The sequence below is a fragment of the Heptranchias perlo genome, unplaced genomic scaffold (genome assembly GCF_035084215.1).
Source record: "Heptranchias perlo isolate sHepPer1 unplaced genomic scaffold, sHepPer1.hap1 HAP1_SCAFFOLD_50, whole genome shotgun sequence".
NCBI classification, from domain to species: Eukaryota; Metazoa; Chordata; class Chondrichthyes; order Hexanchiformes; family Hexanchidae; genus Heptranchias; species Heptranchias perlo.
This window is the reverse complement of record NW_027139516.1, coordinates 4,814,286-4,886,374: the sequence shown is the minus strand read 5'-3', so window position 1 is coordinate 4,886,374 and position 72,089 is coordinate 4,814,286. Positions and strand designations below refer to the sequence as shown.

The window sequence follows — 72,089 nt, the reverse complement described above, 5'->3', positions numbered from 1 at the left end:
CTGTGCCTCAGCGCCAACATGTTAAGCCGTCGGCTGCCTGTAAAGTAAAGAGAACGGCCTTGAGTTAATTGCTGCTTACTCCAAAAGCACGTTCGCTACATCAAACCAGCAACCTAAGGATGACTTTGATCTGTTAATTTTACAACAGTTCTCCGCTCCACCAGCTGAGCGATCGAAGGGAAGCAGCAAAGGTTCCATTCTTTGGTGTCAAAAGGCGCACAGTGAACAATCACCAAAGAGAGCAATCTTTGCTGCTTCCCATCGATCGCTCAATTGGTAATGCAGAGGACTGCAGTCGAAAACAAAGCAAAGTCATCCTAATGTTGCTGGTTTAATTCTGGCTCCAAGAGACGAGTGTGCTTTTTGTGTAAGCAGCAATTAGCTGAGGCACAGGGGATCATGAGGAAAATGAGTTTCCTTTCTCAGACCTGAAAGCTTTCTGTGTTTGCCCTCGCACGGCTGTTGTTTTGAGCATTTGCCTCTGCTCACCAGCAGGGAGTGCCTTTGAGCAACAACACGTCAAACCGCACTCACGTTCAGGCAAAAATGCCTTCCATCAGTCAGACAGGGTTCCCGCTGCTCCCTCCATCTCGAAACCACTGTTCCTTTCCTGTAACCTCGTCTGCCTTCCGCAGGCTCGGGCTCTTCTCAGCATCATTCACGATTACTGTGCCTTCCCGTTCTGCTGTTGCTCACTTGCTGATGCTCGATACCGCCGATTGGAGAACATATTGAATATATTCAAGGAGGTGTCCAATCCAATGCAAGATTTCTCTGCAATTGGAGGCAAGTGTGAAGCGGCTACTATGAAGGGGATTGGCTAAAAGTAATTGGGGGATTAACTCAAATGGTCGAGCGCTCGCTTCGTATTTAAAAAAAAGTAGGATCGATATCTGCATTGTCCACTTTTTTTTTACCTGAGGGCAATTGTCCAGGAACAAAAATGATGTCAGTTCTCAGTGAGCCCATAACCCACGTAAATCGTGAACTTCAATACAGAGGTCAAGAGGCAGCAAATCTTTTGGTGTGCTACAATGAGCAAAAGTTCTTGATTTTGGTGTTCAGCAAAGATGGAAAATGATCCACAAATGCTGATGATTTTCTGTGAAGAATGATTTCAGGACCATTCAGGTGAATGAAACCGATGCACTACCTGCTGTATTAAGAATACGCTCACGATGGAAGCCGCCAGTCGGCACGACCAAGTAAGACAGTTTGCAAGCTCTTGAAAGTTAAAAAGTAATGGGCAGTTTGCAAAAGCCATCCAGGCAGAAAGGAGTCGATCTTACAATCGTCTGGACACATTTTCCATTGCTCCAGTGTCCGCAGAGTAAGTAGAACCTCACACTCCTACAGTGCTGTGATATGAGCCGGTACCGAGTCAGTTTCGGTCATGCACACGCGACTCCACGAGTCCGGGAGTGTAAGAAGGCGCACAGTGAACAATCACCAAAGAGAGGGACCTTTGCTCCATCCCTTCGATAGCTCAGCTGGTAGTGCAGAAAATTTGGAGAGATTAAAACTTGAAAGTTAAATCGAGTGTCAAAAGGTGCACGGTGAAAAATCACCAAAGAGATGGATTTTTCGCTGCTTCCCTTCCTTTGCTCAGCTGGTAGAGTATAATTAATTAACATCAAAGCAAAATCATTCTTAGATCACTGTTTCAATTCCAGTTTGAGGGAGCCAGTGCACTTTTGGATTAAGCAGCAATTAGCTCAAGGCCGCTCTTTTAAATTTCCAGGCAGCCGACAGCTCAACATGTTGACACCTCATTTCCTTTCTCAAACCTTAAACCTTTCTGTGCCTGACCCAACACAGCTGTTTCGCTCGAGCATTTGTCTCTGCTCACCAGCAGGGAGCGCCTTTGAGCAGCAACCTTTTTAAAATTTCAAAATATACATTATTTCATAAAATTTAAGGATACACACAGTTCAGCGTAAAAGTCGCAATTACAGTTGAAAACAATACAAAATAGTTCGCACACACTATGATCCCATTAATTCAATGCAAAACACAGTACATATCTTATATTACATTCAGCACAATACAAGATGGGGTGGACATAGTACAAATCTTAATATATATTCTGTACAATAGAAAGGTGGGATGGACATCGTACCTATCTTAATATGCATTCTGTACAATACAAGGTGGGGTGGACTCAGTACATATCTTATATTATATTCTGTACAATACAAGGTGGGGTGGACTCAGTACATATCTTATATTACATTCTGTACAATACAAGGTGGGGTGGGCTCAGTACATATCTTATATTACATTCTGTACAATACAAGGTGGGGTGGACTCAGTACATATCTTATATATATTCTGTACAATACAAGGTGGGGTGGATTCAGTACATATCTTATATTATATTCTGTACAATACAAGGTGGAGTGGACTCAGTACATATCTTATATATATTCTGTACAATACACAGTGGGTTGGACTCAGTACATATCTTTTATTACATTCTGTACAATACAAGGTGGGGAGGACTCAGTACATTCCTTATATTACATTCTGTACAATACAAGGTGGGGTGGACTCAGTACATATCTTATATTACATTCTGTACAGTACAAGGTGGGTTGGCCTTGAAGTTCAGCAAGTCCGGCATAAATGGATTTGCTGATGCTCAGTATTTTGGTCTGTGAAGACGTCACCGAGCCCTCTTCCTCCTTCAGGCTGCTGATCACCAGAGGTCTCTCTGTGTAGCTTCTGGAAGAAGAAGCGCGAGCAATTCTCGTCCTGCTCCACGGAGCGAACTCTGGACCGAAAGATGACGCTTGAGGCTTCTTTAACTGGACGGGTCACATCACCCACCTCCCGCCCCCCGCCGTGAGATCACAGGGTGAGGCCCCTTTTACTGGATAGGTCACACCGTGAGATCACAGTTCATAGAGTGTATTAGGGACTGTTTCTTAGATCAATACGTCGGGAACCAACAAGGGAACAGGCCATTTTGGATCTGGTAATGGGTAACGAAACAGGTTTAATTAATGATCTCAAAGTAAAGGATCCCTTGGGAAGCAGTGATCATAACATGATAGAATTTCACATGCGTTTGAGAGAGGGGATTTTGGGTCTGAAACTATCATATTGAAGTTAAATATGGGCAATTATAAAGGAATGAGGGCGGAATTGATTAAAGTGGACTGGGTAAACAGATTAGATGGTATGATGGTGGATAGGCAGTGGCAAACATTTAAAAAGATATTTTATGACTCGCAACAAAAATATATCCCTGTGAAGAGGAAAAATACCACAAAAAGGATGAACCAACCATGGCGAACCAAGGAAGTCAAGGATGGTACCAGGTTAAAAGTAAAAGCATACAACATGGCAAAGATTACTGGTAAGACCGAAGATTGTGAAAACTTTAAAAACCAGCAAAGGATGAAGAAAAGAATAATAAAGAGGGAGAAAATAAATCATGTGAGTAAACTAGCAAGAAATATAAAAACTGACAGTAAAAGCTTCGAAAAGAATATAAAAAGGAAAAGGGCAGCTGAAGTAAACATTGGTCCCTTAGAGGATGAGACTGGGGAAATAATAATCGAAACAAGGAAATGGCAGAGGAATTGAACATATATTTTGTATCTCTCTTCACAGTAGAAGACACTAATAATGTACCAATAATAGTAGAAAATCAAGGGGCAAAGGGGAGGGAGGAACTAAAAACAATCACCATCACGAGAGAAAAAGTACAACGTAAACTAATGGGTCTAAAGGCTGACAAGTCCCCTGGACCTGATGGCTTGCATCCGAGGGTCTTAAAGGAAGTGGCTACAGAGATAATAGATGCTTTGGTTGTAATCTTCCAGAATTCACTAGATTCTGGAAAGGTCCCAGCGGATTGGAAAACCCCAAACCTAACACCCCTATTCAAGAAGGGAGTGAGACAGAGATCAGGTAACTATAGACCAGTTAGCCTAACATCTGTCATTGCGAAAATGCTAGAATCCATTATTAAGGAAGTAGCAGCAGGACATTTGGAGATTCATAATACAATCAAGGAGAGTCAACATGGTTTTATGAAGGGGAAATCGTGTCTGACAAATTTATTAGAGTTACTTTGAGGAAGTAACGGGCAGGATGGATAAAGGGCAACCAATGGATGCAGTATATTCGGATTTCCAAAAGGCATTCGATAAGGTGCCACATAAAAGATCACTGCGCAAGCTAAGATCTCACGATATTGGGGGTAATATACTGGCATGGATAGAGGATTGGATAACTAACAGAAAACAGAGAGTCGGGATAAAAGAGTCATTTTCAAAATGGCAATCTGTAATGAGTGTGGTGGCGCAGGGCTCAGTGCTGGAGCCTCACCTATTTACAATATATATCAATGACTTGCATGAAGGAACAGAGTGTCCTGTGGGCAAATTTGCTGATAATACAAAGATAGGTGGAAAAGCAAGTTGCGATGAGGGCACAAAGTGTCTGTAAATGGATATTGACAGGTTAAGCGAAAGTGCAAAATTTTGGCAGATGGAATATAATATGGGAAAATGTGAAGTCATCCGCTTTGGGAGGAAAAATAAAAAAGCAAAATATTATTTGAATGGAGAAATACTACAAAATGCTGCGGTACAGAGGGATCTGGGTGTCCTCGTACATGAAACACAAAAAGCCAACATACAGCTGCAGCAGGTAATCCGGAATGCAAACGGAATATTGGCCTTTAATTCTAGGTGGATGGAGTATAAAAACAGGGAAGTCATGCCACAACTGTACAGGGTGCTGGTATGACCACACCTGGAGTAATGCGTACAGTTCTGGTGCCCTTATTTAAGGAAGGACATACTTGCATTGGAGGCAGTTCAGAGAAGGTTCACTAGGTTGATTCCAGGGATGGAAGGGTTCTCTTATGAGGAAAGATTGAACAGGTTGGGTCTATACTCATTGGAGTTTAGAAAAATGAGAGGAGATCTTATTGAAACATACAAGATTCTGACGGGACTCGAAAGGGTAGATGCTGAGAGGATGTTGCCCCTCATGGGGGAATCTAAAACGAGGGGGCATAGTCTCAGAATAAGAGGTCGCCCGTTTAAGAAGGAAATGAGGAGGAATTTCTTCTCCCAGAGGGTCGTGAATCTTTGGAATTCGTTACCCCAAAAACCGTTGGAGGCTGAGCCATTGAATACATTCAAGGCTGAATGAGACAAATTTTTGTTCTGTCAGGGAGTCAAAGGATATGGGGAAAAGGAGGGAAGTGGAGTTGAGGTAAAAATCAGATCAGCCATGATCTCATTCAATGGCGGAGCAGGCTCGAGGGCCAGAATGGCCTGCTCCTGCTCCTATCTCTTATGGTCTTAAGGTCTTATGATGAGGTCAAGCAGATTTTTCCCTCGTGTTGTTTCACTCACCACCTGTCGCAGGTCCAGTCTGTCAGCTATGCCCTTCAGGACTCGGCCAGCTCGGTCAGTATTGGTGCTACTGAGCCACTCTTGGCGATAAGAACATAAGAAATAGGAGCAGGAGTAGGCCAATCGGCCTCTCGAGTCTGCTCCGCCATTCAATAAGATCATGGCTGATCTGATCCAAACCTCAAATATAAATTCATGTCCAATTTCCTGCCCGCTCCCCGTAACCCCTAATTCCCTTTACTTCTACGAAACTGTCTATATCTGCTCTAAATGTATTTAATGATGTAGCTTCCACAGCTTCCTGGGGCAGCAAATTCCACAGACCTACTACCATCTGAGTGAAGAAGTTTCTCCTCATCTCTGTTTTGAAAGAGCAGCCACTTATTCTAAGATTATGTTCCCCTAGTTCTAGTTTCACCCATCCTTGGGAACATCCTTACCGCATCCACCCGATCAAGACCCATCACAATTTTATATGTTTCAATAAGATCGCCTCTCATTCTTCTGAACTCCAATGAGTAGAGTCCCAATCTACTCAACCTCTCCTCATATGTCCACCCCTTCATCCCCAACGTGATGGACGTTGAAGTCCCCCACCTAGAGTGCATTCTGTGCCCTTGCTACTCTCAGTCTTTCCTCCAATTGGTGATCAACATGGAGGAGGACTGATTCATCAGCTGATGGAGGACGGTAGGTGGTATTCACAGGAGATTGCCTTGCCCATGTTCTGACCTGATAACAAGAGCCTTCTTGTGGTCCCAAGTCAATGTTAATTATTTCCAGGGCCATTCTCCCCTGACTCTATACAGCTGTACTGACAGCCCTAGTGAGTCTGACCTGCCGGTGGGACAGGACATAACTGTGAATCAATGATCACAGTTTCAGTGTCAAGCACTCAATGTTTGAATCAGTGATCACAGTGCTGGGTCACCCACCCACTGTGTGAATCAATGATCGCAGTGCTTGGTCACCCACCCACTGTGTGAATCAATGATCACAGTGCTGGGTCACCCACCCACTGTGTGAATCAATGATAACAGTGCTCTGTCACCCACCCACTGTGTGAATCAATGATCACAGTGCTGGATCACCCACCCACTGTGTGAATCAATGATCACAGTGCTGTGTCACCCACACTCAGTGTGAATCAATGATCACAGTGCTGGATCACCCAACCACTGTGTGAATCAATGATCACAGTGCTGTGTCACCCACACTCAGTGTGAATCAATGATCACAGTGCTGGGTCACCCACCCATTGTGTGAATCAATGATAAAAGTGCTGTGTCACCCACACTCTGTGTGAATCAATGATCACCGTGCTGGGTCACCCACCCACTGTGTGAATCAATGATCACAGTGCTGGGTCACACACTCACTGTGTGAATCAATGATCACAGTGCCGGGTCACCCACCCACTGTGTGAATCAATGATCACAGTGATGGGTCACCCACTCACTGTGTGAATCAATGATCACAGTGCTGGGTCACCCACTCACTGTGTGAATCAATGATCACAGTGTTGTGTCACCCACTCACAGTGTGAATCAATGATCACAGTGCTGGTTCATCCACCCACTGTGTGAATCAATGATCACAGTGCTGGGTCATTCACTGACTGTGTGAATCAATGATCACAGTGCTGGGTCACCCACCCACTGTGTGAATCAATGATCACAGTGCTGGGTCATTCACTGACTGTGTGAATCAATGATCACAGTGCTGGGTCACCCACCCACTGTGTGAATCAGTGATCACAGTGCTGGGTCACCCACTCACTGTGTGAATCAATGATCACAGTGCTGCGTCACCCATCCACTGTGTGAATCAATGATCACAGTGCTGGGTCACCCACCCACTGTGTGAATCAGTGATCACAGTGCTGGGTCACCCACTCACTGTGTGAAGCAATGATCTCAGTGTTGGGTCACCCACCCACCGTGTTAATCAATGATAACTGTGCTGGTTCACACACCCACTGTGTGAATCAATGATCTCACTGCTGTGTCACCCTCCCACTGTGTGAATCTATGATGACAGTGCTGGGACACCCACTCACTGTGTGAATCAATGATCTCAGTGCTGGTTCACTCACTCACTGTGTGAATCAATGATCACAGTGCTGGGTCACCCACTCACTGTGTGTATCAATGATCACAGTGCTGGGACACTCACTCACTGTGTGAATCAATGATCACAGTGCTGGGTCACCCACTCACTGTGTGAATCAATGATCACAGTGCTTGGTCAGCCACTCACTGTGTGAATCAGTGATCACAGTGCTGGGACACTCACTCACTGTGTGAATCAATGATCACAGTGCTGGGTCACCCACCCACTGTGTGAATCAATGATCACAGTGCTGGGTCACCCACCCACTGTGTGAATCAGTGATCTCAGTGCTGGGTCACCCACCCACTGTGTGAATCAATGATCACAGTGCTGGGTCACCTACCCACTGTGTGAATCAATGATCACAGTGCTGGGTCACCCACCCACTGTGTGAATCTATGATCACAGTGCTGAGTCACCCACTCACTGTGTGAACCAATGATCACAGTGCTGGGTCACCCACCCACTGTGTGAATCAATGATCACAGTGCTGTGTCACCAACCCACTGTGTGCATCAATGATCACAGCGCTGGGTCACTCACCCACTGTGTGAATCAATGATCACAGTGCTGGGTCATTCACTGACTGTGTGAATCAATGATCACAGTGCTGGATCGCCCACCCACTGTGTGAATCAATGATCACAGTGCTGGATCACCTACCCACTGTGTGAATCAATGATAACAGTACTGGGTCACCCACTCACTGTGTGAATCAATGATCACAGTGCTGGGTCACCCACCCAGTATGTGAATCAATGATCACAGTGCTGGATCACCCTCCCAATGTGTGAATCAATGAACACAGTGCTGGATCACCTACCCACTGTGTGAATCAATGATAACAGTGCTGGGTCACCCACCCACTGTGTGAATCAATGATCACAGTGCTGTGTCACCCACCCACTGTGTGAATCAATGATCACAGTGCTGGGTCACCCACACTCTTTGTGAATCAATGATCACCGTGCTGGGTCACCCACCCACTGTGTGAATCAATGATCACAGTGCTGGGTCACCCACCCACTGTGTGAATCAATGATCACAGTGCTGGGTCACCCACTCATTGTGTGAATCTATGATCACAGTGCTGTGTCACCCACCCACTGTGTGAGTCAATGATCACAGTGCTGGGTCACCCTCCCACTGTGTGAATCAATGATCGCAGTGCTGGGTCACCAACACACTGTGTGAATCAATGATCGCAGTGCTGGGTCACCCACCCACTGTGTGAATCAGTGATCACAGTGCTGGGTCACCCACCCACTGTGTGAATCAATGATCTCAGTGCTGGGTCACCCACCCACTGTGTGAATCAATGATCACAGTGCTGGGTCACCCACCCACTGTGTGCATCATCGGCTCTTGACAGGGTCAATGCTGAGAGGTTGTTTCCCTGGCTGGACAGTTTAGATAGGGGGCATCGTTTCAGGATAAAGTGTCGGCCATTTAAGACTGAGATGAGGAAGAATTTCTTCACTCAGAGGGTGGTGAATCTTTGGAATTCTCTACCCCAGAGGGCTGTGGATGCTCAGTCGGTGTGTATGTTCAAGGCTAAGGTGGATAGACATTTGGATTTTTTTTATTCGTTCATGGGATGTGGGCGTCGCTGGCGATGTCAGCATTTATTGCCCATCCCTAATTGCCCTTGAGAAGGTGGTGGTGAGCCGGCTCCTTGAACCGCTGCAGTCCGTGTGGTGAAGGTTCTCCCACAGTGCTGTTAGGAAGGGAGTTCCAGGATTTTGACCCAGCGACAATGAAGGAACGGCCGATATATTTCCAAGTCGGGATGGTGTGTGACTTGGAGGGGAACTTGCAGGTGGTGTTGTTCCCATGTACCTGCTGCTCTTGTCCTTCTGGATGGAATCAAGGGATCTGGGGATCGAGCAGGAAAGTGGAGTTGAGGTTGAAGATCAGCCATGATCTGATTGAAGGGCGGAGCCGTCTCAAGGGGCTGTATGGCCGACTCCTGCTCCTATTTCTTACATTCTTATGTTCTTATGATCAGGACAGTTGCTGGAGGCTGGTATCTACATTATGCAAATTAGTGCCTACTGAGTCATGGCTGCACGACAGAAACGCTATTTCTTTTTCACAGAATTATAAGTTTACAAAAGGTGAAGCGAAGATTAATTGCGTTTTTATTCGATTCCCTACCGGGTGCAATGAATGGTGGAAGAATTGGTCCGCGCTCAGCATGTGTTAAAGGGGGCTCGCTGAGGGTGGAGAGCGGTGTTGCGGCAACCTTTCAGTAATACTATACTTTTAGGGATCATTTCTATAGTTTTTGAACTTGAGAAATGTGTTCTGAAGTGTTTGGTCTCACTAACCACGAGGAGGAGATGGAGCTTTTCCTTCTGAGCGTGAAGCGGGTTGCAAGTGTTGTTTTATACCAGCGCTTGTGGCCATTGATGACCGTTCACTTCTCTCAGTGTGCGAGAAGTGGAAGAAGGAAATGCATTCTGAGTGGTTAGTGTTTCTACAGCTCAAAAGTAGCAATGTTTATCCGGTAATTATTTTATATTTAAAGGTGCTTCTCTCCAGCGAGAGTGTAAGTCTTTGTTACCTCAGCCGAGCTCGTACTGCTATCTGTTGCTCTCCCCTCCTTTTTCGGTTTTGAACTCATCAGTCAGAGTTTGCACTGAACTGATTCGGCACAGTCGCTGAAATAACGTAGTTAATGGGGCACAAAATCTAGGCTTGCAGTACTGAGGGACTTGCATTACTGATTAAAACGTTGCTCCGCCTGCCGTCTCAGGTGGATGTAAAAGATCGCATGACGCTATTTCGAAGAACTTGAGGGGAGTTCTCCGAGGTGTCCTGGTCAATATTTACCCCTTAACCAACATCACTAATACAGATTATCTGCCCAATACACCATTACGGTTTGTGGGACCTTGCTGTGAGCAAATTGGCTGCGGCGGTTCCTACATTACAACAGTGGCTACAGTTCAAAAATGCTTTGGGCCATCCTGCGGTAATGCAAGGCGCTATATAAATGCGAGTTCTTTCTTTAGTAGCAGGAGGATTGGTGAATGGGACATCGTGTGAGTTAGGATACGGGCAGCAGAGTTTTGATATGCTGAAGATTATGGAGGGTGCATGATGGGAGGGCGGCCAGGAGAGCCTTGGAATTGTCAAGTTTGGCGGTAACAAAAGCATGGATGAGGGTTTCAGTCGCAGATGGGCTGAGGCAGATACGGGCGATATTATGGAGGTAGAAGTAGGCAGTCTTGGTGATGGAGAGAATCTGGAGTCGGAAGCTTAGTTCAGGGTCAAAAAGGACATCGATGCTGCGAACAGTCTGGTTTAGTCTGAGACATTGGTCAGGGAGGGGGAGGGAGTTTATAGCAGGGACCGAAAATAATGGCTTTGGTCTTCCCAATATTGGAGGAAATTTCTGCTCATCCACTGATAGATATCAGAGAAGCAGTGTGACGAATCAGAGGCAATGGAGGGGTGGAGAGAGGTGGTGGTGAGGTTGAGCTGAGTGTCGGCAGTGTACATGTGGAATCCGACGAGTTTTTGGATGATGTAGCCAAGGGGCAGCATGTAGATGAGAAATGGGAGGGGGGCAAATATAGATCCTTGGGGGAGTGGGAAGAGAAGCCATTGCACGTGATTCTCTGGCTACGACTGGATAGACACGAAATAAACCAGGTGAGGGCAGTCCCATCCAGCTGGACAATGGAGGAGAGGAGAGGTGACTGCACTTCAAAAATGACTTATTTGGCTGTAAAGAGCTTTGGGACGCCCTGAGGTAGTGAAAGGTGCGATATCAACTGCTTACCTGACAGGGGAGATTACATTATGAGGAAGGCGCCAGATCAAGTAGAGTCAGCTAGTACCAGTTTAAGCTTTGCTGATGTAGAGGTGGATCCTCATGCTGGCCTGAGACTGGTAGAAAACCTTTCTCCAGTAAAGTGAAAACTAATTTGCAGCGGACGTGGTGACAAGGGCTCCCCGAGCACCTGCGCCCAGGGTGCGAAATACCGTCAGGCTGACTGCTTGGGCGGGTGGAGGAACCTCGCCATGGCAACGAAATATTTTCCTGAAGAAGGTTCTCCTCGAAACCTGCAGTTTCAAGGCCGCAGACCTCTTCTGCCTGCATGATGGGAGGGCGGCCAGGCGAGCATTGGAATTGTCGAGTCTGGAGGTAACAAAATCATGGATGAGTGTTTCCCGAGGAGCAGATACGTGGAAGTGACCTTTAGAGATGTCACAGAATGGCAAAAGATGCCCCAGGCCTTCAAGGAGAAGCGGAAGGGAGGGCCGCTTACATTTCTCACTGAGGAGCCGCTCTTCACACTCCCACTGGAGAAGGAACAGACGCTGACCCTCCATCAACGGAGGAGAGGCCTCCTTCCTCATCCTAAGGACCGTCGAGAAGCTCCAGCACACGACAGCAATGCAGAATCTGGACCGAGGATTGGAAATGGACGGTAACGTAGAAGCTGGACTGAGGAATTGGAAGACGTTAATGGTTGTCCTTTGTATTTTTAAAACGGCTTTCAAAATTGATTGCATAAACGTGCGTAGTGTTAAAGCGACTACGCGATGTGCTATGACCCTGAACTACCTGTCCACGGTCAAGAGGGACCTGCTGTTCCTGCAGGAGTGCGGGAACCTGCACTTCAGCAACTACCGGCAGTGGGCACGCATGTGGACCCAGTAGCAATCGAACTGGTCGGGAATCAACGATAGTCAATCCTCGGGCCTGGGGATTCTGTTGGGAGGAGACCAATTCACTATCCCCGAGGTTAAAGAGGTGGTGGGTGGCCGCCTGCTCGTAGTCGACGTTCTATACAATAACGCCCCGCTCCGACTGCGGCCAACATAAAAGGGAATCCAAACGTCTTCTACAAGCATGTAAAAAGTAAACGGATCTTAAGAGGAGGAGTGGGCCGATTAGGGACCATAAAAGAGATCCACTAATGGAGGCAGAGGGGATGGCCGAGGTAATAAATGATTGCTTTACATCTGACTTTACGAAGGAAGAAGATGCTGCTAGAGTCTCCGTAAAGGAAGATATAGTTGAGATACTGGATGGGCTAAACATTGATAAAGAAGAGATACTAGAAAGGCTTGCTGTACTTAAAGTGGATAAGTCACTCAGTCCGGATGTGATGCATCCTAAGTTGCTGAGGGAAGTAAGGGTGGAAATTGTGGAGGTACTGGCCATAATCTTCCAAACATCCGTCGATACGGGGCCAGAGGACTGGAGAATTGGAAATATTACACCCTTGTTCAAAAAAGGGGGTAAGGATAAACCCAGCAACTATAGTCCAGTCAGTTTAACGTTGGTGATGAAGAAACATTTAGAAATGATAATCCGAGACAGAATTAGCAGTCACTTGAAAGAGTGGATTGATTAGGGAAAGCCAGCACGGATTTGTTAAAGGCAAATCGTGTTTAACTGATCTGACAGAGTTTTTGATGAGGGCAATGCATTTGAGGTGGTGTATATGGACTTTCAAATGGCGTTTGATAAAGTATCGCATGGTAGGCTTGTCATCAACATTGCGGCCCATGGAATAAAAGGGGCAGCAGCAACATGAATACAGAATTGTCTAAGTGACAGGAAACAGAGAGTAGTGGTGAACGGTTGTTTTTCGAACTGGAGGGTGGTGTACAGTGGTGTTCTCCAGGGGTCGCTGCTGGGACTACTGCTTTTCTTGATATATAATAATGACTTGGACTTGGGTGTACAGGGTACAATTTCAAAATTTGCAGATGAAACGAAACTTGGAAGTGTAGCGAACAGTGAGGTGGATCGTGATGGATTTCAAGAGCATATAGGCAGGCTGGTGAAATGCCAATCACCTTAAATCTATGCAGATGAAATTGAACGCCGAAAAATGCGAAGTTATACATTTCGGTAGGAAGAACGAGGCGAGGCAATTTAAATTAGAGGGCACAATTCGAAAAGGGTACAGGAGCAGAGAGATCTCAGGGTATATGTGCGCAAATCATTGAAGGTGACAGGGCAAGTTGTGAAAGCGGTTAAAAAAAGCATACGGGATCCTGGGCTTTATAAATTGAGGCATAGAGTACAAAAGCAAGGAAGTCATGATGAAAGTTTATAAAACACTGGTTAGGGCACAACTGGAGTATTGAGTTCAGTTCTGGGCACCGCACTTTAGGAAAGATGTGAAGGCCTTAGAGTGGATGTAGAAGAGTTTTATTAGAATGATTCCATGGATGAGGGACTTTAGTTACGTGGATAGAGTGGAGAAGCTGGGGTTGTTCTCCTTGGAACAGAGAAGGTCGAAAGGAGATTTGATAGAGGTATTCAAAATCATGAAGGGTCTGGACAGAGAAGATAGAGAGAAACTGTTCCCATTGGCGGAAGAGTCAAGAAACAGAAGGCATAGATTTAAGGTGACTGGCAAAAGAACGAAAGGTGTCATGAGAAAAAAAAACTACACCGCGAGTGGTTAGGATCTGAAATGCTCTGCCCGAAGGGGTGGTGGAGGCAGATTCAATCATGGCCTTCAAAAGGGAACTGGATAAGTACTTGAAAGGAAAAATGTGCAGGGCTACGTGTATAGGGCGGGGGATGGGATTCGCTGGATTGCTCTTACATAGAGTGCACGTGGACTCGATGGGCCAAATTGACTCCTTCCATGCTGTAACCTTTCTCTGATTCTAATGTGTACGCCCCGAAGCTCAGGAGCTAACGGCTGGCGGTCTTCCAGCATCTCCCGATGCCGCTGGCGTTCTACTGGTCGGTCTTTCTCGCAGGAGACTTCAACTGCATCCTCGATGACGCTGGACGATCCAGCAGGGGCGGGGGAATACTGGACACCACGTCCAAACTCCTGATGGAAGCGGTGAAAGATGCAAAACTCTGCGACGTCTTCCGCAAACCTGACACCTGGTCCAGGCCGGGCGGGACCATCCGTTCCAGGATAGACTTCCTGTTTGTGTTCCCAATGATCAAGGTCTGATCCACCGACGTCCAACCGGTGTTCCTCTCTGACCACTGCCTCCTACTGGCCGACTGCTAATCGCAGGAGGACGAGAGGGTGGGCAGGGGGAGATGGAAGCTGAAAGTGACACTGTTGACCCTGGAGAATATCGAGGATCTAAAGAGGGATTATACAGGGTGGAGGACCGTGAAACCCCTCTTCGACTCCACGGTGCACTAGTGGGAAGCGATCAGGGCCAATATCAACAGGTTCTTCATCCTCAAAGGTGTTCAGAAAGCAATAGAGAGACAGAGGGAAGCGTCACAACTCCAGAAAAGCAGGCAGGATCTGCTCTAGTTGCAGTTAATGGGGGTCGATGTCGGGGAGGATCTCAGAGAGGTGAAGGGCCAGAAAGCCTCGCTCTTCACCTCCGAGGCTTCAAAGATCATCTTCCGACCCAGAGTCCGCTCCATGGAGCAGGGTCAGAAATGCTCGCACTTCTTCTTCCAGAATCCTCACAGAGAGACCTCCGTGATCAGCAGCTTGAAGGAAGAAGAAGGCTCAGTGATGACTTCACGGGCCGACACACTGAGGGTCAGCAAGTCCTTTTATGCCGGGCTGTACGACTCAAAGCCCAAAGACACCACGGCCTCTCAATCTTTCCTGTCCTCTATCAGGGAGGATTTAGAGGACAGCGAGCAGCAGGGCATGGATCCGCCACTGACCATGGACGAGCTGACAAAGGGCGTCTGGTCCTTCGAGAAGAGTAGAACTACCGGGAGCGATGGCTTACTGGTTGAGTTGCACACGGCTCTGAAGGACTGGATAGGCCCAGACCTGCTGGAAGTGTACAGGGGGTATGCTTCTAGCAGGCAGTATGTCAGAGTCCATGAGGAAAGGCATCATCACCCTTATCTACAAGGAGAAAGGGGAGAGGGAAGAAATCAGAAATTGGCCACCCATTTCCTTGCTAAATGTCGATTAGAAGATTCTGTCTCAGGTCAACGCCAATAAGCTCAAGTCTGCTCTGGAGCTGGTGATCCACCCGGATCAGACCTGTACTGTACCCGGCAGGACGATCTCCAATAGCCTTGCGCCATTCAGGGATACGATCGCCCATGTACAGGTCAGCGGGGTGAACAACTGCCTCATCAGCCTGGACTAGGAGGAGGCCTTTGACAGAATATCCCACATGTACATGATGGACGTGCTCTCCAAAATGTGTTTTGGGGAGGGAATCCGCGATTGGATCTTACTGCTCTACACAGACATCTGTAGCACAGTCCTAATCAACGGGCAGGAGTCGGAGAGCCCTCCATTCAGATCTGGAGTCAGGCAGGTCTGTCCTCTCTCCGCGGCCTTGATCATATGTTGCATCAAGCAGATTGTTGCGTTCATCAGGTAGGATGCAGATATCAGGGGGGTGACTATCCTAGGCAGCGGATGCCTCAGGTTAAGTCCTCCCAACACATGGATGACGTCACCGACGTTTGCTCCGATCAGCAGTCGGTTCACTGTCCTCAGAACTACCGTGAGCTTCCCTCGAGGCTGCGGTGGGGAGGAGACCGTCGACCATCTCCTGGTGGGCTGCTCTTTGGTGCAGAAGGTCTGGAGACAGATGCGTTTTTATCTGTCCCGGTTCATCCCCAACACCTCAGTAATACAAGATGCTGTGCTCTACGGGCAGTTCCCCGGGACGCACACCAAGACAGATATCAACTGCTGCTGGAAGTCCATCAACTCGGTGAAGGAGGCCCCTTGGTCCGCCTGAAACCTGCTGGTCTTCCAGCTGATGGAGCTGTCCATGACCGAATGTTGCCAACTGACATACTCCAAGGACCAGGAGTACGTGCTGCGGGATACAATGAAGCGAGGTGCAGCCGATGCAAAAGGTTTATGGGGAAATGCCACCGTGTAAGGCCATTTCACCATGTATTGTAAAGAAAGTACTGGAAGAATAAAATTTTGGGGCACAGATACACAAATCACGAAAAGTAGCAACACAAGTTAAAAAAGGCAAATCAAGCATTGGGGTTCAAATCTAGAGGCGTAGAATTGATACGCAAAGCAGTTATGTTAACCTTGTGTGGAGCCTAGGTTAGGCCACACTTGTAGAATTGCGCACAGTTCTGGTCTCCATATTAGAGAAAGATATAAAAGTATTGGAGAGAGGGCAAAAAAGATTCACAAGGATGATACCAGAAGTGAGAAGATATACTTATCAATAAAGGCTGAAGAGGCTGGATCTCTTCTCTGCAGAAAGGAGAAAGCTGAGGGGTGACCTGATAGAGGTCTTTAAGATAATGATGTGGTTTGGTAGGGTAGACGTAGAGAAAATGTTTCCACTTGCAGGAGTCCAAAATTAGAGGTCATAAATATAAGATAGTCACTAATCAATCCAATAAGGAATTCAGGAGAAACTTCTTTACCAAAGAGTGGTAAGAATGTGGAATGTGCTACCACATTGAGTAATTGCGGCAAATAACACAGATGCATTTAAGGGGAAGCTCGATAAGCACAAGATGGAGAAAGGAAAACGATACCTTGATAGGGTTAGATGAAGTGGGGAGGGAGGGGGCTCGTGTGCAGCAAAAAAGCTGGCATAAACCAGTTGGGCCGAATGGCCTGTTTCTGTGCTGGAGTTTCGATGTAACTCAATGTACTATTTTGAGGGTGATGGAAGAGCAGACGGACCGGGGGGCGTATATTCACAAATCTTTGAACGTAGCAGGGCAAGTTGATAAGGCGTTTAAGCAAGTGTATGGGATACATGGGTCTGTAAATAGGGGCATCGAATACACAAATAGGGAAGTGATGTTAAACCTTTACAAAAGACTGGCTAGGCCTCAGCTGGACTATTGTGTACAACACTGGGCATCACACTTTCAGAAGGATGTCAAGGCCTTGGAGAGGGTACAGAGGAGATTTACCAGAGTGATGCCAGGGATGAAGGACTTCATTTTTGTGGAGGGATTGGAGAAGCTGGGCTTGTTCTCCTGAGATCAGAGAAGGATAAGGGGAGACCTAATCGAGGTGTTCAAAATAATGAGGATTTGTACAGAGCAAATGTGGGAAACTGTTTACTCTGGCAACTGGATTGGTAACCAGAGGACATAGGTTTAAAATAATTAACAAAACAACTAGAGGGGAAATGAGGAGAATATTCTTTCACACAGAGGGTTGTTAAGCATTGCCTGAAAGGATGGTGTCCCTTATAGAGGTTGTCGTCGTGTCAGAGACTCAACATTCATATTCTAACTGGGGAACTGCAGGAACAGAGTGAAACGGGTCTGCTTGTGTCCCTGGATTCAATGTACAATGTAGAGAATATCTGTAAAATTTATAAATGAATCTCCAGGAGTGAACATGGTCAATACAATTACATGAAAACTGTAAATGAAGCCGCTCATTGTTGGACCAGTCCTTTCTGAACAAAGCTTTTCACTTTATTCCTGAGAGAGGTCTCATTAAGACAAGGTTCTGAACTTTGAGATGTTTGTGATATATCCACGTCATCATTTACATCGGAGTCAAAGCTGCTGATGTAATGTGTTTGTTCAGATGACTGTAACTAATAGCAATGATCAGGGGTATAACCGTGTCAGTGGAGATTTACCCGCTGTATAAATCAGGGATCGCTGTAATGAATCCACACAGACTGCGTGCCGGAGCAACGCTTTCCAGGCCAACAGAAGTCATTGCTTCTCACAGAAATGGGATATTCACTAATGTATCAGATAGAATGTATTTATTATCCTGTTCTTGCAGCCGTTGGGGTTCCAGGTAAGCCATTATCTCAGCTGTTCATGGTGTAAATCGATATTAACTCTGCTGCTGTATTTGACACGATTTTTCTCCCATCGTGTATTACACAGTGGACTGTTCTGTTCTATCAGTTGATTGACTGTCCTAAGTCTCTTTTCTTTTTGTCTTGCAGCAGCTGCATTTTATGCGTTATGATCTTGTATATCTAACCTTGTCATTGTTACTGAAATATTCTCTGTACTGAATGTTTTGGGATCAGGTGTCTGGGCTAATAGCTGGTATCAGACCACCAGGAGCTGTTAACAGTTTCATGTTTTGGAACTAACCTGTCCTGGAATATTTTTTTCATAAATGTGTTTTCAGTGATTGGTCATGAGACAGCTCAGGGTCTCAATGTTACAAGGAGGCAGTGCAATGTCCTCTCTCCAAGATAACATGGTTCAGTTTAACAGGGATTTCAATGTATTTTTTGGTTGTCACTGTTATGAAAGATTATTTCGTTGTATGTGTATCTGACGCCGCTTCAGATGTCTGGTTACTGAACTGAGTTTGATGCTGATTCTATCACATCTCATTCTCTGATTAACTGTGGATGAATTCACTGTAAAATGCAATATTTTTGAGGTTATGTTGTATCAGTTTGCACTTTATCTGTTGGAAACATGAGCTCTTCTATTTATCTGTAGATTACAAGTAGCAGCGGTGATGTTGGTGTTTTGTTAATTGAACAATGCCGCCATCTAACGGTGTACTTTATAATTAGAGGAGAGGGAATTTCAATTATTGTGAGGTGTGTCTGGAAGAGGGGTACAATTCTGTTTATTCCATGCGTTATAGATGAAGTGAACAGTGTAGGTGAACAGGTGGAGACTTGGATGATCTGTAGAAACGTTAAACTATTCACAGTGGCTTCACAATTTAATAAACTGACATTAAGAATAGGATCGTTGGAACACGGGGCTGGTGAAGAGAAAGCAGGCGCAGAATGTTAGGATTTACTCGGATGTGAAAATGCGCTTTGAGAAAGAGAGTAGAGAGAGTGCGGGGAGATAGAGAGGAGAGATAGAGAATGAAATCGAGATGGAGGGGGAGTAGGAACGAGAGAGAGACAGAGAGAGACAGAGAGAGCGGCAGCGTTGTGAACAATTCTTCGGAATTAACTGCTGAAACTTCCAATTCAATTATGAAGAGCAAATGTGACTTGAAGGTGTTATTAGGATGTTGTCAGATTGTGAGAGTTTGATTGTTCTCTCGCCGGGTGTGTTTATCACGATCAGGTCCTCAGTCTGTTTATGTGAATATTCCTATTACTGGTTTACTGACTGAATAAATAAACATAACTGAAATGTAATTAAAGATTAAAATCAGTGATTCTTGACCGCATTGAATTATTAGGATATTGTATCCTAAAAGTTATGTGACGGCTTCATTCAATAAAGAACATGGCCAATTTACTTAGTGTTTTTAAATTTAATTTCAATTCAATATGCAAAGTAAATTTATTGACCACGTTATGTAAAAAAGGAGACGTTCCCTGACACCAATCACCACAGATATTAAAGGTTGAATTTATTGATTGGATTGTGTTAGTGGGACCTATAGATTAGATTTCCTCTAACACTCTGCTCCAGTCTCTCCCTGTGAATCCCAGCCTCTCCTCCCACTGCATTGAATCCTCTGTCTACTCATCCGTTGCTTCATTTCATTCGTTTTCCCAAACCATCTGCTCCTTACTCCTCTCCAGCTCCTACATATCATTTTTCACTGGCTCCCTCACAAACTGACTCACCGACTCCGCCTGCAGCTGCCTCTTCCATGCCGATTCGAAGCCTCAAACTCACCGCCGCTGATCGCGGTCTTTCCGGTTTTGAGCCAGCCCCTGTCAGCTGTCTCAACCCAGAGCAACAAACCAGCAGCACCTCCCACTGTTCCCCCACCCCCGCCACCGAACCGGCCCTCGCTCACTTTCCGTTCCACCTGGAGCCCAAATCTGGAATTAACCCATTGGATTCCCGCTCGGTAAAACCCCTTCTCCCTTCCCCACGTGCACTGCGCCCTCACTCGGCTCTTCCAGTGGATCCCGTGATCACTTCATTTACTTTATGCATCAATTTCCCAATTCATTATTGATCATTGTGTTTTAAACCATTTCTCTGCCCGAAAGTGCTGCCCAGCTCAGTGAATCAGTTTCCACCGCTTGATGCAGAAACAAAGCTGAAAATTTCACCGCAAATCCTGTCAAACTGCTGCTTTGACAACAGGTCTGATCAGTAATTTCTCTGCTTCCGTTTCTCTCTCTTACAGTTAACTTGGTGGCGATTGTGATCCTGTCCCGAGGAAAGTGCGGTCTCTCCAAATGTGTCACTCGCTACCTGGTGGGAATGGCGGCGGCCGATCTTCTGGTCGTTATTACCGATGTTATATTGACGCGTATTATTGAGATTTATTTCCCAGTTTCATTCTTGACCATTACCCCCGTGTGCCGTCTCATTCTCACCCTGAGTTTTGCAGCCATAGCGGCCTCTGTCTGGTTCACGGCAGTTTTCACCTTTGATCGATTTGTGGCCATTTGTTGTCAGAAACTGAAAACAAAATATTGCACCGAGAAAACTGCGGCTGCTGTTATCGGGGTGGTGAGTGCGCTGAGCTGTTTACTAAACATTCCCTGGTACTTTGCCTTTCACCCGGAATATATAATGGACAATGTACCCCGGGGTTGTGTCTGGAAACCGACATTTTTCACTTCACCGGCATGGGCAGCGTTTGACTTGTTTAGTCTTGTGTTAATGCCTTGTCTCCCATTCATTCTGATTTTACTGTTCAATGTTCTCACCGCCAGGCACATTTTAGCGGCCAGTAGAGTCCGCCGGGGACTCCGGGGCCGCAGCAATGGAGAGAATCACAAGGATCCAGAGATGGAGAACCGAAGGAAATCCATCATTTTACTCTTCAGTATATCAGGCAGTTTTTTATTGTTATGGAGTACATTCGTTTTTAATTTTATTTCTCTGCGTGTAACAAACGCCCAATATTATACGGCCAGTGACATTGAGTCAGCCGCCTTCATGCTTCAACTTCTCAGTTCCTGCACCAACACGTGTATTTATGCTGTGACCCAGACTAAATTCAGAGAGGAGCTGAAGAACTGGGTGAAATACCCACTGAATCTAATTGTTACATTCGTTAAATCATAGAAATGTCTGAACACTTTCCTCCGATATTAAATAAAAAGTCAATTCGAGTAGATTTTCACATTTCGCGTTCGCATAAGACGGGTGGTAGTGGTTCGGGAGCCCGTTATTCACCGTGCCTAATTTTAGGATTCATTCACAACGAAAAGTTTAATAAAGTAACTGATATCAATCCAATGCTTTAAATAGATTTGAAAATACCAGACAGGGATTATATTTTACCCGACAATTACGGTATTGTGAAATGATACAAGATGTGATTCTAACATGAAATTGTTTTTAGTCTGGAAATAATGTAATTTTAATATTAAATATTTCAATATGAAATGTTTAATCCTGAAATGAATAAAATCAAATCCTCCTTTTCCGTTGATGATTATTTCCCATCACACTCACTGCCCGGTGGGATGGACTGAGGGTGAGTTGTCAGGGTCAGACAGCGTCCTGTTCATTGGGACATTTGTTTTGACCGGAACAGAATAATAATGGACCAACACCCGGACCGTTACTAACTGGTAAAATATTAATGTAATTTCAAACTCCAGTGGGGAGTTATGGAGATTGTTTCCTCTCTGAGCTGTTGTACAGCAATATTTAATAACTGAAGCGAGATTAATGGGACATGAGGCTGGACCTGGTTACACAGGTCTATAAGGAAACCTCCTGATACATTTCTGATATGATCAGGAGCCGGGAGATTTCGCACGGCCGCAGCAGGCCAAGGGAAAGCTCTCCCGCTTCTCCTTGCTCAACAAATTATAAGTTAAAAAGAAACTTCTCAGTGTTCTGGACCATTCAATGCCCATCGAAAGGGCGGCTCCTCCACCCATTTGTGCCCAACATTAAATGGTGCCCCACGTACGTCATAATACTCTGATTTACATATGACACGTGGCCTGACCAGAATATTTCCCTCCACATGTTTTGAACCGATGCAGTTTGAATCAATGGACCAGCTTGTGGGCTTCGAAGATTGATACTAGGGCGCAGGTCCGGCCGCTCCTCTCAGGACCCTACCCACGATGGCGGAGGCAGGAACGTCACCAATAAAGGGACTGTTAGTGAACTGACACCATTTACTAGCCTCTACCACCCCAGTTCCGCCAGGCGGGGATACTTAAAATCGGCCACACCTTTCCTGACCTATGCTCTAGTATCAATCTTCGAAGCCCACAAGCTGGTCCATTGTCTCAAACGCCACCGGTTCACAACACGTGGACGGAAATTTTCACCATTGCTTGGGGCTGATCTGGGAGAGCGGATCACCCGCCTCTCATAGAAACGGCCCGATTTTAATTTCTGCTCCGTCCAAGCAGTGAACGTGAAATTACCCCCACGTCTCTGACCCCAAGGTTCGACAGGTGTGTGAAAGCCATTCAGACAGTGTTTGCCAAACACTGACATGAATGTGGGAGATTGGATCCTTGTATTCATGTAAAAGGTGATAATCCCACTCCACGGAGACTCATCCCCTATACCGTAGAGTCGAAGAGGAGTTCATCCCCAACAGCTCGGTAATACAGGACGCTGTGCTGTATGGGCAGTTGTCCAAGATGCACACCGAGACAGATATTAACTGCTGCTGGAAGACCATCAACTCGGTCAAGGAGGCCCTTTGTTCCCCCAAAACCTGCTGGTCTTCCAGCCGAGGGAACGGTCCGTGGCTAAGTGTTGGCCACTGGCACATTCCAAGATCCAGTATTACATGCTGAGGTGCACACTGAAGCGAGGTGCGGCCTACACAAAGGCTTTATGGGGAAAGGCAACCGTTTAAGGCTATCCCACCTTGTATTATACAGCATGTATTACAAGATATGTACTGTGTTTTGAATTGTAATAATGGAAACGTATGATGTGTAATGTATTTGTTTTGAATCGTAATGTTTACATTGAACTGTGTGTATCCATGAATCTTACGAAATAAAGTATATTTTGAAATATTTTAAGAAAGTTCCAGTCTCACTATGTCTGTTCTTATTGGACACCAAAGAGTGGAAACAGAGCCGGATCGTAAAGATGTGGGATGTTATACAAATAGCATCTATTGCAGGCATCAGTTGAGAAATATGGAGTATTTTCTAAATGGTGAGAAACTAGGGACTGGAGAGGAGCAAAGGGGTTTGGATGTCCAGGTACAGCAATCAATAAAAATAAGTGCACAAGGATAAAAAATGAATGAAAGATCCCAATTTCGAGGCTGTCATATCCCAAGATATCGCTATCAGGTACTCAGCCAACTCTCTAGAATTTGCTGATAAAATCAGGCCCCACTGCCTCCCTCGCTGGTCCATTCCATACAGCCAGCAGCACCCTCTGCATTAAGAAAGTTGCATTCAAGCATTCTGCTCATCCTATGCCCCAGGTAGAGAAGACTAATAGTGGCGGGAGGACCCAGACCATCAGCCTCATGTGAGTTTGGACATTTCTGTTTTTAATTCAGATTATTGCATTTGCAATTTTTTCATTTTTTTGTACATTTCTATTTTTATATTTTGAACAAATTCTCCAAACCCTGTGCGCAGTGAGTGCTGACTCCGGGCCCTTTGATTGACAGCTCTCACCTCCGCCCACCTTCGTCCTGGGCTGACTCCTCCCATCACGTGACACGCGGCACCATCTCTCACATTTGCGCGCTGACATCGCGACGCGGACGTGCATCTCCGGCCCGAGGGACGCCGCGCATGCGCCTCGTGGTCCCTGTGCCACATTCCCTCAGCAACAGGCGGGCGTCGGGAGGATGATGATGGCGGGCTCGGGTTGGCAGGTGGGCGGCCGCTGCTGTGGGCGGGGGCGAGGCCGACACAGGGAAGGTCCGCACCCTGGAGTGGACTTGACCCCGAGCCTGGGAACGGCGCAGTGAGGGCGGCCCGAGCTACAGCTCCTCTGACTCCAGGCTGAGCGGCGTTAATGGGGCTGCGACCCCCAGGACGGAGGGACTGAGTCGCCGGGACGGTGGGACTTGTACTCCCGGATGGAGGGACTGAGAACCCCGGGACTGAGGTACTGAGACCCCCGGACAGTGGGACCACGACCCCGGAATGGAGGGACCGTGACCCCCGGGATGGAGGGACTGAGACCCCGGGACGGAGGGACTGAGACCCCCGGGACGGAGGGACCGAGACCCCCGGGTCGGAGGGACCGAGACCCCCGGGACGGAGGGACCGAGACCCCCGGGACGGAGGGACCGAGACCCCCGGGACGGAGGGACCGAGACCCCCGGGACGGAGGGACCGAGACCCCCGGGACGGAGGGACCGAGGCCCCCGGGACGGAGGGACCGAGACCCCCGGGACGGAGGGACCGAGACCCCCGGGACGGAGGGACCGAGACCCCCGGGACGGAGGGACTGAGACCCCGGGACGGAGGGACCGTGACTGCCGGTACAGAGGGACTGACACCCCGGGATGGTGGGGCCTTGACCCCCGGATGGAGGGACAGTGACCCCCCGGGATAGAGGGACCGTGACCCCCGAGACAGAAGGGCCGTGGCTCCTGGGACGGAGGGACTGAGACCCCGCGATTGTGGGACCGTGACCCCCGGGATGGAGGGACCGCGACCCCGGGATGGAGGGACCGCGACCCCGGGATGGAGGGACCGTGACCCCCAGGATGAAGGGACCGTGACCCCGGGATTGAGGGATGGAGACCCCGGGATGGAGGGACCGAGACCTCCAGGACAGAGGGACCGAGACCCCGGGATGGAAGGACCGAGACCCCAGAATGGAGGTACCGTGACCCCCAGGACGGAGGGCCCGAGACCCCGGGATGGAGGGACGGAGACCCCGGGATGGAGGGACCGTGACCCCCAGGACGGCGGGAGAGCGACCCCAGGAGCGAGGGGCCTCCACCCCGGGCCGGTCGCACCGCGACTCCCGGGACAGTGGGACCGAGACCCCGCGATGGAGGTTCCGCAACCCCGAGAGGGAGGAGCCGCGACCCCGGGACGGTGGACCGCAACCCTCGGAGGGAGGTGGTCTTTGAGACCGTCCACGCTCTGTTGTGAGATCTCTGTGTGTGTCTTGTTCTGTTCGTGTGTTACTACATTGGCTCCCTGTACGGCAATGCCTCGATTTTAAAATTCTCATCTTCGTGTTCTAAAGCCTCCAAGGCCCTCAACCCCTGCCTCTCTACCCTCCTCCAACCGATTTAATCTCAACCGACAACCCCATGTCACTCCACCCAATCATGGATTCGACCGCACCCATATATTTCCTCCCGCAGCCAATGTACACTCGACGCTCAGTGCTCGGACACTCAGTCCTGTAAAACACGCAGTCAGTGCTGGGACACTCAGTCCTGTAAAACACACAGTCAGTGCTGGGACAATCAGTCCTGTAAAACACACAGTCAGTGCTGGGACACACAGTCCTGTAAAACACACAGTCAGTGCTGGGACACTCAGTCCTGTAAAACACACAGTCAGTGCTGGGACACACAGTCCTGTAAAACACACAGTCAGTGCTGGGACACTCAGTCCTGTAAAACACACAGTCAGTGCTGGGACACTCAGTCCTGTAAAACACACAGTCAGTGCTGGGACACTCAGTCCTGTAAAACACACAGTCAGTGCTGGGACACTCAGTCCTGTAAAACACACAGTCAGTGCTGGGACACTCAGTCCTGTTATACACACAGTCAGTGCTGGGACACTCAGTCCGGTTATACACACAGTCAGTGCTGGGACAATCAGTCCTGTTACATACAGAGTCAGTGCTGGGACATTCAGTCCCGTTACATACACAGTCAGTGCTGGGATACTCAGTCCTGTTATACACACAGTCAATGCTGGGACATTCAGTCCCGTTACATACACAGTCAGTGCTGGGACACTCAGTCCTGTTATACACACAGTCAGTGCTGGGACATTCAGTCCCGTTAAGCACACAGTCAATGCTGGGACACTCAGTCCTGTTATACACACAGTCAGTGCTGGGACACTCAGTCCTGTTATACACACAGTCAGTGCTGGGACATTCAGTCCCGTTATGCACACAGTCAATGCTGGGACACTCAGTCCTGTTATACACACAGTCAGTGCTGGGACATTCAGTCCCGTTATGCACACAGTCAATGCTGGGACACTCAGTCCTGTTATACACACAGTCAGTGCTGGGACATTCAGTCCCGTTATGCACACAGTCAATGCTGGGACACTCAGTCCTGTTATACACACAGTCAGTGCTGGGACACTCAGTCCTGTTATATGCGCAGTCAATGCTGGGACACTCAGTCCTATTTTACACACAGTCAATGCTGGGACACTCAGTCCTGTTATACACACAGTCAATGCTGGGACACTCAGTCCTGTTATACACACTGTCAGTGCTGGGATACTCAGTCCTGTTATACACACAGTCAGTGCTGGGACACTCAGTCCTGTTATACACAGTCAGATAAATAAATAACTGCAAACAAAGAATGAAATCTCCATGACCTGATCGTTTCCACCCAGAGTATTTAAGGAAACAGCTCGGGAAATTGCAGATGCATTAGTCATAATTTCCCAAAGCTCTCTAGACTCAGGAATTGTGCCTTTGGATATGAATGTTGAAAATGTCACTCCGTTATTTCAGATAGGAGGGAGGGAGAAACCAGAAAATTACAGACCTGTCATTTTAACGTCGATTGTGGGGAACTTACTGAAATCTATCATGAGAGAAAAAATGAGTTGGTCAAAGAGAGTCAACTTGGATTTGTGAAGGGCAGGTCATGTCTGACCAATCTATTTAAATTTTATGAGGTCACTAACAAGGTGGACAGGGGAGTGTCTATGGATGTTGTCCATATGGACTTACAGAAGGCATTTGATAAGTTTCAGCACAAGAGATTAATAGAATAAATAAAAAGAAAGGGACCTTGTGATTCGGGTTAGAAATGGTTGCGAGGCCGGAGAAAATAGTAGGGATAAAGGGAATGTTCTTTGATTGGGGGGATATGACAAGTGGTGTCCCCAGGGATCAGTACTGGGGCCTCAGCTTTTCACCATGTTTATCAATAACTTGGATGAAGGAATAGAGAGTTATAGGTCCAAGTTTCCAGATGACACTAAGTTATGAGGCACAGTCGGTGGTGTAGATTGGAGCAGGAAGTTCCAAAGTGACAGTTTAAGTGAATGGACAAACTGTGGCAGGTGGAGTTCAGTGTGGCGAAGTGTGAGATAATTCAATTCGGATATAAAAAGGAAGCATTGGAGTATTTTCTTAAAGTGAGAGACTGGGAATGGTGGAGGAGCAAAGGGGTTTGGGTGTCCATGTAAAAAAAACACTAAAGGCTAGTGCACAGATACAAAAAGCAATCACAGACTAATGACCTTTATCTCCAGGGCTGGAATACAAAGGGAAGGAAGTGATGCTTCAGTTCTACAGAGCCTTGGTTAGAGCCCATCTGGAGTACTGATCCTCACCAAGGATATATTGGCCTTGGAGGGGGGACAGTGCAGATTCACCAGAATGATACTGGGGCTTGAAGGGTTCATTCATGAGGACAGGTTGTATAAATTTGGTTTGCATTCCCTTGAGGTCAGAAGGTTGAGGGATGATCTGATCCAGATATTTAAAATGATAAAGGGATTCGATATGGTAGAAATAGAAACCATTTTCTCTGGTGGGGGAATCCAGAACAAGAGGACATAACCTTAAATTTACAGCTAGGGTGTCTAGGATTGAAATCAGGAAGCTCCTTTTCACACAAGGGTAGTGGAAATCTGCTCAGGCTGATTAAAGTGGGCCCTGTGATATAATAGATTTTTCTGTCCTGTCAGACTTGGTAATCTTGTAGATCCATCTTTTAAAAAGGTGGAGGAACTCAGTTCTAAGATGGATTCCACTCACTTCATCATAAGTCCTCAAACTGTTTCTCTTATCATCGAGATATCAAGGACTAGAAACACTGTGTTTAAAAGAAAGCTAATTTATTTGACACTTCTACAGAATACGAAACTCCAGCCCAGTTGAAGGGGGTCATTAACATCAGAAACAAACCCCCAACTGTCAGAATGAACATGGTTCAGTCCTGGATGCAGCAATAACAGCAGTAATAAGAGCAGAATCCAACACCTGCAGTCACATGCGAACTCGCTGGTGACTCAGCAGGTGGGATGATCGGGTGAATCCAATCCCACACATGGAGCAGGTGAATGGCCTCTCCCCAGTGTGAGTATGTTCATGTCTCAGCAGGTCCCATGTTCTTTAACAGCTCTTCTCAGAGTTAGAACATTTCAGGGGTCTCTTATCAATGTGAACAAGTTGATGTTCAATGAGGTGAGATGACTGAGTGAACCCGCTCCCACACACAGAGCAGGTGAACGGCCCGTCCCCAGTGTGAATTCGCTGGTGTGTCAGCAGGTTGGATGACCGAGTGAATCCCGTCCCACACACGGAACAGTTGAACGGCCTCTCCCCAGTGTGAGTACGTTGGTGTGTCAGCAGGTCACTTTTTCTTTTAAAGCTCTTCTCACAGACAGAACATTAAAAAAGTTTCTTATCAATGTGAACAAGTTGATTTTCAATGAGGTGAGATGACTGAGTGAATCCCTTCCCACACACGGAGCAGGTGAACGGCCTCTCCCCAGTGTGAATTCGCTGGTGTGTCAGCAGGTTGGATGACTGAATGAATCCCTTCCCACACACGGAGCAGGTGAACGGCCTCACCCCGGTCTGAATACGTTGGTGTGACAGCAGGTGGCATGACTGAGTGAATCCCTTCCCACACTCAATGCAGGTGAACTCTCCAGTGTGAACTCGCTGGTGTCTCAGCAGGTGGGATGACTGAGTGAATCCCGTCCCACACACGGAGCAGGTGAACGGCGTCTCCCCAGTGTGAACTCGCTGGTGTCTCAGCAGTTGGGATGACTGAGTGAATCCCTTCCCACACACGGAGCAGGTGAACGGCCTCTCCCCAGTGTGACTGCGTCGAGTTTCCAGCTGGGATGGGTAACTGAATCCCTTCCCACAGTCCCTACATTTCCACGGTTTCTCCATGGTGCGGGTGTCCTTGTGTCTCTCCAGGTTGGACGATCAGTTGAAGCCTCGTCCACACAGAGAACACGTGTCTGGTTTCTCCCCGCTGTGAATGTTGTGATGTGTTTTCATACTGTGTAACTGGTTAAAGCTCTTTCCACAGTCAGCGCACTGGAACACTCTCACTCGGGTTTGTGTCTCGGTGCTTTTCCAGTTACACTGATGTTTGAAATCTTTTCCCACGGACAGAACCGATGAACATTTCTCCTTCTATGTTCAAAGGCCGATGATCTTCAGGTGCTGGTGAATTGAGTGACTGTCAGATCTTGATGTCATGTTTGGTTTGAGTTTCCTGTCTGCAAATCCTCCCCTTGTAATACCCTGTAAAAGTAGACAACAAAAGTCCTCATTGTGGATACAGGATAGAAATTCAGAACAGGCAAATCTAATTTCTATGGAACATTCTTCCTGCTGATTCCCCCAGACTGTAAATCCCCGTCCCACACACTCACCCTTCTCCCTCTTCTGAAATCCAAACCCATCACACCATCTCCAACATTTGGGTTGGTTTGGAGGCCTTGAACCTGAGTTGGGAAATACAATTGGAGAAACATGATACAATTTAGAAACAAAAGTAATTAAAATCAAATAATCAGAAATGGTTCTGTGGGCGACGCGCGCAACACAACACTGACCCTCAACCTACGACTAATGGCAGCCGGAGGGCCCACAATCCCCCGCGCCCCAGAAACCCCTCTATCTCTCCGAGGCGCTGATTTCTCCGGCCAGCGGCTTCTGTTTTGCGCCAAGTGGGAAACAGATTTTGTTTGGGCTGTGGGTGAGTGTTTGCGCCCGGTTACACAGCGTGTCCCTCTCTCTCACCGCTTCAAATGCACTTCTTTCGGCTCACAGTCTCTTTTACACATCTAACTGACTGGAACCATTTAAAACTCCTCTCGACCCATCTTTTGTTTCTTTACTTGACCCATTACCACCCTCCTTCCACTGCACCATCATCCCTATTGTCGCTTTATCACTCCTGCCCTCCACTCTATCACAGACCTTCCCTTTTGTTCTTTCCCTCCCCCTACCTTTCCCTGGCTCTCCACTTGCTGAAAAACTGTTAAAACTTTAACTTCCAGTTCTGACGAAATCTTAACTCTAACCTGAAGCGTTAACTCTGTTTCTTTCTCCACAGACGCTGCCTCACTTGCTTTGCAGCATTTTCTCTTTATATTTCACATTTCCAGCATCCGCATTATTTTGCTTTTGATTGGATAAACCTCGCCCTTCTAAACCCCATCAGAGAATTATCAGCAAGAGGGGATTACAATGGCGGATGAGATTACCCCGAATGCCGCGCGGGGTAGAATACGGTCTATCTCCATTCGAAGGGGCGCAATGCGCAGGCGCGGCAAGGGCCGCTGGCCGGATAAAATCAGCGCCTCGGAGAGATAGAGGGGTTTCTGGGTCGCGGGGGATTGTGGGCCATCCGGCTGCCATTAGTCGTAGGTTGTGGGTCAGTGTTCTGTTGCGCGCGTCGCCCACAGAACCGTTTCTGGAAATACAGACTGAGGAATTCAGAGCGGGTTTGCTGAACATACACTGACCGGACAATGTAGAACAGAGTTTATCAAACTATTTTTCTCGTGACCCAGTGGAAGAAAAACACTTCCCCCAGGGACCCCAAACAATAATAACTTCAGACTGGAGTTTTCATCAAATCCCAATAAAGGTCAGTCCATGCTCGCTCTTCACTTCACTTCAAGTCATAACTAAAATTAGACATCGACGTTGCTTGAAAAACATTTTCAATACAGTATAAATACAGTAAAAGAAGATCAGGTTGAGTTTCATTTCTTAATGTGAGGGGTGGGTCTGTCAGTTGGTCATGATCTCGGTCCAATCTGGATCACAGGATGAAAGTGCTTCACGCATCTCAGGTGCGCTGTTGAGTTTCTTTCTCTTGTTTTTAACCTTATCAACGTCGAAAATCCCAGTTCGCACAGGTAGGTTGTTGTGAACGGCAGCAACAACAGAACAGTAATCATAACAGAGGATATTCTTTGAAAGCACTGATCCAAAAAGATGACAATCTGAATGACTTGTGGCGTGTTTTCAGTGTGCCATCACTGGTGAGTTGCACCGGCTCGTGTTCTTGCTCAAGCATTAAGTTTAGCTTCAATATTGATTCAGGATTTTCGAAAACAAAATGATCTTCCAACCAAAACTTTTCCTTCAAATTTTCAAATCCCTCTGCAGGGAAGTAGCGACTAAAATGGTCAGACAGAGCAGCGAGATGTAACTGTGTGACACATTTCATTTCATTCCCTTTTTCTTCATTGATGCTGTTCTCCTCAATGTGTTGTAACAGTGTGAAACAGTAAATGAGCTCCGCTCCCATTTCTGAGCGTAACTCTTCAAAAACCCTGCAGTTCAGTGAGCTTCCTTTAAGGAAAAACCCATTCTCATTCCAAGCCATTCTAGAGAGTGCAGTGCCCAGAACTGAGCACTGAACTCTAAATGATGCCTAACCAGAGCTCTGTATAACGGTGACATAACTTCCACAGCTTTTTATTCGAATTCCCATGAGATAAAGATCAAAGTTTAATCTCCATTTTAATTTTTTTTTTGTGATTTAATAATCACTTGTAGTGATTTCTGTACTTGGATCCCGAAATTTCTCTCCTCCCCCACAGTTCCTAGCTTCTTGCCATTTAGAAAATACACTGATCTATCGTTTTATGGTCCAAAGGGATGACCTCATACTTCCCCACGTTGAACTCCATCTGCCACAGTTTCACCCATTCACTTAACCTATCAATATCCCTTTGCAAATTTCTGCTCCCATTTACAATGTTTACTGTGCTACCTAAATTATTGCCGTCAGCACATTTGGAAATAAAGCTCTTTACATAAGAACATAAGAAATAGCAGCAGAATAGGCCATATGGCCCATCGAGCCTGCTCGGCCATTCAATAAGTTCATGGCTGATCTTCGATCTCAACTCCACATTCCCGCCCGATCCCCATATCCCTTGATCCCCCTGCAGTCCAAAAATCTATCGATCTCAGCTTTGAATATAACTCAACGACTGAGCATCCACAGCCCTCTGGGTTGTAGAGAATTCCAAAGATTCACAATCCTTTGAGTGAAGAAATGTTTCCTCATGTCGGTCCTAAATGGCCGACCCCTTATCTTGAGACTATGAGCTCCAGTTCTTGACTCTCCAGCCAGGGGAATCAAACTCTCAGCATCTACCCTGTCAAGCCGTCCAAGAATCTTATACATTTCAATGCGATCACCTCTCATTCTTCTAAACTCCACCGAATATTGGCCAATTTTACACAATATTTCCTCATACTACAATTGCCGCAAAACCTCCTTACTCTTATATTCCAACACCCTTACAATAAAGGCGAACATATCATGTCCCTTCCTCACTCTCATTCGACCCTTGGTAACTCAGTATTTCCAGCATGTTTTTCCTCTTTTCCTTCTATATGGAAAAGAAATGAAGGTTGAAAACATTTTACGATAATTACACCCGATTATGTTTTGGAAACAATATCCAACTGAACTGCATCAAATTCGATTGTAAACTTAAGAGTTTCTGATGGAAATAAACTAATAACAACACTTGGTTGCGATGGCCGGGAATCGAACCCGGGTCAATTGCTTGGAAGGCAGCTATGCTCACCACTATACCACCATCGCTGAAAATAATCAACAATAAAAAAGTTCCCAAACATCAGATCCTGACCAGACACTGCAGGCTGTTGGATTTTGTTCTTCATTTGAACTGGTTTCTGACGGATCCTTTCTCGCTCTGTTGCAGTTCCTGTTTCCGCCCAGTAGATTTCACCAACCCCCAATCAATGGAAATTCCACACCAGCCAGTAATTCTTCACCTGATATCGGACTGAAGAGATAGTCAATACCTGCAATACTTGACCAGCTGGAAATACATTTTACCGCAGCTCACATCAGCCATTGAGTAAAGTTAAATAATTCCATTAAATCATTACAGAGACCTGACTACCAACTGGGCAGGAATGGCAGCTTAATATTCAAGTCTATAAGATCTTTAGAAAGGACAGGGAAATAGGGAAAGGATGAGGAGCAGCAATATTACTAAAGGTCAATATTACAGCAGTTCAAAGATAGAATATCAGTGAGGGCGAGCGGGCAGTGCAAACACTCTGAGAGAGACCCATCACAAGTGCCCCCACTGTACTCCTCCAGAAGGTAGAAGAAGGGCGAGTGCGGGAGGATTTCTTCATTCTTTGTGAAAGTGTTTGTGAGATTGTGGAAATGTCTGGAAGAGGACAAACCGGCGGTAAAGCTCGGTCCAAGGCCAAGTCTCGCTTATCTCGGGGCGGACTGCAGTTCCCTGTTAGCCGTGTTCACAGGCTCCTGCGAAAGGGGAACTATGCTGAACGTGTGGGTGCCGGAGCCCCGGTCTATCTGGCTGCTGTGCATCGAGTATCTGACGGCTGAAATCCTCGAGCTGGCCGGCCACGCGGCCCGGGACAAACAAGAAGACCCGCATCATCCCCAGACACCTGCAGCTGGCCATCCGCAACGACGAGGAGCTCAACAAGCTGCTGGGACGGGTGACCATCGCTCAGGGTGTTGTCTGATATCCAGGCCTTGCTGCTGCCAAAGAAAACCAGCATTGTGAGCTCCAAGAGCAAGCAAACCGGCCAAGGCTTAATCTGATAACCCAAAGGACAGGACCAACCTTATTGAAATCTTTGAAGAAGGAACAGAAAGTGTAGACAAGTTTAATGCAGTAGAGGTGATATATTTGGATTTTCCGAATGCCTTCTATAATGTACCACACTGTAGACTCATGGCTAAGTTCAGAGCACGTGGAGTCAGGTCAGCTGGCAGAATGGATAGTAAGTTGGCTACAAAACTGAAAGTCGAGAATAGAGGTTAAGGGTCGCTACTCAGAATGGCCAAAGTTGGGAAGTGGAGTTCCAGTTGCTGGGACCACTGTTCTTCACAATTTCCATTAACGATTTGGATTCGGGAATCGGAAGTACAATTCCAAAATTTGTGGACGACAACAAATTGGGGGATTTAGTTAATACAAAGGAAAAATGCATCAAAATGCAAGAGGGCATTAATAAACTTGCAGAATGAAGAATCAGGAGGTCACACGCTGCTTGGATAATAAGAGTCTAAACAGGATAGAGGAACAAAGGGATCTAGTGGTACAGATACACAAATTACTAAAAGTTGCGACCCAGGTTAATCAGGTCATAAAAAGACAAATCAAACACTACGATTCATTTCTGGAAGGATAAAGTTGAAAAGCAAAGAAGTTATGTTAAACGTGTATAGAACCTTGTTTCGACCAGACTTGGAATACTGCGAAAAGGTCTCGTCTCCATATTATAGACATAGGGGCATTGGAGAAGGTGCAAACAAGATTCACAAGGATGATACCAGAAATGAGAGGATATTCTTATCAGGAAAGACTGAACAGACTGGGTCTCGTTTCAGAAGAAAAGAGAAGGCTGAGGGTTGATCTGATCGAGATTTTTAAGATAATGATAGGGTTTGTTAGGATAGATGCAGAGAATATGTTTACACTTGTGGGGAGTCCAAAACTTCAGGTAATGAATATGAAATAGTCGCCAATGAATCAAATAGGGAATTCAGGAGAAATTGCTTTACCCAGAGAGTGGTTAGAATGTGGAACTTGCAACTACAAGGAGTAGCTGAGGCAAGTAACATAGGGGCATTTAAGGGGAAGATAGATCAGTACATGAGGGAGAAAGGAATAGAAGGATATGCCGATAGGGTCAGATGAAGTAAGGAAGGAGGAGGCTCATGAGCAGCATAAACGCCGGCATAGACTAGTTGCGCCGAATGGCCTGTTTCTGTGCTGTAGTTTCAATGTAACTCGATGTAAAGGCTCTTTTCAGAGCCACCCTCTGTATCTGTGAAAGGACTGGTTACTGTCTGAAGGGAGACCCTGATATTATGCTACCAGTGTGGCTCTGAGCTGCTTTTGTCTCGTTGTGGACGAGATGAGGTATTATTGGGACTGGAGTCGGGGCAGTGACCACAGTCCGGTACTTTAAACGGTTACTTATAGACCCCAGCCCACACATCACCAGATTTCTTGTATTTATTTCAAATACTTGCCATGCTGGGCTCATAAAGAATCACCGGAACTGCTCGAATAACCTTTCTACATCTGTGGAATTCAGCATTTCGCTCCGTTTCTGTTCTATTTTGTTGGATTATTGACATAACGCATCAAACCACTGGGGAATCACTGAAATGTAACTCTGTACAGAAACAAATAACAGTGAATTGCCTGGTGCCCAGGAGATCAGGAACATTACTCTACTTTCGTCCTGTTAACGAGTAAACCGTGTTTAGAGTCCACCGACCCGCTTTGGTTCCAAATGGGGGATTAAACAGAGAAATCGGGAGGGGAGGAGACAGTCAGAGTGACAGAGCGGAGAGCGGCCTCTGATCTTCCAGCTCCACCTCCAGTTCTCTCCATCCGACAGTTTCAAACCGTTTATCGATAATAAAACCGAACCTCAGCACTCCGCACAAACCCTGACAGACCCGGGCTTCATATTCAAGGATTCCCAAAACCCGAAGCTTTCAAATAAGCCCCGTTACAATGAAAAATCGTTAATATTCCTGCCTAAATACAGTCCATTCGATAACAAGTCAACTCGGCTCCTCCATTTCCGTCTGTTTCCCTGTTCTATCTCCCCACACATCCCCTCCCAGCGTTTTACAAACACCTTATTCCAGCTTATTTGGAGAATCTCATGTGTTGGGGTTTGAGTTATGACGCGGAGTTTCTCCGCCAGTGTTAGCGTCTCACAGAGACTCTCGCCCTGAATCTGTGTAAATATTATGACCATGAACTGGGACTGGAGCCGAACACATCCCCAGTTACAGTGAGGCCCGGCCCGGATATCTCATTTTCTCTATTTTATATCAGACAGTATCCCACTTTCATGTCCAGCAACAGAGAGAGAGAGAGACAGTATCAGTCTTACACTTCCTATCTGTGTCCAAATCACGCTCAATAGCAGTATCCACCTTCATATACAGCACCAGAGAGAGAGAGGGAGGCAGACACGGTGAGAGAGACAGAGAGAGCGGTGAGACACAGTGACAGACAGACGTTAACAGTATTAGTTCCAGACTGACCGGGAAAGTGCCGTTTTATCTAGAAAGATCACATTGGAGAGACAGAAGATGCAATCTCATCTCTCACTGATATTGTACAAGGGTCAGAAACACTATTAATCCCACACTCAGGGACAGTACAGAGAGGGACAGAAACAATGGGTCACATTTAACCCTCTGATGCCTGTTGTACTATCTGCAGTTTTACAGCTCAGGGCTGTTCGATATTACTCTCAGTGACCTACAGTTTCACTCCGGTTAAATTAATCTGCGACTGTTGCTGCCTGATATTAACCCTGCACGGTCCCAGCAAATACACCGACTCCCACTTTCCTCCCATGTTTCTCCAGGATTGGTTTGAGAAATCCTCTCTCAGTCACACATTATCGGGGCCATTAATGAAAAGAATCCATTGGCTGATTTCACAGCCGCTCACTTTATCTCTGAAAGGCTCTTTGCCATCAAAAGACCCCGAGAGAAACAGCAGGGATGGAAACATCTAGTTTAATAGTTGGAGATTGTAAAGTCAGTCTGGATTCCAGCGTTAGGCACTGGTGGAATCCCATCTGTTTCCCATTCTGGTGCCTGTTCCTGAACTGCCTGTGGACCCCATTCCCTCTGACCTTCCCCCCAGACCCACTTCCTTTGCTCAGACTCGGAAAAATTCCAATTGGGGAAAGTTGCCATCGATTTTTGGATTGGGAATTGTGGGCGCCATTCCCTCAGTGAGTGGAAGAAGATGGTTTAAAACAGCCGGGAATGGAGAGATCACGGCCCCCGGGGGAAGGGAGCAAAGAGCAACCTCGTTACAGCAGATCATCGCTTCGGGACCGTGTCCGCAGATGGGCTCAGAGATCGGCATTGAGTCCGGGGGAAGTTCAGGGGGAGTCCGGGGGCTGTTTGTAAGAGGCGGAGTGGATCAGGAACTGGTCCCAGAACATGGAGTGAGAGGGGGGAAGGGAGAGGTCATTCTCGGGCTGTGTGTGTACAGCGTGTGTCCAGGGGAAGGGAGAGAGAATGGGAAGAACCTGCTATTAAAACCATTGCTGCTTTCTCTCCCCAAACCAGTCGTGAATGGTTCTGGTTTAGTTCCAGTCTCACCCTGTTTATTGTTATTGGACAGAGAAGAGTGGAAACAGATCCGGACAGTAAGGATGTGGGGAGTTATACAAAGATCATCTATTGCAGGCATCAGGTGAGAAGTGTGAAGGACACATTTTAAACAGCGGCTGTTTGGATTCGGTTGAACGGTTAGTCCCATGGGAGAGGGGATTAGAAACCTGACCTGTACAAAGGTCCCTGCCCCATCGGGTGGTCCCATTCATGGATCAGTGCAGGGGTTGGGCCGTGTCTGGATGTCATTAAAGTGTTGTAAAACAGCCCAAAACACCTGGTATGCAGAAGCTGAGTGCTGCAGTACTGCAGTGGAGTCAGACACTGACACTGTTTGTATCACTGGATTCATTGGCGGATATTCAAAATGATCATTAACAGAGATATTAAACTGATCACTTCTGTATTTTCTACCTCACCTGTTCCTGAGTAACAAGAGATAATTTTCTTTCTCCAGGCAAACCCTTGAACGATCCAGAATAAATGTGATGCTTCCTCCACCCGAGGCAGAAGGAACAATGCAGCCAGCTCCTTCTCACACACAGTAAGTATATTATCACTCACAGAGCACAGAGAGACAGACAGGTCATCAGTTCCACAGTCTCAGACAGCAGAAGTAGTCAGTCCCACACTGATCACAATTTCCAGAGACACATTTTCAATCCAACAGTCAAGCAGAGTAGGTGAGGCTGACACTGACCCATTTCCCCCTAACTCAGTCCCGCTGACAGGTAGATACAAAAATCCCAGTCCAAAATCACACTCTCAGAGTGAAAGGCACTGTGTCAATCTCACAATAGAGCAATATTAGCTCCGAATTAAATACCAGATAGAAATCACACATGGTACCCGATTCAAAGGTACAGAATGAATCCCAATAATGTACCCCGAGATTCAAATTGAATACTAGCCCAGAACTCTCACACACATGACTTTAATACATGCAATATCCATTCGAAAAGTGTATCATATGATACAAATTGCATACAAGTCCAAAACTCAGGTAGAGTATCAGAGTGAGAAATATTGAAAGATAGTAAACCTGAGAAACAAATTGGATACCTGTTCAGAATGCACTCGTAGAATGAGATTTAAAGATAGAGTATCAATTCTATTAGTGCAGACAGAGATACACATTACATACCAGTCCAAAAATCTCATACAATATTCGACTGAAAGATACGGTATCAATTCCATTTCTACAGACTGATCTGCACATTACATACCAATTCTAAAATGTCACCTTATTAGTTTGAAAGATATATTATCATCCACAACAGTACTCACAGAGATACAGATTTAATAGTACTCCAAAAAAGCACACAAATAATCTGATTAAAACCTCCAGCATCAAATCCGAAAGTACGTCCATATTTACCAATTAAACAAGGAGTAAAACTATTTAAACATTGAGATATTAAAGCTATAATATTGAACGCTATAATATAATCTGAGAGAATAATTACGTAAAGATACAGAATGAATCGCACATTCAGAGACAGTAGCAGAGACACACAGACACAGAATGAATCCAACTCTCACAGATGCAGAAGGAATCCCAAACTCATACACAGAGTAAATCCCACACTCTTATCAAGTACCAGAGACTGACAGGTACAGTATGAATCCCACACTAACATGCAGTATGAGTAACTGCAAATAGGATGAATTCAACTCCCACATACAGTACTGGAGACTATATACAGAATGAGTCCCACACTCTCATGGAGTACCAGAGACTGACAGATACCGAAAGAATCCCACACTCACACACAGCACCAGAGACTGACAGATACAGAATGAATCCCACACTCACACACAGTACCAGAGACTGACAGATACAGAATGAATCCTACACTCACACACAGCTCCAGAGACTGACAGATACAGAATGAATCCCACACTCACACACAGCACCAGACACTGACAGATACACAATGAATCCCACACTCACACACAGTACCAGAGACTGTCGCAGCATGAAATGGTCCTTATCAAAGTCACAATTGATACCAAATGTGACTACCACCATGAAAAACTATCCCTCCTTATCCTTCCCAAATACAATATCTCAACGTGCTGTTATGCTGTTAGTCTAGTTTCCTCTCTCTGCTCTTATTTGGAATGTGTTGCTATTCCATCTGACAACACTTGGTATCATCGTATTATGTTCGTCCACAAGAGGAGATCATTCGGCCCATCGTGCCTTTGCCGGGTCAAACACACGTATTCGTTCAAAATTCGTTCAGAGAAAGATTGAGTGCTTTGTTATCAGAAAATTGCCTGAACCCCCACAGTCAACAGCTTTCCACCTCGCTATCAACCACACGGCCTATTTTTGTGTCACCTGCAAATGTCTTTATCATGCCTCCGACGTTTAAGTCCAAATTGTTAATGTATACCACAAAAATCAAAGGACCAAGTACCGAGCCCTGCGGCACCTCACTGGAAACAGCCTTCCAGCCGCAATAACACCCGTCGACCATTAACTTCCTGCCACTGAGCCAATTTTGGATCCAACAAGCCGCATTCCCTTGTATCCCATGGGCCTTTACTTTTTTGACCAATCTGCCATGTGGGAACTTTTCAAAAGGCTTGCTAAAGTCCACGTAGACTACATCAATTGCGCTACCCTCATCGATCCTCCTTGTCAACTCCTCGAAAAATTCAATCAGGTTCGTCAGACACGACCTCCCCTTGACAAATCCATGCTGACTGTCCTTGATTCGTCCGTGCCTTTCGAAGTGACAGTTTATCCTGTCCCTCAAAATTGATTGCAATAATTCGAAATGGAGTCTTTCTCCTGCTTGCTGCAATAACAGATAAGGCGGTGAACAATGCTCAGGCCCGGCAAGCTCAGTCGGATGGAGCACGAGGTTCTTTAATCGTGGGTTCGAGCCCCACGTTGGGTGAGTCACATTTTAATCTTTTATGATGCTTTCACTGGCCAACAGTGCAGAAATGATGCAGAATGAAACATGAAATGGTTAGTCAGGATGGCCGAGCGGTTTAAGGCGCTGCGTTCAGGTTACAGTCTCTTCTGGAGGCGTTGGTTCGAATCCCACTTCTGACATTTGTTATCTTGACTATTACGTGGAAATATTTTATTTGTGGATTGGGCTGCAGCTGATTTTACTGCCAAGTCGATTTGCTCCTCCCACAAAAGCAACTGGCTTTGTCATGCAAATGTGACTTGAGAAGTTTCCAACGGTGAAATGTTTGACATATTAACGACCTGGACAAAGAAATAGAACAGCAGTGGGAAACATTTAAAACGGTGATCAATAGAGTCCAGAAGAAATATCTCCCACTAAAAAGCAAGAACAAACGAGCCAGAAATGACACACCAGGGATGAATAAATAAATAAGGGTAAAATTGAAACGAAAGAAAAAGGCCCACACTGGACAATAAAGGAGAGAGGGGAATGTGAAAAGAATGGGAAAGAAGTCTAAATAACTATTAGAAAGGCAAAAAGGAATATCAAAAAAAGCAAAGTATTCTAGACACATCAACAGCCAAAGAAAGTTTCGGATAGGAATAGGGCCACTAAGGGATACACACGACCAACTCACAGGCAATGACAGCGAAATGGCAGAAATATTAAATAATCACTTTGCTTCAGTATTTACCAGGGAGACTAATATTGTGGGCATGACAGTAGAAGAAGAGATCAAAAAATATGTAAAGACATTTAAGATCGAAAGGGGGGAGATAATTGATAAACTAATCAAACTTAGAGAGGAAATTTCCTGTTAGGAGCCGAACCAGAGTTTCAAACAGCTCAGCCACGCTAATTTCCGTATTACTGTTCAGGAGCTCATTTCACAGGGACACGATTACTGCGCTCCATTTAGGGAGGCTCAGTGAAAGGCGGAAATTGATCTATTAATCGAATCATAGAATAAGACAGCGCCATACGGATGCCATTCGGCCCATCGTGCCTGTGCCAGCTCTCTGAAAGAGCTGTCCAGTTAGTCCCACTCGCCTGCTGTTTCCCCATAGCCCTGAAAATGTTTCCATCCAAGCGTTTATCCAATTCCCTTTTGAATACTGTGAGTTAAGAAAAACAATATTGAAAGGGGTGCTGGGGCTTCTGCAGCGTCGATGTAGAGTGTGTGATGATTGAAGTTATCAAGATGGTTGCTTTTCACATGGTATGTTGTGCAATCATCCTGAAATATCTTCAATATCCAATACAAATTGAATTGCAAACCTGAAGGACAAACACTGGAAAACAAGTCACGAGTGAACGCAAATCATCTGGGACCCGTTTTCAGCCTCACGGCATTTTAAATAAAGTGAAATAACTTTGCATTGAAAATATTTTGAACTTGCATCTGTGCCTTCACCTGTTCCATTTGTAAAAGTTGCTGGTGTCTGATGATGTACACGCCTCTGCTCCCTCTATTGAACAAGAAAGGAGGTCTTTGACGTTGACGGGACCTGTTGGTTATGAGCTCATCCTTTACATTGAGTGGGTTCGCGTTTTTTAAACAGTATCAGCTTTAGCCCAGCGGTGAACTTCACAACAAACAAGTTCGACACCGTCTCACCGCGGGCGCTGACTGATATGTTTATTGTTATTTCATTCAGACCAAAATGAATAGTGACCGTGATTTTAAATTTGCACTAAGTGATTTTTAGATAGTCGCCTTTAAATGTTTCAAAGGGGACTCCTAATTTCTGATAGTCCGGCCATTTCACCAGCCGTGTTGAAAACAAAACATGTCTCTGCTTTTCGCGTCTTTTTTCGAAAGGCAAAAAATATATTTCCCCTGGCCTCTGAAGGATGGACAAGTACATTACAGAAAGCTGAAGCAAGTTCACCGAGCTGAAATCGTCTGACCACGTTAAAGGCAATGGAAACAGATATAGATGCAAGTAGTTGCTGTCTGTTTCTGTGGTTCTCCTTCTTCTGTGCGTCCATCTGCAGGGCGATTTTGAATCAACACCACTATTCGTGTCAGTTTGTTGCATGAAATAAATGAGGGTATCAGGCTCTCCCCTCCCTGCCACTGGGTCGGTACTGAGTCAGGTTTTAGGCCAAACACCTGTTTCTTTTCTGTGAAAAAGCAATATTCGGGTATTATCCAGTCTCATGTGAGCGGTGAAAGAAACAGTGACCCCGATGTGATGTGAACACGCAGACTTTTGATCTGGAGTCAGACCTTTGCGCCACGCACTCTGAAAACTGGATCCTGGATGTTATTATACATATGAATGTTTTTCAAACACCATTTCATTTCTCCCACCTTGGTTGAATAGATAGGACTCATCAAATTTCCGCCAGGTCCCACCGGGTGTGGAACACTGTTGGAAGCAGCTTTCACCCCCAATATCACGGGTCTTTCATCGCCTGCTCTCAGCGGGCTGCAAGTTATGGACTTTGTTCACATTTAATCAGCAGTGTGAATCGTGAAATATTTACTCATTTTTAATGGGAACAAGGTTTCTGCCCGGTTTCGAACTGGGGACCTTTCGCGTGTGAGGCGAACGTGATAACCACGACACGACGGAAAACTGAAGCTTGCAGTCCCGTGTTCGGGACAGAACGCCTCAGCCAAGCTGATTTCACAGGGATACATTTCCTGCGCTGTATTTCGGAAGGCTGCAGAGAAGGATCGGTGGCGATGGTCAGGCGGGGAATCCCAGAGCATCGCGCCCACACAAACATTTCACTGTTTTTCATGTGCCTGATATCCGACCGCAGTTTGAACTATAGCGAATCAGGCATGCTCAGATGACATTGTTCACAGAGTGTTTTCTTGCAGCCAAATCACACATTCGAAAACTTGAAATGAGATTACGAGATTCGAGCCATTTAAAGTGCTCCCAGTTACTGCAGATCAGGAATTAAAACCTGGCACCGGCTTCAGGGCGATCAGAATGAGGCAATGAATCCGAAAGTGGGAAGAGAAAGATGCAATTTTCGTTCCTGGGTGGGCTCAAACCACCAAAGTTTTTGGTTAACAACCGAACGCGCTAACCGATTGCGCCACAGAGACCACCCAATGCCTCTGTTTGCAAGATACACTAAAGCAGCGTGTCACCTAGCCAAAGTTACATGTTGCAGCCACAGAAATGCAATTGACCACTATCAGTGTTACTTTTCCAGAAATAAAGGATGGGACATTGTTTGTGGAAACATGGAAACGGTCTGGTCTCGCTCACAGCATCGATATCACCGCCAACCAGCTCTCCTGCAACCGGCGCGCCCACCGGTGCTTTGTCTGTCACTCAGTTGCACTGTGGGAGAACCTTCGCCACACGGACTGCAGCGAAGGTTCAAGAAGCCGGCTCACCACCACCTTCTCAAGGGCAATTCGGGATGGGCAATAAATGCTGGCCTCGCCAGCGACGACCACATCCCATGAACAAATAAAGAAAAAGTATTCTAAGCGTCCTGACGCTGATGTCAGGTTTTGATCCCTGATCTGCAGTAACTGGGAGCGCTTTAAATGGCTCTGACCTCTTAATTTCACCCACAACATCAGAGTAACTGTTCCAGGGGGACATGCCGACTCAACTGCGTCTTGGCCGCCTGTCTGGTCAGTCTTTTATTCGCCTCCAATTCCTTTTCCCAAAGCGTATCTATAGATTCACAAAGCTGTTTGTCATTTCGGTTCCTTTCGATTTGTCCAGCTCCCGACTGGCAATAATTTGCAAACCTGGTTGCAAACCTCCGCCTTGCATCGTGTCCAGTGATGGGTTATGTGGAGAGACTGTAGAAGCTGGGATTGTTCTCCTTCGAGCAAAATAAGGTTAAGGGGAGATTTAATAGAGGTATTCAAAATTATGAGGGGATTTTGATAGAATGGATGAGGAGAAGCTGTTTCCATTGGCAGGAGGGTCGATAACCAGAGGACACAGCCTGCATTTGTCGAGCGCCTTTAACGTAGTAAAACGTCACAAGGTGCTTCACGGGAGCTTTATTAAACAAAATTTGACACGAAGCCACATAAGGAGAGATTGAGACAGGTGACCAAAAGCTTAGTCGAAGATGTAGGTTTTAAGGTATGTGTTGAAGGAGCGAGAGGCGGAGAGGTTTAAGGAGGCATTTCCAGAGCTTAGGTTGCTGAAGGCACAGCCGCCAATGGTGGAGCGCTTTAAATCGGGGATGCGCAAGAGGCCAGAATTGGAGGAGCACAGAGATTTTTTACATTCGTTCATGGGATGTGGGTGTCGCTGGCAAGGCCAGAATTTATTGCCCAAACCTAATTGCCCTTGAGAAGGTGGTGGTGAGCCGACTTCTTGAACCGCTGCAGTCCGTGTGGTGAAGGTTCTCCCTCAGTGTTGTTCGGTAGGGAGTTCCAGGATCCAACGGCGATGAAGGAACGGCCGATATATTTCCAAGTCGGGATGGTGTGTGACTTGGAGGGGAACGTGCAGGTGGTGTTATTCCCATGTACTTGCTGCCTTTGTCCTTCTCGGTGGTTGAGGTCACGGGTTTGTGAGGTGCTGTGCAAGAAGGCAATCGAGTAACAAGTCGAGCAATGTATTCCGCTCAATCATTGATCATTCCATTCAGATCTTCTGCTTTTCAGCTGCACTTCCCCCCAAACATTGCAAATAATTTTGCTCAGTATTTGTTTCGCTTGTTTAATATTTTGTTCTCCGGCTTAGCTAGATTAATATTTCATTTCAATTATCAATGACAGGGAGCAATGAACAATGAACTAGTGAGCAAAGTTTCGTTTATTATTAAAAAGCAGTGATTCCGAAATTATCCAGGCTGATATTAATGGTATAAGAAGTAGTGATTTCGACATGATTTAAATACGCAGCCTTCAGAATCCAGAGTCAGACGCGCTACCGTTTCACCACGAGGTCTACTGATGGCATAGATTATATATATATATATTATATATACTTATTATATACTTAAATATATATGTTTGATGCAGTGTTCCCTTGTGGTTGGGAATAGTTCATTGCACAAAAATAATTCAAGTCTGTGAGACATTTAATGTTTTTTTAATCGCCATTAATACGTTCTGTTGCACACTGAAGGAAATGCTAACTTGTTTGCCAAGTGACAATTAAAACGTCAATAAATCTTTGTGTTTTGTATGTCATGAACTTTTATCCCTTCCCGTTTTACATACTGTATTTTAGGAGTCTGCTTAAAAGTGTTTTCTGCTTATTATACCAGGAATCTGGTGTAGCCGTTGTTAAATTTAAAAAGGTTTGTAGCCCCTTTCATGCATGAACAAACTCGACCCTGAAGGCTTATGGGGAGCAAGTCCCAACAACATGCTTCCCTCCGAGGTTAAATCGGGGACTTTCTGCGTGTAACTGGTGAACATGATAACTGCTGCACTATGGAAATGACAAACTTTTCGTTCTTAGCTCTGAAGGAAGTGTCTCGGGAAAACATGAACTGTTGACTCTCTTTGCACTGACTCTTTTCACGAATATTTCATCGATCGAAACTCTCCAAGTCACAGGGAAAAAATGTCAAAGTCATTAAACTCCCGAATTAGCCCCAAAATGTATCAATCTCAGTTTTGAAATGTTCAATTGACCCCCAGCCTCAACTGCTTTTTGAGGGAGAGAGTTCCAGAATTCCACTCCCCTTTGTGTGAAGAAGTGATTCCTGACATCAAACCTGAACGGCCCAGCTCTAATTTTAAGGTTATGCCCCCTTGTTCTGGACTCTCCCCACCAGAGGAAATAGTCTCTATCTGCCCTGTCAAATCCTTTAATAATCCAAACACCTCAATTAGATCACCCCTTAATATTCTGCACTCAAGGGAATGCAAGTCTGGTCTTTGCAACCTGTCCTCATAATTGCTTATCAAGGATAGCCAACAAAAAGGGTTTTACGACGGCTGGCTCTTTAATGCATTGGGTTTTGTCAACGGGCTCGTTGGTCTAGGGGTATGATTCTCGCTTCGGGGTTGTCTGTCCAAATATGTGAGAGGTCCCGGGTTCAAATCCCGGACGAGCCCTTATTTTACTCTTCAACTTCCAAAGACAGAAAAGTCCCCAAATCACCCCACATGAGTGAAACAATTCCAATGTTTCATACTATTACCAAACACAACTGCCCAACGTGGTTCTGATGAAAGGTCATTGACCTGAAACATTAACTCTGTTACTCTCTCCACAGATTCTGCCTGACCTGCTGAGGGTTTCCAGAATTTTCGATGTCATCAGAGTATCACTTCCCTCATCACCGAACTACACTCCTCCACTAGATGCAGCCTTGTGGTGCAAACAGGCTCCTTCCACACAGCCAGGTGTTCTGCTTTAGGCATTAATTATAACTATAACTTTTGAACTTGTTAGTTAAAACATATGGCCTTGCCCATTGACCAGAAAGCAGAATGGTGTTTATCTCTCACCAGTGCAGCCCTTTCCCGCTGCGTCAGCTTGGAATGATACGTAGCAATCATACATATCTCACACCTCTCCTGCTTCGCTGTGAAGCTGGTAAGACGAACAGCACACAATGCTGTCTGACACACATACACACCAGCTCTGAATGATTTAAAGGCCTTGTTATGATTGTCAGAGAATTGTTTATATCAAAAGGATAATAAAACTTATGAGTATTATGATATCAGCTCCGATCCAAGAGTTTCTGGACTTCAGAATCTACTCGTCTCTATATTAAACATATGCATGCATATAAAATGAAGCAAATCTGACTTATGATTGTAGTTTCATTCTCCCAACAGAGATTTATACTTCCTTACTTAAGAGGCAAATGGTAAAGGTTAATATTAATTCAATATAAAGACTAACTCTTTCCTTACAATACAGATACCCCAAACTAATATAACACCTCAAACTGATAGAGCTTCTCAAATTAAAACAGTACCTCAAACTAATACGGTACCTCAAGCTAATACAATACCTGAAACGGATAGAGAATCTAAAACTAATATAATACCTCAAGCTAATACATCATCTCAAACTAATAAAGTACCTCAAACTAATACAGTACCTCAATCAAATACAACACCTTAAACTAATACAGTACCTCAAACCGATACAGAACCTGTAACATAAATTAATACCTCAAACTCATACAGCATCTCAATCTAATACAGTATCTCAAAGCAATAAAGTACCTCAAACAAATACAACAGCTTAATCCAATACAGCACCTCAAACTGATGCAGAATCTGAAATTAATATTTTTTTTTATTCGTTAATGGGATGTGGGTGTCGCTGGCGAGGGGGTCATTTATTGCCCATCCCTAATTACCCTTGAGAAGGTGGTGGTGAGCCGCCTTGTTGAACCGCTGCAATCCGTGTGACGAATGCTCTCCCGCAGTGCTAATAAGTAACAGACAAAGCAGCGATTCACGCGCCGTTTGCAGGAGAGCTGGTTGGCGGTGATATCGATGCTGTGAGCGAGATCAGACCGTTTCCATGTTTCCACAAACAATGTTCCTTCCTTTATTTCTGGAAAAGTAACACTGATAATGGACAACTACATTTCTGTGGCTGCAACATGAAACTTTGACCAGGTGACACGCTGCTTTCGTGTATATTGCAAGAAACCACACCGGTTGGTCTCTGTGGCGCAATCGGTTAGCGCGTTCGGCTGTTAACCGTAAAGGCTGATGTTTCGAGCAAGAAAACACTCAATGAACAATATCATCTGAGCATGCCATTCGCAATAGTTTAAACTGCGGTCGGATAACAGGTACATGAAAAAAACAGTGAAATGTTTGTGTGGGCGCGATGCTCTGGGATTCCCTGCCTGACCATCGCTACCGATCCTTCTCTGCAGCCTTCCGAAATACAGCGCAGTAAATGTATCCCTGTGAAATGAGCTCCTGGACAGTAATACGGAAATTAGTTTGGCTGAGGGGTGATATCCATATCACAGAGCTTGCAACATCAGTTTTCCGTAGTGTAGTGGTTATCACGTTTGCCGAGCACGTGAAAAGTCCCCGGTTCGAAACCGGGCGGGAACATTTTGAAACCTTGTCCCCATTAAAAATGATTAAATATTTAACGATTCACATTGCTGAATGATGTGAACAAAGTCCATATCTCCCAGCCCTGTTCATGCAGTCCGCTGGGAGCAGGCGATGAATGCCAGCGTGATATTGGGGGTGAAGGCTGCTTCCAATACTGTCTCACACCCGGTGGGATCTGGCGGAGATTTGATAAGCCCGATCTATTTAACCAATATATGAAACGGTGTTTGAGAAACATTCAAAAAATATAATAACATCCAGGATCCTGTCTTCAGAGTGCGTGGCGCAAAGGTCTGACTCCAGATCAAAAGGCTGCGTGTTCACTTCACATCGGGGTCACTGTTTCTTTCACCGCTCACATGAGACTGGATAATTCCCGAATGAAGGTTTTAATTGCTTTTTCACACAAAACAAAACAGAAGTTTGGTCTAAACCCTGACTCAGTCCCGACCCAGTGGCAGGGAGGGGAGCGCCTGATACCCTCATTTATTTCATGCAACAAACTGACACGAATACTGGTATTGATTCAAAATCGACCTGCAGATGGACACACACAGAAAAAGGACAACCACAGAAACAGACAGCAACGACTTGTACATATATATATATATCTGTATATATCGCCTTGAACGTGGTCAGACGATTTAAGCTCGGTGAACTTGCTTCTGCTTTCTGAACTGTACTTGTCCATCCTTCAGAGGTCACGGGAAATATATTTTTTGCCTTTCGAAAAAAGACGCGAAAAGCAGAGACATGTTTTGTTTTCAACACGGCTGGTGAAATGGCCGGACTATCATAAATTAGGGGTCGCATTTGAAACACTGAAAGGAGACTACCTAAAAATCACTGAGTGCAAATTTAAAATCACGGTCACTATTTATTTAGGGCTGAAAGAAATAACAATAAACATGGCATGATGTGGAGATGCCGGTGATGGACTGGGGTTGACAATTGTAAACAATTTTACAACACCAAGTTATAGTCCAGCAATTTTATTTTAAATTCACAAGCTTTCGGAGGCTTCCTCCTTCCTCAGGTGAACGTTTGTTGGAAACGTTTGTCATTTCCAACAAACGTTCACCTGAGGAAGGAGGAAGCCTCCGAAAGCTTGTGAATTTAAAATAAAATTGCTGGACTATAACTTGGTGTTGTAAAATTGTTTACAATAAACATAGCAGTCAGCGTCCGCGGTGAGACGGTGTCGAACTTGTTTGCTGCGAAGTTCACCGCTGGGCTAAAGTTGAAGGACGCGAACCCACTCAATGTAAAGAATGAGCTCAGAACCAACAGGTCCCGTCAACGTCAAACACCTCCTTTCTTGTTCAATAGAGTGAGCAGAGGCGTGTTCATCATCAGACGCCAGCAACTTTAAGAAATGGAACAGATAAAGGCACAGATGCAAGTTCCAAATCTTTTCAATGCAAAGTTATTTCACTTTATTTAAAGTGCGGTGAGGCTGAAAACGGGTCCCAGATGATTTGCGTTCACTCGTGACTTGTTTTCCAGTGTTTGTCCTTCAGGTTTGCAAATTAATTTGTATTGGATATTGAAGATTTTTCAGGATGATTGCACAACATACCATGTATAAAGCAACCATCTTGATAACTTCAATCATCACACACTCTACATCGACGCTGCAGAGGCCCCAGCACCCCTTTCAATATTGTTTTTCTTAACTCACAGTTTTCAAAAGGGAATTGGATAAAAGCTTGGATGGAAACTTTTTCTGGTCTATGGGGAAACAGCAGGCGAGTGGGACTAACTGGACAGCACTTTCAGAGAGCTGGCACTGGCACGATGGGCCGAATGGCATCCGAATGGCGCTGCCTTATTCTATGATCCTATTAATAGGTCAATTTCCACCTGTCACTAAGCCTCTCTTAATGGAGCGCAGTAATCGTGTCCCTGTGAACTGAGCTCCTGAACAGTAATACGGAAATTAGCGTGGCTGAGCGGTATGAAACTGTGGTTCGGCTCCTAACAGGAAACTTCCTCTCTAGCTTTGATTAGTTTATCAATTATCTCCCCCCTTTCGATCTTAAATGTCTTTATATTTTTTTGATCTCTTCTTCTCCTGTCATGCCCACAATATTAATCTCCCTGGTAAATAGTGAAGCAAAGTGATTATTTAATATTTCGGCCATTTCGCTGTCATTGCCTGTGAGTTTGTCGTGTGTATCCCTTAGTGGCCCTATTCCAATCCTAAATTTTCTTTGGCTGTTGATGTGTCCAGAATACTTCGCTTTTTTGATATTCCTTTTTGCCTTTCCAATATTTCTTTAGACTTCTTTCCCAGTCTTTTCACATTCCCCTCTCTCCTTTATTGTCTCGTGTGTGCCTTTTTCTTCAGTTTCAATTTTGTCCTTATTTCTTTATTCATCCCTGTTGTATCATTTCTGGCTAGTTTTTTCTTGCTTTGTCGTGGGATATATTTCTCCTGGACTCTATCGATCATCGTTTGAAATGTTTCCCACTGCTGTTCTATTTATTTGTCCCGGTCATTAATATGTCAAACATTTCACCATTCAAAACTTCTCAAGTCACATATGCATGACAAAGCCAGTTGCTTTTGTGGGAGGAGCAAATAAACTTGGCAGAAAAATCAGCTGCAGCCCAATCCACAAATAAAATATTTCCACGTCTTGGTAAAAATCAGCAATGTCAGAATCCAGAAGAGACTGCGACCTGAACGCAGCGCCTTAGACCGCTCGGCCATTCTGACTACCGATACCGTGTTTTATTCTGCATTATTTCTGCACTGTTGGCCAGTGATAGCAGCATGAAACTTAAAAATAGTCCTCACCTAATGTGGGGCTCGAACCCACGATCCTGAGATTAATAGTCTCATGTTCTATCAACTGATCTCGCCAGACCTGAGTACCAATAACCGCCTTATCTATTATTGCAGCAAGCAGGAGAAAGACTCCATTTCAAATGAGGAACAGGATCAACTGTCACTTCGAAAGGCAAGGACCAATCAAGGGCAGTCAGCATGGATTTGTTGAGGGGAGGTTGTGTCCAACTAACCTGATTGAATTTTTCGAGGAGATGACAAGGAGGATCGATGAGGGTAGCGCAATTGATGTAGTCTACATGGATTGTAGCAAGGCTTTTGAAAAATTCCCACATGGCAGATTGGTCGAAAAAGTAAAGGCCCACGGGATCCAAGGGAATGTGGCTTATTGGATCCAAAATTAGCTGAGTGGTAGAAAGCAAAGGGTAATGGTCAACGGGTGTTTTTGCGGCTGGAAGGCTGTTTCCAGTGGGGTGTCGCAGGGCTCGGTACTTGGTCCTTTGCTTTTTGTGGTATACATTAACGATTTGGACTTAAGCGTAGGGGGCATGATTGAGAAATTTGCGGTTGACATAAAAGTAGGCCGTGTGGTTGATAGCGAGGAGGAAAGCTGTAGACTGTGGGGGTTCAGGCAATTTTCTGATAAAAAAACCTCTCAATCTGTCTCTGAACTTATTTTGAACGAATACGTGTGTTTGACCCGGCACAGGCACGATGGGCCGAATGATCTCCTCTTGTGGACTAACATGATACTAAGTTTTGTCAGATGGAAAAGCAACACATTCCAAATAAGAGCAGAGAGATGAAAGTAGTCTAACAGCATAACAGCACGGTGAGATATTATATTTGAGAAGGATGAGGAGGGATAGTTTATCATGCTGGTAATCACATAGGGCATCATTTGTGACTTTGATAAGGACCATTTCATGCTGCGACAGGGGCGGAAACCTGATTGGAGAGATTCAGCCCGGGCGTGGCCCCATCGTGTGCGGTGAGACGGAGGGGGGCGGGTGGAAGCAGCATGAAAGTTTAAAACGGTACTCGCCCAACGTGGGGCTCAAACCCACTACCCTGAGAGTTTTTAAAGATAAGGGGGAGCAGCCACTGTCTGTGTCTCCAGCTGCAATGGAAAGAACACATTCCAAGTACGAGCAGAGAGAGCACACCATTCAGCTACCCATTGTGTTACATGCCATACCATCGGTTTCCGTAGTGTAGTGGTTATCACGTTCGCTTTACACGCGAAAGGTCCCCAGTTCGATCCTGGGCGGAAACATTATGTTGGAACTTGGTCTCCACAAACAGACAGATCGATTTTCTTCTCCTGCCAAAAAGGGAGACAGTGGCTGTTGCCGTATTCTTTGTCACCTGCATATTTTACTGCATTAAACAGATAATTTTGAGTGAGAGAAAACTGATCCACAGTGACGCTCTTTTCAAGTTTTATTCCCTTCTCAACTGGAAGGATATATTGGCTTTGGAAATAGTGGCTTTTGAAAGGAGTTAGTCGGGTGGGATGGACAAATCTTTTCCAATGGTGGGGGACAAGGGAATACGAACCAACCATCCACCAAGTTCTCCCGAATTCTCCGGTGCAATGGGAAACCGGCCAACAAAAGCCCTTTCATTGACCGTGGAGGTTCAGACAATTTTCTGATAACAAAGCGCTCAATCTATTTCTCTTGTCTATTTCCCGATGTTTCCGGATACTGTCTGCATCTCTGCCCTGTGTTTATCTCACTATGTGTCCACCTGCAGGGTGGTTTTTGAACGAAGATGTGTGTTTGTCTTCTGTTATTTGCATTAAAGAAATGAGGTCATCAGGTGCTTCCCTCCCGGCCAGAGGCAGACTTTGGAGCAGGGTTCTGTTAATTGTGAAGACGCAAAGAAAACTTGAATTGCAGAATTGTTCAAACCGGCTCTCAGGGAAAAAACTGCGACCCCGACGTGATTTGAACACGCAACCTTCTGATCTGGAGTCAAACGCGCTACCGTTGCGCCACGAGGCCTGGATGCTACATTGCGTGTTTGTTTCTATCAATGTTTGTCAAGCACCGCTTTCGAGCTCCGAGATTGGTGGAATGGGTTGGCTTTCAAATCCCCGCCCACTCCCACCGGATGTCAGGCAGCATCAGAAGTCGCCGTCACCTGTCAGCGGCAGCATGGCGCTCGCTTCCATCGCCTGCTGTCAGCGGACTGCAGCAAATCCAATTCCATTCATCCTGCACCCAGAATTATCACATCACAGGAAATGGATGTGGGAAACTGCTCAAGGTACATAACAGGAGGGGATCTTCTGAAAAACATTTAGACTTTCCGTGTTTAGACTTCGATTAGAACTGCAAAAAAGAACGTGTGAAAATATAAACTATGGGTGTGATGTTTATACATGTAGGAAACTGCTCAAAATACATAACAGGATGGGAATCTTCTGAAAAACACGTGGACTTTCGATGTTTGGACTTTGGTGAGAACTGCAAAAATGAACGTGTGAAAATATAAATTATGGGTGTGATGCTTCTATTTAAAGTGAATGTTTGTTTGCGGATTTCTCCCGTTACTGTCGCAACTATGGGTTGTTAATCCATCAACAATAACTTCCGCTTGAAATTAGCCCGAGTGGTTACAAAATAGCAATTTTAATAGACTGATTACAACAGAGTTGCACGACAGGTGTCTTCAACATTACATTCAACAGTATTATTATTATAATACAACTGTCTACAGATTACATTAATGACAAGCAATCAACACAACCTGGACTGTCTGCGAATCCAGGTAGATCAGACCTGACCTTTGCGGACTGCCTGTGGAAATGGACTTCTGACTATCCCCCATTGAGAGCTCTAACATCTGAGAAGGGAGCATGCCCTATCTTTATACGATTCGGCTGCATTGTTCTGTACGTAAGCACCACTGATCTTAACTCATGGTCGTAAACCATCCCACTTTGCTGACTCTCAGAAACCACCAAGGGTTGTTTATTGTCTTAGTTTTTTTTAGACTTTCTCCGTCATCAGGTTTTGGATGATTATACTAGGTGAGCACAACCTGGAGTTCAGGTGTCCAGGCACTCAAGTTTCTCTGGACATCAACATTTCATAGTTTCTCACCATTTCAAAAATATTCAGTTCTCTGTTCTTCCTACCAAAGTGAATAACCTTACATTTCCCCACATTATACTCCATCTGCCACATTCTTGCCCACAAGCTTAACCTGTCTGTATCCCTTTGTAGACTCTTTGTGTCCTCTTCACAGCTTACTTTCCCACCTAGATTTGTATCTTCAACAAACCTGGAGACATTACACTCGATCCCTTCATCAAGTCATTACAAGTCGTCTATAGGCATATAAATAGCAAACTGGTAGTGAGAGGAGGGGTAAGAACGATTAGGGACCAAAAAGGAGATCTACACATGAAGGCACAGGGCATGGCTGAGGTTCTAAATGAGTATTTTGCATCTGTCTTTACCGAGGTAGAAAATGCTGCCTAATCACAGTAAATCACATTAAATGGGGAGGTAGTTGAGATACTGGATGGGGTGAAAATTGATAAAGAGGAGATCGTAGAAAGGCTGGCTGTACTTAAAGTAGATAAGTCACCTGGTCCGAATGGGATGCATGCTAGGTTGCTGAGGGAAGTAAGGGTGTAAATTGCAGAGGTCCTGGCCATAATCTTTCAATCCTCCTTAGATACAGGGTTTGCTGCCACAGAACTGGAGAATTGCAGATGTTACACCCTTGTTCAAAAAAGGGTGTAAGGATAAACCCAACAACGAGAGGCCAGTCAGTTTCACCACGATGGTGGGAAGGTTTTAGAAATGATAATCTGGGACAAAATTAATAGTCATTTGGAAAGGAAAGCCACTTTGGATTTATTAAAGGCAAATCGTGATTGAGTTTCGTGATGAATTGACAGAGAGGGCTGATGAGGGCAATGTGGTTGATGTTGTGTAAATGGCCTTTCAAAAGACGGTTGATAAAGTGCCACAAAATAGACTTGTCAAAATGGGCGATAGTGGATGCTTCCTTATTCTTTAAAAGCGCTTTCTTTTATTTCACTCAACAGATAACTTTGAATGAGCGAACACTGATCCACAGTGAGGCTTATTTCAAGTTTATACCCTTTTAATCTGAAAGGATATATTGGCCTTGGAAGGATGGCAGCAAAAATTCACCAGATTATTACCAGGGTGCAATAAGTTAAATTATGAGAAGATGTTGTATAAATTAGGTTTAAAATCACACAAGTCACACTGCAAAACGTTTTCATTTTTGATACATACATTAATGACCTGGACATGAGTATACAGGGTATAATTTGAAAGATTGCAGATGACACGAATCTCGGGAATGTAGTAAACAATGTGGTGGATCGTATCAGACTTCAGGAGGACATAGAAAGCCTGGTGAAATGGACTTTAATAATAGAGGCATAGAGTACAAAAGCAGCACAGTTATGCTAAACGTTTATAAAACACTGGTTAGACTGCAGCTGGAGCATTGTATTCAATTCTGAGCACCGCACTTTAGGAAAGATGTCAAGGCCTTGTAGAGGGTGCAGAGGAGATTTACTGGAATGGTAACAGGGATGAGGCACTTTAGTTATGTGGTGAGACTGTAGAATCTGGGATTATCCCCTGAAAGCGCAGAAGATTAAGGGGAGATTTGAAAGAGTTGTTGAAAATAATGAAAGGTTTTGACAGAGCAAATAAGGAGAAACTGTTTTCAGTTGCAGAAGGGTCGGTAACCAAAGGACACAGATTTAAGGTAATTGGCAAAAGAGCCTGTGGCGACATGAGGGAACACAATTTACACAGCGAGTTGTTATGATCTGGAATGCGCTGCCTGAAAGACAATAGTAATTTTCAAAACGGGATTGGATAAATACTTGAAAAGGAAAACAATTTGCAGGGCTTATGAGGAAAAAGCTTATGGTGGTGAGACATCTTGGATAGCTCTTTCAAAGAACTAGCACAGGCACGATGGGCCGAATGATCTCCTTCTGTGTTGTAACATATTAAGTTTTGCTGGACGGAGAAGCAACGCATTCCAAGTCAGAACAGAGACAGGAGACTAAGTCAGTTCCCCATTGTTTTTAATGAGATAGCAGCGCTTTCCGTAGTGTCGTGGTTATCGCGTTTGCTTCACATGCGAAAAGCTCCCGAGTGTAAACATTGTTTTGAAACTTGCTCTCCATAAACATCCACGGAGGAGATTTTTTCTCGTGCCAAAAAGGGCGACAGTGGCTGCTCCCTTATTCTTGAAAAGCTGCATCTTTTAATTCACGAAACAGATAACTTTGAGTGAGAGAAAACTGATCCTCAGTGACGCTCATTTCAAGTTTGATTCCCTTTTACTCTAAAAGGGTATATTGGCCTTGGAAGGAGCGCAGCTCAGATTCACCAGAATGTTAGCAGAGCACGAAGGGTTAAATTATGAGGAGCGGTTACATACTTGTATCCCCTGGAATATAGAAGTCTTTTTATGATTTTGAAAGGTAGATAGACAAACCCTTTCCGCTGGTGAGGGAGTCTAAGACAATATCACAATATGACAATAGCTGTTTTACGAGTGAAAACGGCCCTACGCATCACTGTGAGTGTAAGAGACGAGCCTCTTGGTGCTGCGTCCTGTGCAGTGAATGTCAAAATTTTTAAAAGGTGAAGAAAGTGTTTGGGGTTCAGATACACAAATCTCTAATGGGAATGAGATTTTGTCAGAGGTTGCAGCCTTCCCCAGTTTTCTTGCGCTTTGCGAGACACCAGTTCCGGTTTAAATTTACAAACTGGGTGAGTTGGTGATCACGGTCCACCAGACTCAGCGGTCCCGGGTGAGAGAGCGAGAAATCAGCCCGGGCGCGGCCACAATGTGCGCGGTGACACTGCACGGGAGGTCGGGGGGAGTCAGATCTTGGGTTCACCCCTGAAAGCAACATTAAAAGTTTAAAAGCGAATTCGCCCAACGGGGAGCTCGAATCCACGATTCTGAGATTAAGAGTGTTATGTTCCACCGACTGAGCGAGCCGGGCCTGAGAAACCCAACCACTCTTGTCTGTCATTGCAGTAAACTCGCCCCTGGGTGTCCATGTGCATCAATCCCAAAATAACGTCCATTTCATTGGCTGTGTTTATCTATGTGTGTGTGTGTCCACCTGCAGGTTGATTTTGAACGAATACCAGTGTTTGTCTTCTGTTGGTAACATTAAATAAAAGAGCGCATCAGACACTTCCCTCCCCGACACTGGGGAACCAGTGAAAACGCAACTAAAGCATGAATTGCGGAATTATACAGACTCTTATCAGCGCCAAAAGTAGCTTTAGTATATATACACCCCAATAAATAAATAAATAATACAGTTGTATGTAAATACATTTGCAACAAAAAGAGTCACAAAACCAGAAATATTATTTGAACCTAATACAAACACTCCCAGATATATTTCGAAACCTGACATGTGTTTTCTGGTGGTGTCGTGGTTAGGATTCGGCATTCTTGCTGTTATAGCCTTGGTTCGATTCCTGATCAGAGGACTTGCTGTTACAAAAGACAAATGCCAATTTTGGAGAATCACAGCAAATGTTCAACACAGAAGGAGGCCATTCGGCCCATCATGTCCGCGCCGGCCGAAAATGCGCCACTCAGCCGAATCCTACTTTCCAGCGCTCGGTCCGGAGCCTTTTTGGTTACGCCAATTCAGGTGCATATCCAAGTATTATTTAAATGTAACGAGGGATTCTACCTCCAGCACCCTTTCAGGCAGTCAGTTCCAGACTCCTTCCACCTTCTGGGTAAAAATAATTCTCCTCAGCTCTCCTGCACCCGATCACCAACTCACCTAGTTTGTAAATTGTAACTGGAGCAAGTGCCTCGTCAGAGAGCAAGAGATGCAGGTGAGGCAGCAACCTCTGACAAAATCTCAGGCTCATCAGAGAGGTTTGTGTATCTGAACCCCAAATAACCTTCTGCTCCGTTTAAAGTTTTGACCATTGCACACGAGGCGACACTGACAGAATCGTCTCTTGCACTGACAGTCAAGCAAGCGGAGGGTTCACTCGCGAAAGCAGCGTGAAAGTTTAAAACAGAATTCGCACAACGTGGGGCTCGAACCCACGAATCTGAGATTAAAAGTCTCATGGTTTACCGACTGAACTGGCCGGGTCGAGCTGAAAAAGCTTAATTTGGTTTGTTATTGCAACGAGGCAGCTGCTGGCTCCCCGCGAGGGGCTGAGTTCAGAATCGGAGAAGGACACAGCTCAGAAGCAGGCCATTCGGGCCAGCGCGCCCGTGCCTTGTCCGACAAACCATGCACCAGATTCTCCTGAATTCCAAGGTGTGGACTGAAAGCGAACAACAAAATACCTTACATTCGACCGTGGAGGTACAGGCAATTCTCTGAGAAACCGGCTTGTCTATTTCCCGGTGTTTGCCTGTCTCTCTGGCTGTGTTCATTTCTGTGCGTGTGGAGCTGCAGGCTGATTTTGAATTAATAAGTGTGTTTGTGTGTGTTTCTTGCAATAAATAAATGAGGGAATCAGACGCTTCTCTCCCTGACAATGGGGAACTAGTGAGGCAGAATTCAGAGCAGGGTTCTGTTTATTGTGAAAAGGGGAATGCAATATGAATTCCGGAATTATTCAGACTCCGACCAACGTTAAGAACAAGCGTGACCCCGATGTGATTTGAACACGCAGCCTTGAATCAGACGCGCCGCTATTGCGCCTGGAGGTCGAATGGCAGGGACCTTGATGTTGATCTTGATGAAAGCTTCTCATGCACCGTTGAATTTATTTCAGATTACCAAATCCCCGCCCACTCCCACCGGGTGTCAGGCAGCCACAGAAGCAGCCTTCACCTGTCCGCGGCAGCACGACTGCAGCATATCCAATTACACACACCCGGCACCCAGAATCATCACATCACAGGAAAGGAACTGCTCAAAATGCAGAACAGGACGGGCAGCATCTGAAGAAACGCTGAGACTTTCGGTGTGTGGACTTTGTTCAGGACTGCTAACAGGACGGTGTGAAAATTTAAACAATGGATGTCATGCTTCTTTATTAAGTGAGTGTTTATGTTATGTGTGCCATTTATACATTTATTTTGATTATTTTTACAATATGATATATCTTGTTATAAATATATATGATTGCATCCGTGACACTTATAAATACATTTGGGTGTAACTGTGTGGTGGTTATCATTATATCTCTGTGTATCTGTGTTATGTATTTGTGTGTAATAAAAAATAAGACATAGAGAAATAAATATCCAGAAAATACATTGACATCATATACACACCAATAAATGAATAAATAATACAGATACATGTAAATACATTTGTAAGCAGCAGTCATGAAAGGCATTTACTTCCAATGGCTTAGGGATGAGCCGGTGGGCGTCAAAACATGCCGTGGATGGAGACCGGGTTGGTAATTGCGGGAAGAGCAAATCAACTGGGCCGAAAAATCAACTGCACCTCAAGCAACAAATAAAATAGGAGTCAAAATAACCGATATTAGAAGTGGGGTTCGAAACCACGCCTCCAAAGGAAACTACGACCTGAACGCAGCGCCTTAGTCAGCTCGGACAACCTGACTGATAAAAAAATATCCGGAATCGTTGACTTTATTAATAGAGGCATAGAGTACTCATGCAAGGAACGTCTGCTGAACCTTCATAAATCACTGGTTCGGCCCCAGCTGGCCACCACACAATTCTGCCCACCACACTTTAGGAAGGATGTCAAGGCCTTGGAGAAGGTGCAGAGGTGATTTACTAGAATGGTGCCAGGAATGAGGGACTTTAGTGAGGTGGAGAGACTGGAGAAGCTGGGGTTGTTCTCCTGAGAGCAGAGACGGTTAAGGGGAGATTTAGCAGAGGTGTTCAAAATCATGAACGGTTTTGATAGAATAAATGAGGAGAAACTATTTCCAGTGCCAGAAAGGATGGTAACCAGAGGACACAGATATAAGTTAATTGGCAACAGAGGTGAGATGAGGAGAATGTTTTTAAGCAGCGAGTTGTCATGATCTGGAATGCACTGCCTGAAAGGGTGGTGGAAACAGATTCAATAATAACATTCAAAGGGGAACTGGATAAATACTTGAAGAGGAAAGTTTTGCAGGGCTATGGGGAAAGGGAAGGGGAGCGGGTCTAATTGGATAGCTCTTTCAAAGATTTTGACAAGCACGATGGGCCGAATGGCCTCCTTCTATGATGTTTCCATGCTGTGATTCGATGTTATGGAGGATTTTCTGATGCAGTGAATATTCGGGGCAGAGGACCAAGTGGGGATTGAGCTCGACGGCAAGTGTATACAGTTTGTTCAAAGGACTGAAGCCGATGGTTTCATTCTTCCCGTCGTTTAGCAGCAGGAAATTACTCGGCCTTGCAGGCGACATTTTTTGTCTTCATTCATGGGATGTGGGTGTCAATGGCAAGGTCAGCATTTATTGCCCATCCCTAATTGCTCTTGAGAAGGTGCTGGTGGGCGCCTTCGTGAACTGCACCTTTCATTGACTGTGTCATTGTCATTTTCTGGATAGAGAGAAACTATTTCCGCTGGTTGGCGATTCTAGGACTAGGGGGCACAGTCCAAAAATTAGAGCCAGACCTTTCAGGAGTGAGGTTAGAAAACACTTCTACACACAAAAGATGGAAGAAGCTTGGAACTCTCTTCCCCTAATGGCAATTACTCCCTGGAGAGTAGGAGGTTTAGGGATGATCTGAAAGAAGTCTATAAAATAAAGAGGGGCATAGATAAGGTAGATAGTCAAAATCTTTCCCCAAAGGTAGGGGAGTCTATAACGAGGGGGCATAGATTTAAGGTGAGAGGGGAGAGATACAAAAGGGTCCAGAGGAGCAATTTTTTCACTCAAAGGGTGGTGAGTGTCTGGAACGAGCTGCCAGAGGCAGTAGTGGAGGCGGGTACAATTTTGTCTTTAAAATGCATTTGGACAATTACATGGGTAAGATGTGTATAGAGGGATATTGGCCAAATGCAGGCAATTGGGACGAGCTTAGTGTTATAAGCTGGGCGACATGGACATGTTGGGCCGAAGGGCCTGTTTCCATGTTGTAAACCTCTATGATTCTATGAATTGATATTTGCTTAATTGCTAATTTTAAATCTGAGATCGATAGCTTTTTGCCAACCGAAGATGTGAAGCGATATGGGCCAAAGGCAGGTATATGAAGTTAGATCACAGATCAGCCATGATCTTATCAAATGGCGGAGCGGGCTCGAGGGGCTGAATGGCCGACTACTGTTCCTATGGTACATATCCCCAAGAGTCTGTTCTCTCCATAGTTGTTGAATTATCGCCTTGTGTTTCCAGCATATTTTCGTCTAAAGCTCGGTTTCGGGATGAGCCGGTGGGCGTCAAAACGTGCCGTGCACTGAGATCGGGTTTGTTATTGCGGGAAGAGCAAATCAACTGGGCCGAAAAATCAACTGGAGCTCGCGCATTAAATAAAATAGGAGTCAAAATAGCTAATGTCAGAAGTGGGATTCGAACCCGCGCTTCCACAGAAGACTGCGACCTGAACGCAGCACCTTAGTCCGCTCGGCCACCCTAGCTGATAAATAATTCCATCATTCGCCACCCTTTCCACATTGAGACCCCCCCCCCCAACCCCTGGAGAAAGTTTCACTCACTCCAGTGCTTGGTAAGATAAATGCTGCTGGAAAGGCTCGGTGAGCGGGATGCCACCTCCCCGGGTTCTCCTGAGCCTATTGTACTTTATTCCTATTTAATCACGGGAATATCCGCAATCAGGAGCTAAAAATGATTAAAAGCTGAAACACTGAGAAAGGGAAGTCCACGTTAAATCTGATAATGCTGCAAGTCAAAATCGCTGGTGGTTTGGATTCGTCGCTTTCATAGCTGCGGCCAGGGTTCGCTTCCTGATCAGCGAATCTATTTTTACAAAACAGTTCACTTAATTACACAAAATAATTCAAGTCTCTCAGATGATTCTTTTAATCACCATTAATAAACCCACAACTTTCTGTTTCGCACTGAATGAAATGCGAACATGTTTGCCGAGTGACCGTCGAAACTATGCTAACTTTTCTAACTTTCATCCCTTCTCATTTCACGCACTGCTCAAAACTGTTCACTGGTTTTGAGACCAGGAATCTGGTGCAGCCGTTGTTGAATGTGAAAGGATTGCAGCCCAATTTACACGAGAGAAAGCTCGCGCCTGGAAGTTTGTGAGGAGCAAGTTCCAGCAAATTGTTTCTGACCCGGGATTAAACCGGGAGTTTTTCGCGTGTGAGGCCAACATGATAATCATTACGCCACGAAAAAATCTATTTAGTCCAGCCCAGGGTAGATGGAAGTCTTAAGGGAGAAAGTGAACTGCTGACTCCCACGTCTGGGGGATATCCCAAAGCGCTTCATAGAGGTGTAATCAAAAACATAGCATCATAGAAACACAGGAGGCCATTCGACCCATCGTGCCTGTGCCAGCCCTTTAAACTAAATGGTGCAATTTTAAAGGGGGTGCAGGAACAGAGAGACCTGGGGGCATACGTACACAAATCTTTGAAGGTGGCAGCACAAGTTGAATAGATTGTAAAAAAAAATATCCGGAATCGTTGACTTTATTAATAGAGGCACAGAGGACAAAAGCAAGGGACTTATGCTAAACATTTATAAATCACTGGTTAGGCCCCAGCTGGCCACCGCACAATTCTGCCCACCACACTTTAGGATGGATGTCAAGGCCTTGGAGAAGGTGCAGAGGTGATTTACTAGAATAGTGCCAGGGATGAGGGACTTCAGTGAGGTGGAGAGACTGGAGAAGCTGGGGTTGTTCTCATTTGAGCAGAGACGGTTAAGGGGAGATTTAACAGAGGTGTTCAAAATCATGACCGGTTTTGATAGAATAAATCAGGTTGAACTATTTCCAGTGCCAGAAAGGATGATAACAAGAGGACACAGATTTAAGGTAATTGGCAACAGAGGTGAGATGAGGAGAATGTTTTTACGCAGCGAGTTGTCATGTTTCCACCACCCTTTCAGGCAGTGCCTGAATGCACTGCCTGAAAGGGTGGTGGAAACAGATTCAATAATAACATTCAAAGGGGAACTGGATAAATACTTGAAGGGGAAAATTTTGCAGGGCTATGGGGACAGGGAAAGAGATTGGGTAAAATGGGATAGCCTTTTCAAGGAGTTGACACAGCCACGATGGTCCGAATGGCCTCCTTCTATGATGTTTCCATGCTGTGATTCTATGTTATGGAGGATTTTCTGATGCAGTGGATATTCGGGGCAGAGGACCAAGTGGGGATTGAGCTCGACGGCAAGTGTATACAGTTCGTTCAAAGGACTGAAGCCGATGGTTTCATTCTTCCCGTCGTTTAGCAGCAGGAAATTACTCGGCCATGCAGGCGACATTTTTTGTCTTCATTCATGGGATGTGGGTGTCAATGGCGAGGTCAGCATTTATTGCCCATCCCAAATTGCTCTTGAGAAGGTGCTGGTGAGCCGCCTTCGTGAACTGCACCTTTCATTGACTGTGTCATTGACATTTTCTGGATAGAGAGAAACTATTTCCGCTGGTTGGGGATTCTAGGAGTAGGGGGCACAGTCTAAAAATTAGAGCCAGACCTTTCAGGAGTGAGATTAGAAAACACTTCTACACACAAAGGATGGAAGAAGTTTGAAACTCTCATCGCCTAATAGCAATTGATATTTGATTAATTGCTAATTTTAAATCTGAGATCGATAGCTTTTTGCCAACAGAAGTTATGAAGGGATATGGGCCAAAGGCAGGTATATGGAGTTTGATCACATATCAGCCTTGATCTTATCAAATGGCGGAGCGGACTCGAGGGGCTGAATGGCCTACTCCTGTTCCTGTGGTACATTTCCCCAACTGTCTTTTCTCTCCATAGTTGTTGCCTTGTGTTTAAAGCATATGTTCGTTTAAAGCTCGGCTTAGGGATGAGCCGGTGGGCGTCAAAACGTGCCGTGGATCGAGACCGGGTTGCTTGTTGCGGGAAGAGCAAATCAACTGGGCCGAAAAATCAACTGCAGCTCGAGCGAAAAATAAAATTGGAGTCAAAATAACCGCTGTCAGAAGTGGGATTTGAACCCACGCCTCCAAAGGAGACTGCGACCTGAACGCAGCGCCTTAGACCGCTCGGCCATCCTGACTGATAAATAATTGCGTCACTCGCCACCCTTTGCACATTAAGACCCCCCCCCCCCCCCCCCCCCGAGAGAAAGTTTCACTCACTCCAGTGCTTTGTGAGAGAAATGCTGCTGGAAAGACTCGGTGAGCGGGCTGCCACCTCCCCGGGTTTTCCTGAGCCTATTTTACTTTATTCCTATTTAATCACGGGAATATTCGCAATCAGGAGCAATAAAGAATTAAAAGCTGAATCACAGAGAAAGGGAAATCCATATTGCATCGGATAAACCAACTAACAGAGTTTCCTGGTGGTCCAGTGGTTAGGATTCGGCGCTTTCACCGCCGCGGCCCGGGCTCGATTCACGGTCAGACGAGTAGTTTTCGATCACTTGTTATATTCGTCGCATGAACTTGCTCAAAGTCTGTGGGAAGAAAAAAAAAACAATCATTGTTTCCATCACCATTAATGAACCGATAACGTTATTTTGCAGAATGAAAGGCTGCTGAGGGAAGTTGGAAAACTTTAATAATTTCTTTTGTGCGATGAACTTTTTATCCCTTCTCATTTTACACACTGTATTTTTAAGGGCTCGGTTTAAAATGTTCAGTGCTCGTGACCGCGAATTTGTGTTAAATTTTACAAAACCGGCTATTTCACAGAGGGAAAAAAATCTGCCCCAACATAATGCTTCCGCCCGGGATCGAACCAGGACTTTTCACGTTAGAAGTGAATGTGATAACCACTACACTACGGAAAAATCTGCTTTGGTTAACAGCCAGAAGTTATAATAACTGCATTGATTATCATTCTTAACTATTCAATTGATCGAAGTTGCACAAGTCACAAAGGAAAAATGTTCATTTCAAAGTTATTAAACTCCCAAATGTGGCCTGCCTCTCTGGGCAGGGTTTGACTCAGACGTCACAGCCTCAACAAAGTATATTCTCAACATTTCCATTGAGAACAGGAGGAGGCCATTTTGCCCCTTGAAACTGTTCGGCCCTTCAATTAGATCCGAGATGATCTGCACCTCAAATCCATTTACCCGCCTTTGCTCCCTATCCCTCGATACCCTAACCCAACAAAAATCGATCGATCTCAGTCTTGAAAGCTTCAATTGACCCCCAGCATCCACAGCCTATTGGGGGACATGGTTCCAGACTTCCACTGCCCTTTGTGTGAAAAAGTGCTTCCTGATTTCGAACCTGAACATGGTAACCAGTGTACAGTGACTAAAGTCACAGATAATTGTTCAATTGAACATGCTATCTAGTAAATAGGGAATAAAGGTACAGTAAATTATTTAAATTGGACATGGCAACCAGTATACGGGGAATAACTTTACAGTTAATTGTTAAATTGACCACGATGACTAGTATGCAGGAAAGAAAGTTACAATTAATTAGTTAAATAGAACATGGTAACCAGTATAAAGGGAATAAAGTTACAGTTAATTGTTCTGTTGAATATGGCAACGAGTACGCAGAAAATAAAATAACAGTTAATTGTTAATTTGAACATGGCAAAAAGTATACTGGCAATAAAGTTGCACTTAATTGATAAATTGAACATGGTAACCAGTATACTGGGAAAAAATTTGCAATTAATCAGTTCAATTCAACATGGTAAGCAGTGGACAGGAAATAAAGGTACAGTTAATTAGTTAAATTGAACATGGTAACCAGGATACACTGAAACATGTTACAGATATTTTTTAAATTGAACATAGTAACCAGTTTACAGGGAATAACGTTACAGGTATTTGTTCAATTGACATGGCAACCAATAAGCAGAGAATAAAGTTCGAGCTAATTGTTAAATTGATCATGGCAATCAGTATACAGGGACGAAAGTTGCAGATATTTAGTTGAATTGGACATGGTAACCAGTATACAGGGAATAAAGTTACCATTAATTATTGGAATTGGAAATGGTAATCATTAGACAGGTAATAAAAGTTACAGTTGATTGTTAAATTGAACATGGTAACCAGTATACATGGAAAAATGTTACAGTAAATTTTGAAATTGAATATGGTAACCAGCATACGGGGAATAAAGTTACAGTTTATTAGTTAAATTGGACATGTTAATCAGTATACAGGGAATAAATTTACAGTTAATTGTTAAATTGAACATAGTAACCAGTATACAAGGAATAAAGTTACAGTTAATTAGTTAAATTGAACACAGTAACCAGTATACAGGGAATAAAGTTACAATTAATTACTGGAATTGGAAATGGTAACCATTATACAGGTAACAAAAGTTACAGTTAATTGTTAAATTGAACATGGTAACCAGTATACACGGAAAAATGTTACAGTATTTTTTTTAATTGAACATGGTAACCAGCATACTGTGAATAAAGTTACAGTTAATTGGTTACATTGGACATGTTTACCAGTATACAGGGAATAAAGTTACAGTTAATTGTGAAATTGAACATAGTAACCAGTATACAAGGAATAAAGTTACAGTTAATTGTTAAATTGATCACGGCAATAAGTATACGGGGAATAATGTTACAGTTAATTGTTAAATTGAACATGGCAGCAAGTATACAAGGAATAAAGTTACATATAATTATTTGAGTTGAACACGGTAACCAGTATACAGGGATGTGGCTAGTGGAGTCCCGCAGGGATCTGTCTTGGGGGCCTCAATTATTCACAATAGTTATTAACGACTTAGATGAATGCATAGAAAGTCTCATATGTAAGTTTGCCGATGACACAAAGATTGGTGGCATTGTAAGCAGTGCAGATGAAAACATAAAATTAAAAAGCGAATTTGATAGATTAGGTGAATGGGCAAAACTGCGGCAAATGGAATTCAATGTTGACAAATGTGAGGTCATCCACTTTGGATCAAAAAAGGATAGAATAGGGTACTTTCTAAATGGAAACAAGTTAAAAACAGTGGATGTCCAAAGGGACCTAGGAGTTCACGTACATAGATCATTGAAGTGTCATGAACAGGTACAGAAAATAATCAATAAGGCTAATGGAATGCTGGCCTTTATATCCAGATGACTAGAGTACAAGGGGGCAGAAGTTATGCTGCAGCTATACAAAACCCTGGTTGAACCGCATCTGGAGTACTGTGAGCAGTTCTGGGCACCGCACCTTCAGAAGGACATATTAGCCTTGGAGGAAGTGCAGCGTAGGTTTACGAGAATGATACCCGGGCTTCAAGGGTTGAATTATGAGGATAGATTACACAAATTGGTGTTGTATTCCCTGGAGTTTAGAAGGTTAAGGGGTGATCTGATCGAAGTTTATAAGATATTAAGGGGAACGGATAGGGTGGATAGAGAGAAGCTATTTCAGCTGGTTGGGGATTCTCGGAGTAGGGAGCAGAATTAGAGCCAGAAATTTCAGGAGCGAGATTAGAAACATTTCTACACACAGAAGTGGTAGAAGTTTGGAACTCACTTCCACAAACGGCAATTGATACTAGCTCAATTGCTAAATTTAAATCTGAGATAGATAGCTTTTTGGGCAATCAAATGTATTAAGGGATATGGGCCAAAAGCGGGTATATGGAGTTAGATCACAGATCAGCCATGATCTTCTCAAACGGCGGAGCAGGCACGAGGGGCTGAATGGCCTACTCCTGTTCCTATGTTCCTATGATATTATTTACATGGAATTCCAACAGGTATTTCATAAGTTTCCACACAAGTGACTGATGGCAAAAATGAAAGCGCATGGAACTTGAGGCAAAGTATTGACATGGGTAGAGAATTGGTTCGGAGATGGGAGACAGAGAGTAGGGATAATGGGTACATACTCCAATTGGCAGCATGGGACTAGTGGTGTCCCCCAGGGATCTGTAACTGGGGTCTCAGCTTGTCACCATATTTATCAATGACTTAGATGAATGAACAGAGAGTCGTATATCCAAGTTTGCTGATGACACTAAGTTAGGTGGTACAGTAAGTATTGTCGATGCGAGCGGAAAGTTGCAAAGGTACATTGATAGATTAAGTGAGTGGGTAAAACTATGGCAGATGGAGTTCAATGTGGGGTAATCCACGTTGGACCTATGGTCAGGATATTTTCCAAATGGTAAGAAGCTAGGAACTGTGGAGAAGCAGAGAGAATTAACGGTTGATTTGCATAAATCAGTAAAAGCTAACGGTCGGGTCCAAAAATAATTTAAAAGGCTGACGGAATGTTAGCCTTTATCTCAGTGGGCTGGAATATAAAGAAGTGGAAGTTATGTTACAGTTATATAAAGCTCTGGTTGGACTGCGTCTGAAGTAACTGCGTTCAGTTTTGGACACTGCACCTCAGGAAGGATAGATTGGCCTTGGAGGGGGTGCAGAGCAGATTCACCAGAACGTTACCGGGGCTAAAAAGATTTAATTATGAGGACAGGCTGCATCGACTGGGCTCGTATTCCCTCGAGTATGGAAGATTGAGAGGCGGTCTGAGCGAGGTGTTTAATATGTTTAAATAATTCGATAGAATAGAGAGAGATAATCAATTTCCTCTGGGGAATCAAGAACGAGGGGGACATAACCTTAAAATTAGAACCATGCCAATCAGGTTCGAAATCAGGAAGCACTTTTTTACACAAAGGGCAGTAGAAGTCTGGAACTCTGTCCCCCAAAAGGCTGTGGATGCTGGGGGTCAATTGAAGCTTTCAAGACTGAGATCGATAGATTTTTGTTGGGTAAGGGTATCGAGGGATCGGGAGCAAAGGCGGGTAAATGGATTTGAGGTACAGATCATCCATGATCGAATTGAAGGGCGGAACAGGTTCAAGGGGCTGAATGGCCTCCTCCTTTTCCCAGTGGAAATGTTGAGAATATGTTTTGTTGAGGCTGTGACGTCAGGGTCAACCCCTGTCCAAACAAGGCAGGCCACATTTGGGAGCTTAATAACTTTGAAATGAACATTTTTCTTTTTTGCCTTGTGCAACTTCGATCAATTGAATAGTTATGAAAGAGAATCAATGCAGTTATTCGAACTTCTGGCTGGTAAAAAATACAGCGGTTTCCGTAGTGTAGTGGTTATCACGTTCGCCTCACACGTGAAAAGTCCCCGCTTCGATCCTGGGTGGGGACATTATGTTGGGGCAGATGTTTTTTTCATCTGTGAAAAAGCCGGTTTTGTTCAATGAAACACAAATTCGTGTTCTCACGAGCACTGAACATTTTAAACCGAGCCCTTAAAATACAGTGTGTAAAATGAGAAGGGATAAAAAGTTCATCGCACAAAAGAAATTATTAAAGTTTTCCAACTTCCCTCAGTAGCCTTTCATTCTGCAAAATAACGTTATCGGTTAATTAATGGCGATTGAAACAATGATTGTTTTTTTTTTCTCTTCCCACAGAGTTTGAGTAAGTTCAAGCGATTAATACAACAACTTTTCAAAAGTTGGTGCCTTGACCAGGAATTAAAACCGGAACACAGCGATAAGAGCGGTGAATCCTTACCACTAAACCAGCAAGAAAATCTGTTTGGAACATTAGTAGATGTAACATGGATTTCCCTCTCTCTGTGATTCAGCTTTTAATTCTTTTTCGCTCCTGATTGCGGATATTGCCGTGATTAAATAGGAATAAAGTACAATAGGCTCAGGAAAACCCGGGGAGGTGGCATCCCGCTCAACGAGCCTTTCCAGCAGCATTTATCTGACCAAGCACTGGAGTGAGTGAAACTTTCTCCGGGGGGGTCTCAATGTGGAAAAGGTGGCGAATGACAGCGCCATTTATCAATTAGGATAGCCGAGCGGTCTGAGGCATTGCATTTCGGTTGCAGTCTCTTTTGGAGGCGTGGGTTCGAATCCCACTTCTGACATTTGTCAGTTTGACTCCTATTTGATTTGTTGCTTGAGCTGCATTTAATTTTTCCGCCCAGTTGATTTGCTGTTCACGCAAAAAGCAACCCGGTCTCGATCCACGGCACGTTTTGAAGCCCACCGGCTCATCCCCAAACCGAACTTTAAACGAAAAGATGCTTTAAACACAAGGCAACAACTATGGAGAGAACAGACACTTGGGGCAATGTACCATCGGAACAGAAGTAGGCTATTCAGCCCCTCGAGTCCGCTCCGCCATTTGATAAGATCATGGCTGATCTGTGATCTCACTCCATATACCTGCCTTTTGCCCATATCCCTTCATACCTTCTGTTGGCAAAAAACTATCGATCTCAGATTTAAAATTAGCAATTAAGCAAATATCAATTGCCGTTCGGGGAAGCGAGTTTCAAACTTCTTCCATCCTTTGTGTGCAGAAATGTTTTCTATTCTCACTCCTGAAAGGTCTGGCTCTAATTTTTGGAATGTGCCCCCGAGTCCTAGAATCCCCAACCAGCGGAAATAGTTTCTCTCCATCCAGAAAATGTCAATGACACAGTCAATGAAAGGTGCAGTTCACGAAGGCGGCTCACCAGCACCTTCTCAAGAGCAATTAGCGATGGGCAATAAATGCTGACCTTGCCATTGACACCCACATCCCATGAATGAAGACAAAAAAAAGTCGCCTGTATGGCCGAGTAATTTCCTGCTGCTAAACGACGGGAAGAATGAAACCATCGGCTTCAGTCCTCTATGTTTTATTTTTTATTACACACAAATACATAACACAGATACACAGAGATCTCATGATAACCACCACACAGTTACAGCCAAATGTATTTATAAGTGTCACAGATGCAATCATATATATTTATAACAAGATATATCATGTTGTAAAAATAATCAAAATAAATTTAAATGGCACACATAACATAAACACTCACTTTATAAAGAAGCATGACATCCATTTATACACATCCATAGTTTAAATTTTCACACCGTCCTCTTAGCAGTCCTGAACAAAGTCCACACACCGAAAGTCTCCGCGTTTTCTCAGATGCTGCCCGTCCTGTTGTGCATTTTGAGCATTTCCTTTCCTGTGATGTGATGATTCTGGGTGCCGGGTGTGTGTCATTGGATTTGCTGCAGTCATGCTGCCTCGGACAGGTGAAGGCTGCTTCTGAGGCTGCCTGCCACCCGGTGGGAGTGGGCGGGGATTTGGTCATCTGAAATAAATGAAACGGTGTATGAGAAACTTTCATAAAGGTAAACGTCCAAACTTCTATTACCTCACCTCGTGGCGCAACGGTAGCGCGTCTAATTCCACATCAGAAAATTGCGTGTTTAAATCACGTTAGGGTCACACTTGTTCTTCGCGTTGGTAGGAGGCTGATTAACTCATATTGCGTTCCCTTTTTCACAATAAACAGAACCCTGCTCTGAATTCTGCCTCACTCGTTCCCCAGTGTCAGGGAGAGAAGAGTCTGATTCCCACTTTTATTTATTGCAAGAAACATACACAAACACACTTATTAATTCAAAATCAGCCTGCAGCTCCACACGCACAGAGTTAAACACAGCCAGAAAGACAGGCAAACACCGGGAAATAGACAAACCGGTTTCTCCGAGAACTGCCTGTATCTCCACGGACGAATGTAAGGTCTTTTGTTGTTCGCTTTCGTTCCACACTTTGGAATTCAGGAGAATCTGGTACATGGTTTATCGGACAAGGCACGGGCGCGATGGCCCGAATGGCCTGCTTCTCAGCTGTATCCTTCCACAATTCTA

General features: G+C 45.0%; 6 non-coding genes across 6 annotated transcripts; 3 read left to right on the top strand and 3 right to left on the bottom strand.

The window, feature by feature from the left end:
- Nucleotides 1-9,743: 9,743 nt before the first annotated feature.
- Nucleotides 9,744-9,961, top strand: LOC137314040 (small nucleolar RNA U3). The gene has a single exon (XR_010961177.1). It is a non-coding gene; the product is annotated as a small nucleolar RNA U3 (small nucleolar RNA).
- Nucleotides 9,962-32,959: 22,998 nt separating this feature from the next.
- trnag-ucc (transfer RNA glycine (anticodon UCC)) lies at nucleotides 32,960-33,031 on the bottom strand. Its single transcript has one exon. It is a non-coding gene; the product is annotated as a tRNA-Gly (tRNA).
- A 13,436-nt stretch (nucleotides 33,032-46,467) lies between these two features.
- trnap-cgg (transfer RNA proline (anticodon CGG)) lies at nucleotides 46,468-46,555 on the top strand. The gene is given in 2 exon segments: nucleotides 46,468-46,503; nucleotides 46,520-46,555. It is a non-coding gene; the product is annotated as a tRNA-Pro (tRNA).
- A 5,986-nt stretch (nucleotides 46,556-52,541) lies between these two features.
- trnav-uac (transfer RNA valine (anticodon UAC)) lies at nucleotides 52,542-52,614 on the top strand. The gene has a single exon. It is a non-coding gene; the product is annotated as a tRNA-Val (tRNA).
- Nucleotides 52,615-53,275: 661 nt separating this feature from the next.
- On the bottom strand, nucleotides 53,276-53,347 carry trnaw-cca (transfer RNA tryptophan (anticodon CCA)). Its single transcript has one exon. It is a non-coding gene; the product is annotated as a tRNA-Trp (tRNA).
- Nucleotides 53,348-64,427: 11,080 nt separating this feature from the next.
- trnal-cag (transfer RNA leucine (anticodon CAG)) lies at nucleotides 64,428-64,510 on the bottom strand. The gene has a single exon. It is a non-coding gene; the product is annotated as a tRNA-Leu (tRNA).
- Nucleotides 64,511-72,089: the final 7,579 nt, after the last annotated feature.